At 36.0% G+C, this 72,089-nt stretch overlaps 6 protein-coding genes across 6 annotated transcripts; 2 read left to right on the top strand and 4 right to left on the bottom strand.

The window, feature by feature from the left end:
* The first annotated feature begins 11,879 nt into the window (after positions 1 to 11,879).
* On the top strand, positions 11,880 to 12,812 carry LOC122914398 (olfactory receptor 4P4-like). Its single transcript, XM_044261013.1, has one exon. It carries the CDS (start codon positions 11,880 to 11,882, stop codon positions 12,810 to 12,812), a length of 933 nt encoding a protein of 310 aa, XP_044116948.1.
* An 11,869-nt stretch (positions 12,813 to 24,681) lies between these two features.
* On the top strand, positions 24,682 to 25,620 carry LOC122913640 (olfactory receptor 4P4-like). The gene has a single exon (XM_044260293.1). The coding sequence runs from the start codon at positions 24,682 to 24,684 to the stop codon at positions 25,618 to 25,620; it is 939 nt and encodes a 312-aa protein (XP_044116228.1).
* A 3,656-nt stretch (positions 25,621 to 29,276) lies between these two features.
* LOC122914397 (olfactory receptor 4P4-like) lies at positions 29,277 to 30,218 on the bottom strand. Its single transcript, XM_044261012.1, has one exon. It carries the CDS (start codon positions 30,216 to 30,218, stop codon positions 29,277 to 29,279), a length of 942 nt encoding a protein of 313 aa, XP_044116947.1.
* A 9,975-nt stretch (positions 30,219 to 40,193) lies between these two features.
* On the bottom strand, positions 40,194 to 41,123 carry LOC122913639 (olfactory receptor 4P4-like). Its single transcript, XM_044260292.1, has one exon. The coding sequence runs from the start codon at positions 41,121 to 41,123 to the stop codon at positions 40,194 to 40,196; it is 930 nt and encodes a 309-aa protein (XP_044116227.1).
* Positions 41,124 to 53,723: 12,600 nt separating this feature from the next.
* On the bottom strand, positions 53,724 to 54,659 carry LOC122914396 (olfactory receptor 4P4-like). The gene has a single exon (XM_044261011.1). It carries the CDS (start codon positions 54,657 to 54,659, stop codon positions 53,724 to 53,726), a length of 936 nt encoding a protein of 311 aa, XP_044116946.1.
* An 11,193-nt stretch (positions 54,660 to 65,852) lies between these two features.
* LOC122913638 (olfactory receptor 4P4-like) lies at positions 65,853 to 66,782 on the bottom strand. The gene has a single exon (XM_044260291.1). It carries the CDS (start codon positions 66,780 to 66,782, stop codon positions 65,853 to 65,855), a length of 930 nt encoding a protein of 309 aa, XP_044116226.1.
* Between the last annotated feature and the right edge of the window lie 5,307 nt (positions 66,783 to 72,089).

Raw genomic sequence — 72,089 nt, 5'->3', positions numbered from 1 at the left:
GAGAAACTCATAAGCAGAAAGATTCAGCAAAGTTAAAATTAAGAAATAAATTAGTGATTTCTAAATTAGTTTCTTTGTTCTCACAGAAAACATTCGGACTGATTTGAGGCCTTTGAAATTTGTTGTGGTTTGCTTTATAATCCAGCAAACAATCAATTGTGATAAATTCTCTATGTGCACTGAGAAACACGTGTGTGTTTTATTTTTATTGGGAGTCATATTCTGTAAAAGTTAACTGAGTCAAATATGCAAATTATGTCATTTAGAACTTCTATATTCTTAGACATCATGTTTTCTTGTTTGTTCCCTAATTGAAAAAATATGTTAAAATCCCACACAATGATAGAGGGCTTTTCTATTTCTACTTCTAGTTCTGGATTTTTTTTTTTACTTATTTTGAAGACCTGTTCTTGAGTGCATGGACACTCAATTGTAATCTCTTCTTACTAGGCAAATCCCTATATCATGTGAAATAATCCTCTATCTTTAGTAATTTTATTTTACTTAAAACCTATAATGTCTTATATTATTATAATTGCATGAGCTTTCCTTAGGTAGTTTATTTTGTATACATTCCTAAAACATTTAAAATATATGAACACATGCAACATTTACCAGAAAATTTATCAAACTATATAACCCACAGAAATATATTTATTTTCACCAAACAATATGGCAAGATTCTTCATAATGTCATTATTAATAATACTTATAAAACTTAGAAAGCCCTCAATATTTTTGTGAATAAAATTTGAGGTATGTTTATTCAGTGAGTATTATACTACAAAGAGAATAAAGGAATTTGCAAACAACAAGATGAATAAATGTTATATACAATGCTGATTGAAGGAAGTTAGATACAAAAACTTAAATAAAATAAAAAAGACATGCTCTATACAGTTTCATTTATAAAAAGTTTAAAAGAGTGAAACAAACTCAATCGCAAGAGGAAATTTGGAAGAAACGCAAACACTTGAAAGTTAAAGAGCATCCTACTGAAGAATGAATGAGTCAACCAGAAAATTAAAGAAGAATTTAAAAAATTATGGAAACAAATGAAAATGAAAACACACTATTCAAAACATTTGGGATGCATCAAAGGCAGTCCTAAGAGGGAAGTACATAGCAATACAAGCCTTTCTTAAAAAATTTAAAAAGTCTCAAATACATGAGCTAAACTAACACCTAAAGGAGCTGGAGAAAGAATAGCAAATAAAGCCTAAACCAAGGAGAAGAAGAGAAATAATAAAGATTAAAGAATAAATCAATGAAATAGAAACCAGAAGAGCAGTAGAATAGATCAGTGAAACTAGAAGCTGGTTCTTTGAAAGAATTGATAAGATCGATAAACCCATAGCCAGACTTATCAAAGAGAAAGGAGCCAAATTAATAAAATCATGAGTGAAAGGGGAGAAATCATTACCAACGTAAGGAAATACAAGCAATCTTAAAAACATATTACGAACAACTGTACACCAACAAATTAGGCAATCCGAAAGAAATGGGTGAATTCCTGGAAACTTGTAAACTACCAAAACAGGAACAGAAAGAAATAAAAAAAACCCAAACAAACATAACATAACAGCAAAGAAATTGAAGCAGTAATCAAATATCTCCCAACAAATAAGAGTTCTGAGCCAGAATGGCTTCTGAGGGGGAATTCTACTGGTCATTTAAAGAAAAGCTAATATCTGTTCTTCTTTTGAAGAAGAACTAATACCTGTTCTTCTTCAAAAAATATAAGTGGAAGGAAAACTTCCAAACTCATCCTATGAGGCCAGCATTACCCTGAACCCAAAACCAGAAAAATATCCTATCAAAAAGAAGAATTACAGACCAATTATCCCTGATGAACATGGATGCAAAATTCTCATCAAGATATAATCCAATAGGATCCAACAGTATATTAAAAGGATCATTCACCATGACCAAGTGGGATTTATTCCTGAGCTGCAAGGGTGATTCAACATTTGCAAATCAATCAATGTGATATATCACATTAATAAAAGAAAGTACAAGAACCATATGATCCTTTCAATTAATGCAGAAAAAGCATTTCACAAAGTACAGCATCCTTTCTTTATTAAAATTGTCCACAGTGTAGGGATAGAAGTAATATACATCAATATCGTAAATGTCATTTGTGAAAAGCCCACAGTGAATATCTTTCTCAATGGGGAAAAACTGAGAGTTTTTCTCTTAATGTTAGGAACATGACAGGGATGCCTACTCTCACCGTTTGTTCAACATAGTACTAGAATTCCTAGCCTCAGCAGTCAGACAACAAAGAGAATTAAAGACATACAAATTGGAAAAGAATAAGTTAAACTCTCACTCTTTGCAGACGATATGGTACTCTATGTAGAAAACCCAAAACACTCCACTCAAAAATTGCTAGAACTCATACAGAAACTCAGCAACATGGCAGGATACAAAATCAATGCACAGAAATCAGTTGCATTTCTATACACTAACACGTAGACAGAACAAAGAAAAATGAAGGAATTGGCCCCATTTACAATTATACCAAAAACTGTAATATACCTAGGAATAAACCTAACCAAAGAGGTAAAGGATCTGTACACTACAAACTACAGAACACTTAGAGAAGAAATTGAGAAAGACACAAAAGAGTTAGGAAAGCATTTCATGCTCATGGATTGGAGGAATAAATATTGTTAAAATGTCTATGCTATCCAGATGAATTTCATCCCAAGCCCTATAAAACACCATTGACATTTTTCACAGAGCTGGAAAAAATAATCATAAAATTTGTATAGAAAAGAAAAGACCCCAAATAGCCAGAGGAACATTGAAAAAGAAAACCAAAGCTGGTGCCATCTCAATGTCAGACTTCAAATTATATTACAAAGCTGTAATAATCAGGACAGTATGATACTGGCACAAAAACAGAGACATTGATCAATGCAACAGAATAGAGAATCTAGTAATAGACCCTCAACTCTATGGCCAACTAATCTTACAAAGCAGGAAAGAATATCCAATGGAAAAAGGACCGTCTCTTTAATAAACAGTGCTAGGAAAAGTGGACAGCTATGTGCAGAAGAAAGGACCTAGACAATTTTCTTACACCATACACAGAGATAAACTCAAAATAGATGAAAGATCTACATGTAAGACAGGAAATCTATCAAAATCCTAGAGGATAACACAGACAGCAGCAACTATGACCTTGGCCACCACAGCTTCTTGCTAGACATGTCTCCAAAGGCAACAAAAACAAAAGGAAAAATGAATTATTGGGACTTCATCAGGATAAAAAGTTCCGGGATGCCTAGGTGGCTCAGTTGGTTAAGCAGCTGCCTTCAGCTCAGGTCATGATCCCAGGGTCCTGGGATCGAGTCCCACATCAGGCTGCTTGCTCCACAGGAAGCCTGCTTCTCCCTCTGCCTCTGCCTGTCACTCTGCCTGCCTGTGCTCTATCTCTCTGACAAATTAATTAATTAATTAATTTAAAGAAAAAAGAAAGAAAGAAAGAAAGAAAAAAAGTCCTGCACAGCAAAGGAAAGAGTCAACAAAACTAAAAGTCAACTTATGGAATGGGAAAATATATTTGAAAATAACATATCAGATAAAGAATTAGTATCCAAATCTATAAAGAGCTTCTCAAACTCAACACCCTCCCCCCGAAAAAAAACAAACAATGCAGTCAAGGAATAGGCCAAAGACATAAACAGATATTTCTCCAAAGAAGACATACAAATGGCCAACAGACCCATGAAAAAATGCTCCACATCACTTGGCATCAAGGAAATATAAATCAAAACTACAGTGAGATACTACCTCATATCAGTCAGAATATCAAAAATTAACGACAGGAAATAACAAATGTTGGCAAGGATGTAGAGAAAGGAGACCCTTGTTTCACTGCTGGTAGGAATGTAAGCTGGTACAGCCACTCTGGAAAATAGTCTGGAAGTTTAAGACTTTAAAAATAGAACTACCTTATGACCCAACAATTGCACTACTAGGTATTTACCCCAAAGTTACAGATGTAGTGATCTGAAGTATCAATGTTCATAGCAGTAATATGCACAATAGTCAAACTGTGGAAAAAGCCAAGATGTTCATTGACAGATGAATGGATAAAGAGGATGGGATATATACATAAGCAATGGGATATTACTCAGTCAACAGAAAGGATGAACCATTTACACAGACATGAATGGGATGGGAGGGTGTTACACTAAGTGAAATAAGTCAGAGAAAGAAAATTATCACATGGTTTTCTTACATGTGGAATATAAGAAAGAAAGAGGATCATAGGAGAAAAGAAGGAAAACTGATTGGGAAGTCATCAGAGAGGGAGAAAATCCATGAAAGACTTAACTACAGGAAACAAACAGCGTTCATGGAGGGGTGGTAGGTGGGGGGATGGGGTAATTGGATGATGGGCCTTAAAGGTATGTGATGTGATTATCACTGAGTGTTATACATAACTGATAAATTATTGAATGTTACACCTGAAACTAGTGATGTACTACATGTTGGTTCATTGAATTTAAACAAACAAATAAACGGTAGATAAAGGTCTTGAATATTTCTCAAAAAAAAGATGTATAAATGGGGGGAAAAAAACACATGAATACGCTCACCATCATTATTCACTAGAGCAGATCAAAACCACAAAAAGAAACCATTTCACACTAAGATGGCAATAATAATAATAATAATAATAATATAGGTGTGGACAAAGATGTCTAGAATTTTGAACACTTATACAGTGCTAGTGGGAATTTAACTGGTGCAGCCACCATAGAGTAGGGTCTGTTGGTTTCTCAAAATGCTATAAGTAAAATTACCATATAACACTACTAGTTATGTGCCTAAAATAATTAAAATTAGGGACTCAAATAGATATATGTATATCAATGTTCATGGCAGCATTATTCACAATAGGCTAAAGGTGGAGACAACCCAAGCATCCACCTACAGGTGATGGATAACAAAATGTGTAATATGCATACAATGGATTACTATTATTCCATAAAAAGAATGAAATTCTGACACATATGTCAGAACATAGATAAACCTTAACCATAAACCATAAACATAGATAAACCTTGAAACTATCACGCTTCGTGAAGTAAGCCCTATGCAAATGGACAAATATTATGAGATGCTCTTACACGAACTATCTAGATGAGGCAAATTCATGGAAACAAGTAGATCAGAGGATACCAGGACAGAGAAAAGGAGGATGGGTACAGAGTGTCAGTTTGAGATGATAAAAAAGTTTTGGAAATACACTGTGGGGATCATGGCCTAACACTGTAAATGTAATTAATGCCCCTGAATTATGCACTGAAAGTTGCTGAACTGCCAAATTTCATCTGTAAACAAATTTGAGGAATATGTCCTATGCCTCTTGAGAAGAATTATATCAGAGAAGATATGGTTACTGAGAAATCAATTATAAGACAAAAATAAAGCAAGAAAAAAAAAAGAAAAGAAAAGAAAGAAAGAAAAGACAAGACTTGGGAATTACCTCCCATTCCAGGGATGAGGTGTATAAGGGGGTTACTTGAATGATTTTTTTTTTTGCAATTTTTATTGTGTTACGCCAGTCACCATAAAATACATCATTAGTTTTTGATGCAGTGTTCCAGTGTGCAGTATTTATGTACAACACCCAGTGCTCCATGCAATACGTGCCCTCCTTAATACCCACCACATTGCTCACCCATCCCTCTACTCCCTCCCCGCTAAAACCCTGTTTGTTTCTCAGAGTCCACAGTCTCTCATGGTTCATCTCCCTCTGAAATTTCCCCCAACTCACTTTTCTTTTCCTTCTCCTAATGTTCTCCATGTTATTCCTTATGTTCCAAAAGTAAGTGAAATCATATGATAATTGACTTTCTCTGCTTGACTTATTTCACCAGCATAATTTCCTCCAGTCCCATCCATGTTGAACCAAAAGTTGGGTATTCATCCTTTCTTTTTTTTAATTTTTTATTTTTTATAAACATATATTTTTGTATTCATCCTTTCTGATGGCTGAGTAATATTGCGTTGTATATATGGACCACAACTTCTCTACCCATTCATCTGTTGAAGGGCATCTCAGCTCTTTCCAGTTTGGCTATTGTGGATGTTGCTGCTATGAATATTGGGGTACAGATGGCCCTTCTTTTCACTACATCTGTATCTTTGGGGTAAAGGCTCAGTGATGCAATTGCTGAGTCATAGGGTAGCTCTACTTTTAATTTTTTGAGGAATCTCCACACTGTTTTCCAACGTGTCTGTATCAACTTGCATTCCCACCAGCAATGTAAGAGGGTTTCCCCTTTCTCCACAACCTCTCCAACATTTGTTGTTTCCTGCCTTGTTAGTCTTTGCCATTCTAACTGGTGTAAAGTGGTATCTCAGTGTGGTTTTGATTTGAATCATTTGGATGAATTTTTGACAGAAAAAGCAACGGCCACGTAAGGACCTTGAAAAGGAAAACAAAAAAAGAAAACTTTTTTATCAAAAAGGTTTTTTTAGGGATGTGTATGTGGCTTGGGTGGTTAAGCACCTGACTTTTGCTCAGGTCATAATCTCAGGGCCCTGGAATGGAGCTCTGCATTGGGCTCCCTGCTCAGTAGTGAGTCTTCTTCTCCCTGTCCCTCTGACCCTCCTCCCACATGTGCTGGCTTGGTCTCTCTTTCTTTCTCTCAAGCTAATAATAATATCTTAAAAAAAAATATGGGGCACCTGGGTGGCTCAGAGGATTAAGCCTCTGCCTTCAGCTCAGGTCATGATCTCAGGGTCCTGGGATCTAGCCTCATGTTGGGCTCTCTGCTCAGCAGGAGCCTGCTTCCCCCTTTCTCTCTGCTTGCTGCTCTGCCTACTTGTGATTTCTGTCTGTCAAATAAATAAAATAAAATCTTAAAAAAAATTAAAAAAATAAAAAGTTTTTATTAGACAAAAGGAGATGCCCACTGGAATATTCAGCCTCCTCTGCAAACTATAAAATGAGGTAACATTAATGTTTCCTTCTATCTACAGCCCAGAGTTTTCTTCTCTTTATAATTATTTCTGAAGTGCCAGGTCTTTCAAGTCATTGGAGTTTCTGTATAACTATTCCCATATTCAATGGAATATGAGCTGGTCTTAGTTTCCATATACACACGGGAAAATTTTGACTTGATTAAAATAATTATTTTTAGGTATTGGAATAATGTTAAAACATTATTCAACATTTAAAAAAAAAAAAAGTTCAGCTTTACATTGGTCAAATTATCCCAGTGGGAATTTCTAACCTCACAGATAGACTGCAATAAATTTCAGCAGGTTAGATATCTCCCAGGTAAAGCTGCTTGGGAATTAGACAAGAACCATGTATATTGTCTTTCTTTTCATTTCCCCCAGAGGATGCCATAAAATTGGTATTCGAGGATCAATAAAGAATAGCTGCCAACATAAATGCTGAAAATACCAGTTTCTTCATCTACTGAGTATTAAAATATAACTGAGAAGACTCTTGAATTTGCTTTAGGAGAAAACTAGACATCTTATCTTGGAGAGAAGGTAAGTTGTAGCTTTAGGATTCTTTGGAATGGTCTACAAAATGAAACTTATTAAGAGATTCATTGACTTTATTGTTGATTCTGAGTGTGGTAAACTTGAATCATTGCATGTACCCTAGATGTAAGCCAAACACCTGGTGACTCGGACACAAGTTAAGTTTTCTTTAACTAACCCATAATGATTCACTGGCCTTAGCTCAGTACAAAATATTATTTTAGAATTTGTTGTTAAAATATTAATTTAATGATTATTTATGTCTTGACTGATGTTTATTAGAAAACTTTGGTCATGATTTGTATATTCAAAGCTATTGAGAGTATTGCTTCCTCTACTTGGTAATATAGAACATCTCTTGGGGTTACATATTTTTTATATACTCCATATATGGTCATTTACCCTTTCTTTGTCTATTGCATAAAGGAAATCAAAACATCATGGCACTATTTTTTTTTTTTTCACGACGAGATAATTTCAGGCGAAATAAATAAAACAGAAAGTGGTTTGTATTTTGGTGAAGGGTACAGAGAAAATCTGAAAAGGAAAACTCAAGAAACAGAGTGTATCAAATGACCATTCCTACTTCTTGTTGATATTCTAGGTCTTATTTGCAGTTTGTGTTTTTCAGTTTTGTATTTAAACACCACCTAGTCTGATTCTGCCAAATCTGGGCTATCTGTTAAAATAGGAAATGAATAAAAGATGATCTTCATATGCCTCCAGCATTGTCAAAAGAATGGAGAATAAAGTGCAGCCAGGTTTATATCTGTGCATTTTGGGGATCACCGAGGGAGAAGACCAGCCCTTTTGGGGAAGTTGACATGAGTATTAATATATATTAACATATAAGACTCAAGAGTGTCATTTCCACAATAAGCCAATGGACTAAGTAAGGAATGAGGGACTGTTGCCAGGAGATTTATGTGACTATCGAACAATTTTTACAACAAACAGGTACTGGTAGAATCAAAATCTAATGGCTACCTCTCTAGATCTATCATTTGGAAGTAAATTTGATTACAAACATTCTGTATTTTATAACTCCTGAATATAAGAAAAATGATAATGATAATGATATATAATTAAAATGAACTTCCATTTCATTCTTTTAAACATTGAAAGTAAATTTATTCATTAATTTTGTAAATGCAAACTAATTACTTAAAATGAGCAATCTATAATATACAGCTACAGAGAGGAATGAAATGGAATAAATATTTTAATACATGCTGGGGCCAGCTGTCATCTAGTTGATTAAATTATAAATGTATTATCTTATTCATTGAATTCATGAATTAATTATCCAGTCACAGTCTTAAACTATGGAAGAATCCAATAACTATTTTACTAAATAAGAACTTGAGTGAAGCAGAGATGACTTCAGGCTTTTGCCCATCAAGCACAGTACCTGGCACATAGCAAGCATGAATTCATTCATTCATTCATTCATTCATTTGACTTTTTCCAAAGCGACAGAAGATAAAATTTATCCAGGGAAGAATATTTACGTTTAAGCCTATAGGCACAACTGGAGATTTCTGCCCGCCACAATATGTAAAGGAAACTGTGTATAGGGAGTTTAAAAGTAGCAAGTTATGAAGTATCCAAAGAAAGAGATCTGCTCCTTTCAGGGAGAAAGGCCATTTTGTTGACTTTGCAATTAACTTACTTGACCTGAAGAGAGATAAGAGAAACAAAACCCTGAAGCTGTACCAGTAAATTTATTCTGTGTGTTTGGAAGAAAGGCAATGGGGCCATCCACAGCCAGCTGCGGACTCCTCCTAACTGAGGTCGAATCATGGGCACATCAGTCCCAGAAGTTTCCTTAAAGATCCTGTTAAACACCACAGTTCACTTAGGGTTAAACTGAATCCATAAAAGGAATACAGCATATTAACATCATCCAGTTAAGAAATAATAGAGCCAGATGAAGGAGATAATGTTTTGTTCTATTTTACAAACAGCCCAGTGTTTTAAGGGATATCTACTGACACAGTGATATTATTATCTATGTTTTTAAAATACGAAATGAATCTTGTCTTATATAGGAGTAATGCCTTCTTAACTTTCTATAGAAATACTTGAAAGTAGGGGAAATGATATTTTCAAGTGATTCAGGAACATAGATTATAGTTTTTGAGTCATGTACGAAATATACTTTGCATTTTGAAAAATAATTTAAATAGTAAGTCTTTTTCACATCTTTTTTCCCCACCTTCTAACAAAGTAGACTGGGTGAATTCACATGATTATACTTTTTAAAAGTATAGTGTATTTTGTCTGAACGATCTGAGTATTTGCTAAAACAAAATAATCTGCATTTTAAAATGTCTTACTTATTTTTCCTGATAATACCTAGTCATTCTAAGTATTTTCCACTTTGGGTCTGAAAGCATACTTTCAACAAAATTACACTTGCATCATATTTTTCAAATGTGATTTAATCTGTTCCCTGACAAAAAGTCCCCTGCAGATTAGATCTAGCAGAATTTTAGACTGCCATCAAGAGAAAAAATATCGAGGGAAACTTGCTATATGATCAACTCATATAACAAATTAATCATGAAGTAAAGACTAGACTATAATTAAAACTTTAACTTGTACTTCCTTTCTGTAAATCACAAGATAGAATTTTTGAAAGAAGTTATACTAGAGCACTGAATTCTTTTAAGTTATTGGGAATATTTTTAAAAGCCCAAAATGTACTTGTTAATTGAATGAGATGGTTTATTTGATCACTATCAATACTCCTTCTTCAGATACCAAAATATCAGTTTGTGGCAATCGATGTTAACTCTTACACACTGAATAGATTTATGTTTTCTTTTCCAAACTCTACTTTAGGAGTATATGTACATAAATTTGAATAGTAACTCCACTGAAAGGCAAAAGGGAAGGGAAGGGTTATAGTTTTGAAAATCAATTGCAAATATATTGGTGTTGAATTTATGAATAATTAACACAAAATGTTTTAAATACGAAGTTTCAATATTCTATACAGCTAAAGCAGAGAATCGATGGTGTAATTTAGTGGGAAGTTGAAAGCTTATTTCTCAAAAATTCTTCCTTAGTCTCTCAATGACATTTGAAAGTCTACCAGTAGAAAGGTAATTCTCTGTCCTGAGAGTTAAAAGTTGTTACCAAAGAAACATTAATAGAACTGGTTGTACATTATTAGTGAGAGGGAAGTAAATTCAATGGGAACGAAAGAAGAAAGGAAGAAAGAGATGTTAAGACTGGCAGTGTGCTAAGTGAAGGGAGCACACACTTTCAAGATGGGTGGTTAGGAAGAAGTAAACAATTTATGTAAAACAATTAAAAAGAAGTCAGTTTGTACAAGTGAGTAGGGCACTACAAGGAGACTCTAAAATCAAAACTATACCTACTACCATTATCCTCAAATTCCTTGATTAATGTCAAAGGCATTTGAGATGATAGTATTTTGGCGCCTGGGTGGCTCAGTGGGTTAAGCTGCTGCCTTCGGCTCAGGTCATGATCTCGGGGTCCTGGGATCGAGTCCCGCATCGGGCTCTTTGCTCAGCGGGGAGCCTACTTCCTCCTCCTTCTCTCTCTGCCTGCCTCTCTGCCTACTTGTAATCTCTCTCTGTCAAATAAATAAATAAAATCTTTAAAAAAAAAAAGAAAAAAGAAAAATAGAGATATTCATACTTCTCTTGTTATCCATTTATTGACTATGAAATATAATCAATCCTTCATTTGTATTAGGTATATTTTCAAAGTAAAATTAGGTATATTTCCAAAGTAAACACAAAAGAAATGTAACTGATTATACCCATATATAAATACCTCACAGTTCTGAATATATTGGTTGTTTTTTCTATTTATTCCCTTTCCACATGGGACATAAGGCAGGAAATTTCTCCCATATTATATTATTTACTGACTATACTAATTAAATTTGCATTTTTGTGTGTTTTTTTCTCAATGTTTCATTTGTGTATCTATTTTCTCAGTAATAATGAGAACAGCAAATATATTTTTTCTTTCTTTAAAAATACCATTTTTGTAATTTTATTGAGACATAATATCTGGTGATGTTTTATAGTACATGTTAAGAATTATTACATAATACAGTATAGTTTGCAATGTTAGTCTTCACCTTGGGCACCTAAGATGTTTATCACTAATTAATATTTTCAAGAAAGAACAAAAAGACCTCCAAAAAACCTTCATTGATAAAATTTAGATTTTTATTTTCTTCAACCTTTGAATGCTTTCCATCACAATCTGCTCCTTACCAAAGAGTGATATGTCTCTTCATATTTAAATATATATCATAAGCATTCATAATTTATCTAATTTCAGGGGGCCACAAACCGGTCTGGATCATGGAAAATAGGAATAACATCACAGAATTTATTCTTTTAGGACTTTCACAGAAAAAGGAAATAGAAATCCTCTGCTTTTTACTGTTCTTACTTTGTTACATTGCAATTTTGACCGGAAACCTGCTTGTCATGATTTCTATCGCCTGCAGTCACCTTATTAACCAACCAATGTATTTCTTCTTGAGTTTCCTATCCCTGGCAGACCTTTGCTACACTTCCACTGTGACCCCCAAGTTAATCATTGACTTGCTGGCAGAAGAGAAGGTCATTTCCTACAATGGGTGCATGACACAGCTCTTCACCATGCACTTCTTTGGGGGGATCGAGGTCTTCATCCTCACGGGGATGGCCTATGACCGCTACGTGGCCATCTGCCAGCCCCTGCACTACACCCTCATCATGAGCAGGTGGAAGTGCGACGCCATGATTGCAGCTTCCTGTTTTGGCGGATTCCTACATTCCTTTGGGCAGTTTCTCCTAGCCATCTTTTTACCCTACTGTGGCCCCAATGAAATAGATCACTTCTTCTGCGATGTGTATCCTTTGCTGAAGCTGGCCTGCGCGGATACAAGCAGGATCGGTCTCCTAGTCGTGGCCAATTCGGGACTGATGGGTCTGGTGACTTTTGTGGTGCTGCTGGTATCGTATGCTGTGATCCTATATACTGTCCGGTCCTACTCTGCAGAGAATCGTCACAAAGCTCTTTCCACCTGCAGTTCCCACATCACTGTGGTGGTTCTCTTTTTTGCTCCTTTACTCTTTATTTATATTCGACCAGCAACTACCTTACCAGAAGACAAAGTGTTTGCGCTTTTCTATACTGTCATTGCGCCCATGCTCAACCCTCTCATATACACACTAAGAAACATGGAGATGAAGAATGCCATAAGGAGACTTTGGAGCCGGGTCACGGGGAGTAAGGACACAAATTGAAAGGCATCCCTGACTTTCGCCACCGAGTTTGTTGAATACGTGATTTCTCTACTCTGAAACCTTTAAAATACATAATGCTTGCCTCTGTGTCTTGTGTGTAGCAAGGTATGTATTGCCAAATATGACCAAAAGATTAGAATTCCCCAGATTTACCAAGGCTCCTCTCTGCTGTGCTTTCTTTTCTAGTTTTCCTATTTATATCCTCTCTGACCCAATGATCCTTTGTGAAACTAACTTAGATATTTATCAGCAGACTGCCCAAGGCAGAGTGCCCCCCATATTAACCCTACAAGTCTACATAGATCATTTTTGGGTATGGTTGCATTCAATGAAGCCAATTCTAGTCACTAAACATTGCTAAAAAACAAACAAAAATAAACAACAACAACAAAAAAAAAAAACCTGAACTTTTTATTTGCATCTATTATAGAATATCCTAACATGTCTAATTCAAGGGCCACAACACTATTTCTCAAAAAGTCTCTTTCTAAAAAAAAAAAAAAAAAATGGTTGAAGGAAGGGAAGTTTTGGATCAGTATGTTGTACACCTAAAGCTAACATTACACTATATGTTAAATAACAACAACAACAAAAAAGTCTCTTTCTATTCTGATCATTTTGTAGCCAGTGGCATTCTGGCGCAACTCACGTGCCCAACACCAGCAGTTCATCCCAAGCCCCATATCAAAACTTTTTCTTTTGCTTTAAGGCAGGTGTTCTCCTAGCTCCATCATATATAAACTAACTGCACCTCTCTGTTTAACTCTAGCAACTTTCTCTGCAGATGTGTGGTGTAAGGATGGGAAAAATTGAGGAACTTTCACATGTTAATGTCACATTCTTGTTACTGGTGAACTTACATTTTTCTCAGAACTTACATTTTCTCAGCAGCTCTCAGAATGCTTTTTAGCACTGTAAAAGTTAAAGGCAGGTTTGGTTTTTGTTTGGTTGGTTTTGGCTTTAGTTTTAGAGGTAGTTGAAATTCACCCTGAAGAAAATTAAAATTTTCTCCAAATCGGAAAGGGCTAGGATTAAAATCAGTCCACTGGATAATTAATTAGAATAGAGGAGAAAATCAAAAGTTGTTTGGAAAATCTTTCAGATATGAAATGCTTGCAGAAGTGTTTCAGGCTGTGATGGGTTGCTATTTATTGTTGAGGTTTTCCTAAAATGGGTGGAGAACATCAGAAAAATAGCAGATTGCTATGACTCAGTTTAAAATACCCAACAAATGGAAGTGAAAATATCATAAGCTAAAAATTCTTGGAAAATACACCGACATACTTTCTTAGTTGTTCTTCATCTAATTCTTGACAGCTATACCAGAGTTCCTAAGAAGTGATGTGGGATACAAAGGCAGAAGAAAAATGATTAAACTTCCTTACTACCTACAGCCCATTGACAGACAAGTCCTTGAAATATATGCAGAGTGAAATTCCTTGAGGAACTCAGCTGCTTTTATGCTAATTACCTTGCTAAGTGCAAAAGGCAATCTTAACCCAACCATAGGACCCTGTAAGTCTACCTTAGCATGAAAGAATTCCTTTGGAAACTTCCTTTATCTCTACCCACCAAGGTAGAAGTTGGTAATCACCCTCGGAGCATGTGACACATTGATAAAGATCTGAAGAGTCTCCTGACTGGCGTTTTACTGAACAGTAACAAATAACCTTTCCTAACAATAGCCAGCCCCTCAGCAGCCAGAAAACCTTGTTTCCAAAATACCCAGAGGGCTTATGCTATCCTTAACCCCTCCCCAACTTGAAAGTATATAATGAGCCCTTCCTCATAACCCCAGGGCAGCTCTTTCTGCTCCTGGGTCCTGTTCTTATGCTTTAATAAAACCAACTTTTTTTGGAACAAAAGGCGTCTCAAGAATTATTTTCTGGCCATTGGCTTCAGATATCACATATGTTCAAAACTACATCAGAAGGACTTGAACAGGTGTGTGTCAGAGAACAGCAGCAGAGCTGAAATGTGAAAGATCACTTTCTGGTATAATAAGCAGAATCTCTGGGGCACCTGGGTGGCTCAGTGGGTTAAGCCTCTGCCTTCGGCTCAGGTCATGATCTCAGGGTCCTGGGATTGAGCCCCACATCGGGCTCTCTGTTTAGCAGGGAGCCTGCTTCTCCCTCTCTTTCTGCCTACTTGTGATCTCTCTGTCAAATAAGTAAATAAAATCTTAAAAAAAAAAAAAAAATAAGCAGAATCTCTGGCAAGAAGACCAGCAAAACCATGAACTTTGATAGTGTTTCAGAAGCTCTTCTAGGCTAGTCAGACTTGTAGTATTGAAAAATAAATTTTCTCACCTTCTCAAGACCATGTCTTTCTCATCACTTCTTTGGTTCTCCTGCCGTTCTCTGCAAGAGCAATTATTCTTCCTCTAATAGGATCTCTAATAGGATCTCTATTAGGATTTCTAATAGGATCTCTATTAGGATCTCTAATAGGATCTCTATTAGGATCTATAATAGGATCTCTATTAGGTTCTATAATAGGATCATTGATATCTGCATAAAACTGTAGGGAAAAACGCTGAGATTCTTTGAAATTTAGTGGATGTTCTTTGTAGCTCTTCCATTCAGATTATCTACCTTTCATTGCCTCTGACTAGGATATTTTACAGTGCTATAGAGATAGAATTACCTCACAGAAAATAATAGTAATGCCAATAATGCCTGTCCCTAGAAATGCAAATTATGTCCAATGAAATGCAATTGATTGGAGTCTTGTGGGTATTTTGCTAGCTTTGCATCCACTTGTAAATTCATCTCAGCATTCTTTCCCAGACTATAAATGTGTGGAACACATTGTTGTTGTTTAAACCAGTGATAACATCTTACTGGTTTCTGTGTTCAGTACTGAGCTTGATGAAACCTTTGATGTGTTTGTTCATTATTTGTATAAAAATGATGATTATATCGTCTTTTAAAATTTATTCTTTATCATATGGCTTCACTTATATGTGAAACATAATGAATAGCATGGAGGATATTAGGAGAAGGAACTAAAAAATGAAGTGGGTTGGCAGGCGGTGGGGGGAGGGAGTCAGAGGGGGTGATGAACCACGAGAGACCATGGACTCCAGGAAACAAACTGAGGGTTTCTGAGGGGAAGGGAGGTGGAAGAATGGGTTAGCCTGGTGATGGGTATTAAGGATGGCATGTAGTAATGACCACTGAGTGTTAAATGCAAACAATGAATCATGGAACACTACATCAAAAACAAATTTAGTACTGTATGGTGACTAATGTAACATAGTAAAAAATAAAAAATTAATAATAAAAAATAGAATTAATTCTTTAACAAAATGAACTTTCTTTCATGTAAAATAAAACAGGGGCACCTGGGTGACTCAGTCAGTTAAGCATCTGCCTTCAACTCAGGTCATGATCTCAGGGTCCAGGAATGGAGCCCCATGTTTGGCTCCCTGCTCAGCGTTGAGTCTTTTTCTCTCTCCCTCTGTAACTATCTCCATTCTTGCTCTCTCTCTCAAATAAATGAATAGAATCTTCATCAAAAAAAGAAAATTATATTTGTATGTTAATTCAAGAAATTGCTGTTTTTTTGCTCCTGATCCAAATCTTTGAGATAGGATTCTGTCAGTGTTTATTTTATGGCTTTAATTAAGGTTATATGATTTTCTTCCTATTCATCCACAGCTTCTCTTAGTAAAATGTATTTGTAAATAACTTATTGTTTTTTTACTATTGTAAATAGAACCTCTTATTTCCTTTTCTATGTATATCCATAGGTTAAATACAATCTATTTATTTAGTGTATACATATCTTAGATCTATGTTACCAATGTTCTTATTAATTCTAGATATTTTTACCATTTTTTTCCATTTCATAGAATTACAACCTACCCAATTTTATAGATGAATAAAGCTATCTCACAGAATATTAGTGTTTTTCTCACTAAATTAATAGCAAAAAATTTATCTTTAATTCTCTGTTCAGAGGATGCTTCACCAAATCATAGCAGCCATTGGTTGATTTAAAAAAACTCACATAGAGATAAACTTGTTTCTAGCCTGAAAGCATAATATTGTAATTTTATAAGATACATTATTTACTTCTGGAGCATATAAACATATGTAAAAATCTCACCAGGAAAATTTCAGCCTGAAGGGAAGAGACCACAAACTAAGTTGGGAAACAATGAAGGAGTTTTAACACTACAACACCTGATAGTTAGGGCATTGAGATAAACTTAAGAGAAGGGAGAATTTAATGCTATGGTCAAGGAACTGAGGAAATGGGGTCTGGAATAATCTAATTGTGTAAATTTACCAGGCTCTGAATCAAACCTCTCCAACACTATCCTGAAAATAGAAAAAGAGGAAAAGTGAAAACAAATGTTACTTAAAAATGAACAGATTGTACTCATTTCTCTTTCATAAAGGATAAGGTACTAAAATTCAAAGCTTTCCCAATTGTTTTGTATTCAGAATACAGTGAGCTAGAATTGACGAAACTTAATTTAGTGAGCAAAAGTAGACACAGAGGAGAGTAGGGAGTAAAGAGTTCAATGAACAAAGTAGATATTGGCATAGAGCACGGGGAGTTATACGCAAACAATAAATCATAGAAACGACATCAAAAACTAATGATGAAACAAAACAAAACTAATTATGTGTTGTATGGTGACTAACATAATAAAAAAAATTAAAAAGATGAAAATAGAACAAAATGGTAAAGGTAAGGTACTTGTAAGAGAACTTCAATATTGAAAAGTTTTAAAATACTTTACTATAATTAAAATACCTTTATTACTTTAGGCCATAAGAAAGTCTCCCAGAAACAGTAGAAGAGTTGGTGCTTGAAACCAGACATTCTGGGTTTAGAGGCCTCCACAACTCCCAACACACCTATTGCCTAGGTAGGGTACATAATAATTAATATTTCTAATAAAGAAATTGAGATATACTGTAAGAATTATAAGTCTTTGAGTTATTACATTCAGAAAACAAAGGACATTTCCACTAAAGATAACTTAAGTTGAAATGAAGAATAATACCTGAAAATTAAAAATCTGAGCATGCAGATGTCTTGAAATATTGCTGAAATTTGGAAAAAAAAACTGTAAAAATGGATGCATTCATAGACATTTGCTATTTAAATCAATTTCAGTAATAAGTAAAAAGATCTAACAAGATTTCAGGCAGACAATAAAGACAAAGTATACTTTTTAAAAGTTCCTTAAATCATGTAATGCAGTTTTAGAATGAATCTAAAGACAAGATTTTTTAAGTATAAAAATGGTGAGAAATACAAGTATCTTATAGAATTACTTAAACATTAATTCAAGAGATAAGCAAGTAGCATTATCTGTATAATATAAAACAGTCAGAAATTTACTATTTAATAAAGTTTCCATAAATTAAAAGAAAAAATACAGCACCCTGTTCTTCATTTTTGAATATGCTGTTTATAATCATTTTATTTTTTTTTTTGTTTACTATATGCCCCCTCCTTTAGTATCTAGCCTCACTGAAGGCAAAGACTGTCTTTTCACCACCATATGCATTCTCTCCACTAAATTTTTCCAGTTGACAATTTTTGTTTTATCTTTTTAAAGATTTATTAATTGGGTGCCTGGGTGGCTCTGTTGGTTAAGCTTTGGTTATGATCCCAGGGTCCTGGGATGATTCTGCCTCAGGCTCCCTACTCAGTGGGGAGTTTGCTTCTCCCTCCACCTCTCCCCCTGCTCATGATCTCACTCTCTCTTGTTCTCTCTCTTTCTTTCAAATAAATTAATTAAATCTTCAAACATTTATTTATTTATTTGAGAGAAAGAGAGATGGAGAGTAGGGGAGGAGCAGAGGAAGACAGAGTCCCAAGCAGACTCCACACAGATCAGGAAGCCCCACAGTGGTCAATCCCATGACCCTGAGACCATAACCTTAGCAGAAACCAAGAACCAATGGAGGCTCAACTGACTACACCACCCAGGCACGGCAACTGATCCTTTTCAGAAGAAGGTGAAAGTAAATAATTTTTTAAAGGAAGGCATTGACACCGTTTTATTTATTGCAATATTTTTCTGTATGAACATTACGTACAGTGTTTTCTTATAGTCTTCTCTCCCATGCCGAATCTCAGTGCTTTCCATACTGATGCATTTGGGAAATATAATTATGGACTTTGGCATTGCTGTTAGGGAGAAATTTAGGTGATAGCTCATATCTGCGGCAAAAAGTATACTGATGGGGAATTTCTAAACCCTCAGAGATATGAGAGCTATTCTATATAACAGGTTTTCTCAGAATTTGCTCTAAATACCAATTTGATATCAGGAAGTATGTATATACAATATATATAAAAATACATCAATATATATAAACATCAAAAATATATATATATAAATACAAAACTATATATAATTTTTCAAGAGAAATGAATGTCAGAGAGACAATTCTTTTTTTGAAATGGAAAAATAATATGCTAAAAATCTCAAATTTGGTTCAGTTTACCAAATATATCTCCATTAATGGTATATCACAGTTCCTTCATAAGACTTTATACAAATTGCTATTTATTATTGTACAGCAATGTTAATTTTTATTTTATTCTGACTTTATCTTATGTGTGAAGCCTCAGCTTACAAGAAATCTCTTTGCTGAGTTCAGCAGCTGGTAAGTTAAATCTAGTTCATAAATATACCAGCTATTTAACTTCAGAAGAATACTTGAATCTTTCTGATTATGATTGTTACATAATGTTTTTAAGAGACCTTTGGATGGAAAAGCTTCTGCTTTTCTTCCATCTATAACAAACTGTAGCTATGGTGGACCTCAGATTTTTGTGTTGGATGTTTGAGTCATCAGTACCATTTTCTTAAGTGCTATCAAAATTTTAGTAGATTTATGTGTTTTGTCTTATTTAGAATGTCATAAATGTAGCCATAGCATTAGCCATCCATATTCCAAGATCAAAGACAGTTGAATATGCAGGACTTACTGGCTCAGCAGGTCACTGGACAGTTTCAGTGAGGGAGGTGAATATAAAATGATTGAACAGCAAAGACCAGTATGATCCTAAGACTGAAGAAACAAACTATATGGAAAATTTTTCAGTCAACCTACTCAAATGTATCTACTCAACTGTATCTATGGGGTATGTTTCTTTCTTTCTAGGTTCAATATAGAGAACTTTTTTTTAGGTGAAAGAGGGATATGAACATCCAACTAATGTAGAGAGGGTCAATGAATCCAAAGGAAAGAAAAGGAAATCATTAAATGACTGTCTTAAGCAACACATTGACCTTCAGTTTTTTGGGTTGAAAGCTGACAAGGAGTGAAATATTTTGCTTAAATGAGAGAATGTAAATCCTGATGTGAGAGACCCAGTCCTCTGAAAGAAAGAACAGATTGTTCATGGCAGGGAAACTATGCAGTCTCACCTACCTACCTGAGTTTACTCATGTTGAAATATTATGTGTTTTTAATAAGCTATTCAAAATTTTTAAGAAGAATAATGATATGATGTATTATTCTTAATTTATATATATGTCCACTGGTATGGCAAAATGTATAGTATTAATGCTCGAATTTTATTTTTTTATTTTTGTAATATTTTATTTATTTATTTGTCACACAGAAAGAGAGAGAGAGATATCACAAGTAGGCAGAGGCAGGCAAGAGAAAGAGGGGGACACAGTCTCCCTGCTGAGCAGAGAGCCCCATGTAGGGCTTGATCTCAGGACCCTGAAACCATAACCTGAGCCGAAGGCAGAGGATTAACCCACTGAGCCACCCAGGTGCCCTAAAAATATTTATTGAGTATCTAATTTTTATATAACATGTTCTGTACTTAGCTTTTATGTAAATGAAGTCACCAAATCCTTATAATAGACCTCAGAGTTATATTATTCATTTTATAAATGAAAATGAGATTATATATTTTTCCCAAGATTTTTCCATGAATTTTGGAGCCACGTTCCTATCTTATTTTACAGAGATTAACTTCTTAATTACTAGGATCTCCTACCACTTGAATATCTTGAGTACCTCCTGCATTTATAACACCATAGGACATTCCAATGAGGAAACGGGACCAACTAGTAGGTTTTTGAACATTGAGCTTCATATGCATTATTTTATTTGAGTTTCACAGTAATTCTGTAGGTGAGCCATGGCAATGCTCACTTTACAGAAGGAGGAAGGACTTGTTCAAGGAAGTAAAAATCTTGCATCTAAGTATCAGGGCTATTTTCAGAACTAGGTTCAATCTCCAAGGTTTCTATTATTTCCATTATTGTGAAGAAAGGGATAGTTAAGGTACAATTTCTGATCTGATCCACTTACATTTTCTCTAGGGCTTTGAAGTTGCATTTTGTAATTGTAGAAGGTAGTTAACAGTTGTTGAATGTGTAATACTTTCCAGGTACTGTTCTAAGACATTTCACATGTATGGACTTCATTATTTCAAACATGACTCTATATGGATGTATTATTGTTACTTCAATTTTACAGAGAAGGAAATTGAAGCATAGACATGGTAAGAAACTTGCCAACACTACATTTTCTATAGTTTCAATGTATCCAAAGGAGCTTGGAAAGCATGAGGGAGGCAGGCAGTTGTTTTCCTCAAACTAATGCAGAATCAGGACTCACAGAGTCAAAATCTGGGATGAGATCTTCAGAGATCATCTCCTCCAATACTTTATTGTATGGATAAAAGCCCAAAACCTAAGGGACTCAGCAATTAAGATCTACTGCTATAACTGACGCATTATTGAATCCTACATCTGAAACTAATGATGTAGTGTATGTTGGCTTATTGAATTTAAATAAAAAATATAAGCAGCAAAAAGTAAGTTAAAAAAAAAAAAACAAATTCTAGTTAGTTAACACATAGCGTAATATTGGTTTTAGGAGTAGAATTTAGTGATTCATCACTCACATATTCAAAAAAGTATCTATTGCTTTAGCACATTTATTTACCACACAATTACCACGAATGCAGTAGAACTACTTCCACTTGACACAATACAAGGAAATTAAATTATTTTCTAGAATAATGCCACCTATGCAGATGGATTCTCTAAGAAGGAAAGGGAGAAAATGAAACAAAGCAAGCTTTTTATTTTGTTGCATTTTGTTCGAGGGCTCTATTTTGAAATTAAAGGAGTCCACTCTTTTGTATGATAATTCCAATTTAGGCAACCATAACTGATCACCTGATAAAATGGCCTGGAGATCATTTTTCTGAAAAATTAATTTTTTGAAATAATAGGTAATTATAAAAAAGGAATTATGGGGGCACCTGGGTTGCTCAGTGGGTTAAGCCTCTGACTTTGGCTCAGGTCATGGTCTCAGGGTCCTGGGATCCAGCCCAGCATCGGGCTCTCTGCTCAGTGGGGAGCCTGCTTCCCCCACTCTCTCTGCCTGCCTTTCTGTGTACTTGTGATCTCTCTCTTTCTGTCAAATAAATAAATAAATAAATACATCTTTAAAAAAAAAGGAATTATTAAAAAATTTTTTCTTGATCTTCATATCATTTCTCCATCCTGTCCTCAGTCACATTCTTGTGACAACAATATTCAAAATTGTGTGATACTTTGGAATTTTTTTAAAGATTTTCTTTATATGTCAGAGAGAGAGAGTGAGAAAGCACAAGCAGGGGCATGGCAGAGGGAGAAGCAGGCTCCCAGGCTGAGCAATGAGGCTCCCAGCGTGGCAATAGAGTGCCAAGGTGGCACTCAATTCCAGGACCCTGGGATGACCTGAGCCGAAGGCAGACACTCAAATCAATAGAGCCAATCAGGCATTCCAAAAGAATCTGAGCCCTTAGTGTTTGTCTGACATTGCGAGATCTTTGAAATTATTGACATAGAAATTGAAATATTCCTTTTGTTTAGCAAATTTGAACAGAATTCATGGTTTTCTCAATCATTCATCTAAAAGAAACCTGATAAGAATCAATAGAATCAATGCATTTTTGTTTCTCAATAAATTCTCACTTGAGGATAATTTTTAGCGTGATCTTCTGATGTTAGTTTCCTATAAAAACCTAAATGGGCTTCCAGACTCTAGTGGACATAATTCTTCAATATATTAAACTGCATTTAAAGGATAAATGGATAGTCATATTTACAAAGATACCTCCAAATGAATTTAAATCATATGCATTACTAATGTAAAATAAATGTTTATTTATAAAATATACCTTCTCTAAAAATGAATAGAATTTCATGGTAACATATGCTGGCTAGTTGAATATAAAGAAAAAAAAAAGTTTGGGCAATAAAAATAAGAGTGCAAATTGGAAAATTTAAATCTCCATAGTGTAATTGTCATGAAATAGCCATTGTTAACAATTTACTTAAGCATTTAAATTAATTTCTCTTGGACATAGCATAACTAAATATAAACTGAAGAACTTTTTCACTTTGGATATATACTTATAAAAAAGCAACACTGACTTTTAACTGATAATTCTAAAGTTAAAAAATAAATAATATTTGTCACCTACATGCCTCTTACTTAACATTAAGTTTAATTTTACTGGTAGTGGAATACATCCAATTTTATATAAAAGCAGAAAGCATCGATGATTTATATATGTTTTAATTCCTTTAAAAATTGAACTAAGAATAAAATTTTAAAACTAATGTTGATTCTCCTATAATCCTTTAAGAGACAGAAATGGGAAAAGCTGAACTGTAGATTCATTATTCTACAAATAACTCTTAAGTAATACTAAAATTTCATGGAGTAATTTCTGTAATTATTTCCTCTTTTACATCCAAGAATATTACAAGTCAATGTAGAAAAATAATTTCTTCTTTGGTTCTATCATGAATTACCTGATTAATGGTTATTTATAATATTGTGTTACTCCTCCAAGTCTATAACATGCACTTTACTTTCTATTTTTTCTTTAGTTAATACTTATTTAAGGTTGACTAATGCCAGGTGCCTGGGTGGCTCAGTGTGCTAAGCCACTGCCTTCAGCTCAGGTCATGATCTCAGGGTCCTGGGATCAAGTCCCGCATCGGGCTCTCTGCTCAGCAGGGAGCCTGCTTCCTTTCCTCTTTCTCTGCCTGCCTCTCTGCCTACTTGTGATCTCTCTCTGTCAAATAAATAAATAAAATCTTAAAAAAAAATAAAAAAGATTGACTAATGCCAAGCACTATATAAATTACTCACATGACCTCCACCATTTTTGTGATCTCATTAGAAAACATCTGTACGGTTAATTCTTTTTTTTTTTTTTTAAGAGTTTATTTATTTATTTGACAAACAGAGATCACAAATAGGCAGAGAGACAGGCAGAGAGAGAGAGAGAGAGAGGGAAGCAGGCTCCCTGTCGAGCAGAAAGCCAGATGGGGGGCTTGATCCCAGGACCCTGGGACCATGACCTGAGCCGAAGGCAGAGGCTTTAACCCACTGAGCCACCAGGCACCCCATGTTCAGGTAATTCTATGGTTACTTCCAGTTTATACCCTAAGATGGCACATTATGTTTCCTTAACAATAATTCAATTAATAGTTAACATTATTTGCACCAATATGTATACTTTGAACTTAGTATTTGAACAAATACTTAACATTATAAAATATCTCTTTTCTTCCTTTTAATGAGCATAATTTCCTTCTTCCTCACACAAGAATTTAAATTACACAAAAGCTAGGACTTGTTTAATTCATCATTATGTCCAAAGTTCTTGGAAGGGTATTGGCACTAGATATGTGAAAGGATTTTATTAAATGAATGAATGATTTCAATGGATCTTAAAATGGCTAAGGTCTTAAAACATGCATTAGATCATGTTAATTGAATATTAGATTTTCATTTTCTCATCAATGATTTCCTTCATTATTTTTGTCATTTCAGATACCTTTCTGGAACATCAGATCATGGAAAATGGGAATAATGTTACTGAGTTTATTCTCTTGGGACTTTCTAAGAATAAGAAAGTCCAAATTCTCTGCTTTCTCTTTTTCTTACTCTGTTACCTGGCTATCTGGTTGGGGAATTTGATTATTATGACTTCCATCACATGCAGTCGGCTAATTAATCAGCCCATGTATTTCTTCCTTAATTACCTTGCCCTCTCGGACCTCCTTTACACCTCCACTGTGACACCCAAACTCATGACAGACTTACTGACAGAGAAGAAAGTCATCTCCTATAAAAACTGCATGACACAGCTGTTTACCACACACTTCTTTGGAGGGGTCGAGGTCTTCATCATAACAGGAATGGCCTATGACCGCTACGTGGCCATCTGCAAGCCACTCCATTATGCCATCCTCATGAGCAGGCAAAGGTGTAACTCAATTCTCAGGGCATCCTGTGCAGGGGGCTTTCTGCATTCCCTGGGATTGTTTCTTCTTACAATTTTTTTACCGTTCTGTGGCCCCAATGAAATTGATCACTATTTTTGCGATGTATACCCTTTGTTGAAACTGGCCTGCACGGATACACACAAAATCGGTTTCTTAGTCATTGCCAATTCAGGCCTGATGGGACTGGTGATCTTCGTGGTTTTGATGGCCTCCTACTTTATGATATTATATAATGTGAGAGCATATTCTGCCAAGAACCGCCACAAAGCACTTTCCACTTGCAGCTCGCACATCACGGTTGTGATCCTGTTTTTTGCACCTGTCTTCTTTGTTTACATTAGACCCGCCACAACTTTACCAGAAGATAAAGTGTTTACACTCTTCTACACAATCATTGTCCCCATGCTCAATCCTCTTATCTATACACTTAGAAACACAGAAATGAAAAATGCCATAAAGAAAGTTTGGTGCACTGGAAGGTTTTGGAAAGGGAACCCAATGATTTGAAGGCTATTCTTCTTTGGATGTGTATGGGTGTCATCTTATCACACGTTCCCTTTCTTTGATTCCTTGTCGGTGGAACAATTAGAATATGTAAAGGCCAACTCTTAAGCATCAACCTGCCATCAATGGGTTCCCCCTTCATATTTCTTTGCTGGTGGACTTCACTTGTTTTCATCCTTCACTAAGCTTTAAGTTCCATGAAATAGGGGTCATGTCATAGTTTTTTCACTGCTAATTCCCTAGTAGCCAGAAAAGTGTACAGCACATATTTGATGCTCAAATAAATATTTATTGAATGAATCTATAAATATCTTGTCACAGAGCTCGGTTTCTCATTCCTGAGAACAAGAACTTCATGAAGGAATCACCTTCATGGTTTAATGACTCACTTGGACATTAAACACCACCATTGTCCTGATAAGTATCCTTCTTCACATATTTCTCTATTTCTCCATATTTTGGCTCCATAGAGCCAAGAAGGGATTTGACTCTGGATCCAATCAGACAAGACATCTCAAAAGTGTATGGGTAGCAAAGATGAGTAGGCTGAAATCATGTTGTTTTAATTGGTTTGGCATTCAATATATATGATCAAGGAGTAAACCACAGCTACCTGTCTGTGGAAAGTTAGAAAATATAAATCCTTCAAAATTAAGGATTTTTTCAAAGTAAAGGATTTTTATTTACTATCTAATTTCAATTTAAAAATAATCTGAAAATAATACCTGGCATGAAGTATAGAACAGATTTATTGGGGTAGATAGTGATGATGATGACAGATAATAGATAGATAATAGAAAGACAGACAGATGAGAGAGTGAGTACGTGAGAGGAGGGGGAGAGGGAATGGGACATGGAAGCAGCTCTCTGATAGAGTTTAATGAAAAGAAGTACATCTTTGGAGAAGTTGGATTCACTCACCCAACTGTGGGTTTGGATGGATTTTTTTTATTTGTTTTAAAGCAGACATTTCTCAGTTGTATCTAGTCTGAAAAGCTCATCTGACTCCATCTTCTACTCTTTCTTTTATATATGTTACTCTCAAGAGTGAAATCTTTGATCTGTTTTTTTTTTAACTTTATTTTATTTTTCCAGTGTTCCAAGATTCATTGTTTCTGCATCACACCCAGTGCTCCATGCAGTAGGTGCCCTCCTCATTACCCACCACCAGGCTCAAAGACTTCTTTCTTGCTGGAGAACAAACAAACAAACAACAACAACAACAAAAACCTTTGACATTTGTTATCAGTTTATATAAAAATTCTCTTTCTTTACAGAACTACTTAACTTTAAAAAAAATAAACATGAATTGACATAAGTCACAAAAATTTTACGTTTATCATTCTAAACTAAAAATGTCAAAGTATAAAATGAAATATTTATGGTAAAATTTTAATTCGAATGTTTCACAGAAATTAATGTAAAGATGCTAAGCATGATAACAAAAATAAAAATTTATTCTGAGCAGTTTCCTTTCCTAGAACAATACTCGTTTCCTTTCATTTTTTTTCATTTCCTTTCATTTTTACAATTACCTTATGAGGTAGTTTCTATTACCTGCAATGTACAGAGGGAGAAAAAGAGAAGGAAAGTGTATTTACCTTTCCAGGATCCCTCAAATAGGAAGATTTTTTTCATCTACTGCTTAATTATCAGCTGTTATTAACATCATAATTTTTTTGAGCATTAGGGGAAATCATTTGAATCTTAATTGTCATCTCTATTATTACTTTTTTTGCAATACCAGTTATGTATAATCAAAAATCATTTCATTAGGCAATAAATTTAAGAGTTTAAGCCAAAATCAAGTTTTAAAAATAAAGCATTTGTTAATTTTCTCACTGTTTCAAGAGTTACCTTTAGGGACACTTGAGTGGCTCAGTGGGTTAAAGCCTCTGCCTTCAGCTCAGGTCATGGTCCCAGAGTCCTGGGATCCAGCCCGGCAATCAGAAATCGGGCACTCTGCTTAGCAGAGAGTGTGCTTCCCTTGCTTTCTCTCTGCCTGTCTCTCTGCCTACTTGTGATCTCTCTCTCTCTGTGTCAAATAAATAAATAAAATCTTAAAAAAAAAGAAGAGTTACCTTTAATGAACTGGTGTGAACTGACAAGTATCATGATGTAGGCTTATAATCATTACACTAAAGATTCAGTGAGGTTATCAGCTGCTCTAGTAACAATTCTCTTGAATTTTTTTTTTCAAAGATTTTATTTATTTATTTGACAGAGAGAGATCACAAGTAGGCAGAGAGGCAGGCAGAGAGAGAGGAGGAAGCAGGCTCCCCGCTGAGCAGAGAGCCCGATGCGGGACTCGATCCCAGGACCCTGAGATCATGACCTGAGCTGAAGGCAGCGGCTCAACCCACTGAGCCACCCAGGCGCCCCTCTCTTGAATTTTTAATACATTTATGAACACGCCCTTAATAAAGACAATTCTCCAAACATATTTTCTATTTGAACTTCTTTAAAACTTTTCTTTACACACTGTGCCATGACCTTTTTTTGCTGCTCCATTTACATATTCCTTCACATATTGAGTCTAGGTTCATTGTCCCCCATAACCTGTGCAATATAACACCTTGTTCTATTCCATCATATTCATTTCATGATGTCCAACGAGCCCACTGTCACTGACTTTACCTATTTGAAAAACTTTTTTAATTCTACAGGCATCTATAGATACCCAAATGTACAGATGTATAGACATTCTCTAGAAATTGGAAATTCATAGTTTCCATTTTGATGTCAATGGAAAAAATAAATTTAAACATATTTTAGGGCAAGTAGTTTCAACACTGGCACTTCCATTTTCTCTTTACAATCGCATTGGCTAAAAGTATAATAAATAGAGATCCTGTAATTTAATTGCCACTAACTTTTCTACTAGGGCATCCACACTTCTCAGACATTTAAGAGTAACCAAACTTCCTACTCTTCAGACACCATATCATCTTAAGTCTGTTGTGTCAGCACAATTGTCAGTAGACCTCATTTTACACTCAGACAAGGTTCAGTTTGGAGAATGAATTACATGGATATCCTATTTATTACCAATACAACTTTTTCATTAGTATTTCATAGCAAATATTTCTATAATTTTTGAAATGCTGTGATTTTGAAATGACTATATAAGTTATTTTAGAAAAACCCTTCTCACTTTTATAAAGCCATTATTTCATATAGTATTTTTTAATGCTAAGACCCAATTTAAATAATTTTTGCTTTTTAAATTGTTGCAGTGAGTATGGAAACTCATGAACTGAGTGAAAAACATGAATCTGAGTTTCTGATGCTCCTTTCTGGAAGAAAGCACCAAGGACACTCTATGCCTGGGATGATTAACATGAATGCAGTTATGTACATATGAAGATTCATTAGTGAATCTGAAGCATAGGGAGGTTAAAGGGGGACCTCTAGTTAGTAACTTAAGGATAAAATCCAAAGGAAAAAATGTATCAAAGAAAAATGTAGCAGAACTTCAACAAGAAAATGATAATTCTGATTACTAGGGAGAATTGTGAATAAGAAACAAATCATTAAATAAAGAAAAAAATACTTCAAGATAAATTATCATATTAATGCAGTGACACCAATTGCTATGCTTATTTTTCTTATAGCAAAGTACATGCTTTTTCAAGTACAGTAACTATCATTTAAGTAGGCTATATAATGATTTGCCCTCCACTCAAACACAGTTTCTGGCACCACACTTTCCTCAAGGTATTCTTTATCTCTTTGTTTCTGAATGTGTAGATCAGAGGGTTGAACATGGGGGCAATGATGGTGTAGAAAAGAGCAAACACTTTGTCTTCCGGAAAAGTCGTAGCCGGTCGAATGTAAATGAAGAGAACGGGCACAAAGAACAGAATCACAACCGTGACATGGGAACTGCAAGTGGAAAGAGCTTTGGAGCGGCTCTCTGCAGGGTAAGCCCGAAGGGTGTATAATATCAGTAAGTAAGACAGCACCAAGACCACAAATGTCACCAAACCCATCATGCCTGAATTGGCAACCACGAGGATCCCAACTCTATAGGTATCTGTGCAGGCCAGTTTCAGCAAAGGGTACACATCACAAAAGTAGTGATCTATTTCATTGGGGCCACAGAAGGGTAAACTGATGGTAAGGAGACATTGGACGAAAGAATGCAGAAATGCCCCAGTACAGCTAGCAATGACGATGGCATAACACCTCTGCCTGTTCATGATGGCGGCATAGTGCAGGGGCTTGCAGATGGCTACGTAGCGGTCATAGGCCATCCCTGTGAGGATAAAGACTTCAATCCCCCCAAAGAAGTGCATGACAAAAAGCTGTGTCATACAGCTGGTGTAAGAAATCATGTTACTTTCTGACAGCAAGTCGGTAACTAGCTTGGGTGTCACCGTTGAGGTATAACACAGATCTGAGAGGGCAAGTTTATTGAGGAAGAAATACATGGGTTGGTCAATGAGCTGACTGCATGTGATCGAAATCATTATGAGCAAGTTTCCCATCCAAATACCTATGTAACAAAATAAGAAGAGTAGAAAACACAAGTGTCTAATCTTCTTATTCTGGGAAAGTCCCAAAAGAACAAATTCAGTGATGTTGTTAATATTTTCCATGGTCTAATGCAGTTAAGTCTCAAAGGTTTGCCTGGATGGGGGGAAAGACGACAAGTCAGTGTGAGAAATACTGAACAAAGTATAGTGTGAATTAGAGAGAGTGTTTTAAAAATAAATTCATTTATTTAATTGGCTTCCTATAGTATATTTTAAAGTAATTCTAAGCTTTGTATGGACAAATTACCATACAGTATAACAGATCAGGCTATTTTGTAGGGTGAAACAGAATACTATTAATAGTCACACTTCCTCAGGATCCTAAACAAAGATGTACAGTCATCTTATTATGTAGGTGTTGCAAAGGAGAGCTTAGGGAGGAGGCACTTATTTTCCTGGAGAAGTTCACCTGCTTGATAGGTTGAAATAGCCAGACTTGGATGCGTGGGTGGCTCAGTCTTTAAGCATCTGCCTTTGGCTCAGGTCATGATCCCATGGTCCTAAGATCAAGTCCTGCATCTGGCTCCCTGATCAGTGGGAAGCCTGCTTCTCCCTCTCCCACTCCTCCTGCTTGTGTTCCCTCTCTTGCTATCTCACTCTCTGTCAAAAATAAAAATAAAATAAAAAATAGCCAGACTTAAATCCAGGTAAGTGAGAGGAACTGTGAAATTGCAAGGTACCATCTTGTCTTTATTTAACATTCCATTTTTTGTTGTTGTTGAATCACTGAATTCTACCCCTGAAACTAATATTACACTATATATTAACTATCTAGAATTTAAAAAAAAAAAAAAAAACTTGGATAAATAGATAAATAGGGGCACTTGTGTGGCTCAGTGGGTTAAGCCTCTGCCTTCAGCTCAGGTCATGATCTCAAGGTCCTGGGATCAAGCCCCGCATTGGGCTCTCTGCTCATTGGGGAACCTGCTCTCCCACCCCTCTGCCTGCTTGTGATCTCTCTCTCTCTCTGTCAAATAAATAAATAAATAAAAGGAAGAAAAAGAAAAATAGATGAAAAAAATTAAATTTTATGGTGGAATTTGCATTTTTTAAATATTGCATAAAAATCTTATCATCTTCATTATTGAATTGTTTACACACAGGGTGAGTACCCATTTATCCCACTCTAGTCCTGACCCCCACTTGAAACCACTTAATATTTACCAACATTATAGATGGCAATAATGAAAATATGATAGCACCTAAAGCTTAAGTGTCCGTGACATTTCTATTGACGTAAATAGATGTATGAGGTTAATTAATTTAATTAATGAAATACTTAATATTGAGAGTTAAAGACTTTCTGCAGGACTAAGCTAGAGCAATACGTAAAGTAACAAATGGCACATGCTTGAGATACACTGGATTTCAATCACTGCTTTTTAAATAAATAAAAAAATACAAGTAACAAAATTTCATTAATTAACAAGCAGCCTAGTTTGAAACTCTTTTTGTCTCTTGCTCTTTCTCTCATGTGAACTAGATCCCATATTGGCAAGATAGGCAAATATTTCAGTGACTTCCCTTATTTCCCTCAGCTGAATATTCTTCTTGGTAATTCTCCAAAGTATCATCAGACACCCAAAGAATTCATAATCATGCTATTTAAATTAGAACATTTCCAAACCTTCACATTATTTACAATGTTTCCTTTGTTAATATTAAAGTTACTGCATTTGAGATTTACAAGATCCTGATTTCATGTCTGTGTGATTTAACGAGAGAAATTTTCAGAAGCTAAAAGGACTAATTCCGCTGTTAAGGATGGCACGAATTGCATGGAGCACTGGGTGTGGTAAGTAAACAATGAACCTTGGAACACTGAAAAAATAAAATCAAGATGTTAAAAAAAAAAAAAATTCTGGCACAAGGCAAATTCATGAGCTATAACTATAGTTGGGTTACTTTACTTCCTCCCAGCCCCTTCTTTCCCTAACACTTACCGTGATAAGCACTGAGAAATATTGAATAAATAAATTTAAAAAGACACCCCTTTTCGTCTACCTCCAGGAAGACTTCATTTTGGCTCTTTAAATCTATAGAAATCTTTCTTATTTAAACCTCCCTGAAATACTTCCATTTATTTCATTATTACCATTTAACTTTGAGCACCCAGGAAATTAGTTTTCATTTAATTGGTTCAAGGCAGCTCATCAGACAGTGGTTATGCCTTATATTCTTCTTTCCCTTAATGATCTGGTATTATAGTAAGTAGATAAACTTTGGATTCATGCAAAAGACCAGGATAGTCTGGAGTAAGGTAATTAATTTGTCTGACAATCACTTTCTTCCATTTTAACATGGACATTCCTAACAATGATATTCCATAGTTGTATGTCAAATAATATGGTGCAAAGTGTACAATAGGTCTTTTTCACATTGTTTTTCCTCATATCATTATGTATAAATTAGGTACCCCGTATATATATAAAATAGAAAATAAGCAAAAGTACACTAAAATGTTAATAAATAAAAATGCAGGCTATTAAATTTATATCAAATAGGCTGCTATTATCAGCAGTCTTGCACAGACATGAGAGAAATAATGATAATATCTAATACTACTTAGTGCTCACCATCCTCTGCAGACAGTTCTAAATCTTCTATATGTATTAAATTGTGAATCTTAAAGGGCCCAATGATTCTTTTATTATCTCTATTTTGCAAAAAGGAAACCAAGTCTCTTTACAATTGGGATAAAACACTGATGTTCTAAACACTAATTTTAGGCATATTTTAATTATTTTTTTGTTAACTGATACTGATAAATTTCGTTGGCAAGTCCAGATTATTCTTAGAATTATTCGAGGGGCATATTACCCTTTTTTGTTTTTTTCTTTCTGTAACCAAGTTGCCTCTCCCCAAGTCAAAGTCCAGCTAAATCTTTGCCAACAGCTTCAGTGTTTTCTCCCAGCACCGGTACCCAGGCTTGACTGAACTAATTCTATTTCCTTTCTGTCTTCTTGTTTACCCTTTTCTCCTTCTTCCTTATCAGATTTGCCCCACATTGATGTGCAGTATCCTCTGGTTGATGTTTTCCAAATCACAACACATCATACTCTTAATTAATTATTCACTGTACTTACAGGGTAGCAAAGGAAGTAGAGAAGGAACATGTCTCTATTCTAGTGCATTCCTTTCATTATATTTAATTTGTACCTCTTTCCTCTTTATTTTTCTTTCTCCTGCTTAAAATTCAGGTTGCTCACTTGATTTATCTACCAATTCTTTTTCAGATATGCCCCATATAGGCCATGAATAATATTACTATTTCCTTCGTGAGTTTCCCAAAATCATGCCCAAAAAAGGGTCTATTTCATTTTGACATCTGCTGAGGGACATAATATTAATCAGTCATTGAATTGTACTAATGTAATGGAAAGTTATGTTATAAAATATTTGCAAAATTTGAAGAAGGAAATGCACCTATAAAATCAATATACTTATAGATAAAATTTAATTTTTATATATAAACTTATATACACACACACACATATATATATAAGCTTTTTAAAATTTGAAAATCATGTTTGTTTACTATATGTTGGTTGCATTTTTACTTACCAGGTGATTATCTCATTAGATAAATTTTGTTATCTCTGAGTAAAAGGTGGAATTTGGTGTTTTCAATACAGTCAAAATAAATGATTTATTTTGCTGCTGACGATTAATGAATTTCACCATGAACATAGCCCACATAAGTCCTGGTTCTGGGACTTCCCTATTTCCCTTACAAAGAGAAGCATTCTCTCTTTATTTTTGAAGCTAAAGGGAAATAAAATCATCATTGGCATTTATTTTGAAAAATGCTTTTGTTTGTTTTCTATCTCAAAGTTGTGTAGTCATTGATTTTAGTGTTGGAGATATATACAAGTTTTCTGTTTAATTTCCAAGTGTCATTTAAAATAGATTACCTGAGAGAATATAACCCCAAACCTCCCTCTCATTCTTTCTATGGGATGAGATATTTCCCAAAAGAAAAGTTGGCCAATGTACAGCTGAAAAGGCTTAGTTCCTTTCCAGTCTTAAAAAAATAGCTGTGCCATGGTTAATAACTTTTTGTACCCCGAGGAGTTGGAGCACAAACTAAGAGTTCACTTCTATTCATTATAATAAGCCATAAATCATGTGCTTCCTGTTGAAACAGATTCTGAGGAACAGTAGGGAACAATGTCTCAGCAGAGGTTAAACTAGAAAATGCCAAAGATACTTAAGGCCCCGTTTTGAAGTCTGCTTAAGTACAGAATAAATTAATCGAGGAGTGGGTGGCAAACTTCTGTGTGCGTCTTCATACCCCAATGGCCCTACTTCTTCCTCCAGCTCCCACATTGGCAACTGGTTTCACAGACTTAATGCTGAAAGCTGGTGTAAATTTATACACTTTCTCCTACAAATACCACAATGAGGATTTTGTTCAAAAAAATGAAGAAAGGGGCGCCTGGGTGGCTCGGTGGGTTAAAGCCTCTCCCTTCAGCTCAGGTCATGATCCCAGGGTCCTGGGATTGAGCTCTGCATTGGGCTTTCTGCTCAGCAGGGAGCCTGCTTCCTCCTCTGTCTCTGCCTGGCTCTCTGCCTACTTGTGATCTCTCTGTCAAATAAATAAATAAAAATCTTAAAAAAAAAAAAAGAAAGAAAGAAGAAAATGTTCCCCTAAAAGAAATAAGATGTTTTTGTCATCCAGGCAATCCAATTCCAAAGAGATATACAGTGGAAAACATGGTTAAAATAGCTAGAAAGGGGCGTAAAACTGAGTGAAGCTTGCATAGCACATGATAATACCACTGACCCTTGAACAGCATGGGCCTGAACTGTGAGTTGTGTTACATATGGAGTTTTTTCAATAAATACCGTACAGTACTATATTTTATCTTCCTTATGAGATTCCTACTAATTATTTTCTTATAAAAATACAGTATATGACACATACGTCATGTACAACATACAAATGTGTTAATCAACTGTTCATGTTATTAGTAAGGCTTCCAGTCTACAGTAGATGCTTAGTAGTTAAGTTTGGGGCAGGGCTCAAAAGTTATACATGCCCCTAATCCCCACATTGTTCAAGGGTCAACTGTAGATTATGAAATATACAACTGAGAGACTTTCTGATATGGGTGAACAATATGAACAAAAACTTGAGGCAGACTGAGAATGTCTAAAAATGATGCATCGGTTATGATCAGGACTAGATACGGATTCGTTTGGGAGAGAAGTGAGGAATTTGGTTGTTATGAGGGCAACCATAGTCTAAATAACATTGAAAACCATAGAGCTGGTTATTCCTCTATGTAGGGGAAAAAAAGAATTGTTAAGTGGAAAAACATATAAGTTAGTAATTTGAGAGAAAACTCTTATAATGCTTGTCTATGAAAATGTTGACCTTGCATTTGAAAGAACATTTTTCCTATTTTCCACACAAAAATATAACAGATTTTCCACAAACAACATTGATGTGTTGGGATTTCCAATGACTGTGGGGTTTGAATGGTATGTGGGCAAGACACTGTTATAAGGACTGTAAAGTGGCCTGCCTTCTGTTGGTGGTGTCGGTAGGCTAACATAAAGAATAAGGTAGTTACTACTTGGTCTACACAGCTTCAGGCAGACCATCAAGATGAGAGCTTTTTTGTTGCAGTTTGGTCTCCAGAAGCCAAAACACAGACCTTGACGAAAATGAAGTCATGTGTTTGATCATAGGCATGGGAGGGCTGTAAAGAGAACAGAAAATGCAGCCTCTGTGGTCTGTTATTTCAACAACAGAACCACAAAAAGAAAAAAAAAAAATGAAACCAATCCAAGATGCTGAGGTTTGGGGTGAATCTGAGAATTTTGAGAAGTCAAGTGCCCTGAAGCCTCTGCACAAACAGAATCCCCTTCCTCCATATTTCTAGAGGAGAACAGATTCTCATAGCCTGGGGATGAGAATAACATCATCTGAGTTATTTCCTTGCAAAACCATGCTTATTTCCATAAGGTTTGATAGGTTCAAGAAATTTTGATAAAATTCCTATGAAATCATCTCCTTCCTCTCAGTCAATTCCTGTTGCTTTATAGGAAGATGGCCAAAGAGGAAATATATGATTGTATCTGTTTATATTTAGTTCTTTCTGGCACCAACTGAAATGGAATGTTGTAGCATTAAAGCCCCAAATATGAAAGCACTAAAAAAGATGGGGGTTAAGGAAAATCTCGTTAACAAATCTCAACCAGTGCATTTGATTGTCTGCTTTGGACAGACCCAGAGATAACAGGAGGCCTAGATCTATTGCAATTCATGACAGTTGCTAAAGGTTTTACTTGTGTTTAGAGATTTAGTGTGGGTAGAAACTGTGACTATATGGGTAGACTCAGGGACAAAATATAAGTCATATGAATGCACACTACATGTTGTACACTGTGGAGGAAATTCTCAGTGGTGGTAGATGAGATGAAATGTTTCGTGGATCTCAGCCACCCTCTTTTCCCAGCTACCCAAGTTCTAACTAATTTGGTCTAGGGCTAAAGCAGCCATGGATGGGGCACCTGGGTGGCTCAGGAAGTTAAGTATCTGACTCTTGGTTTCAGCTGAGGTCATGATCTCAGCATTGTGACGACAAACCTGGCATTTGGATCTACTGTCTGTGTGAAGTCTGCTTGAAAATCTCTTGCCCTCGGGTGCCTGGGTGGCTCAGTGGGTTAAAGCATCTGCCTTTGGCTCAGGTCATGATCCCAGGGTCCTGGGATCGAGGTCTGCATTGGTCAGCGGGGAGCCTGCTTCCCTCCTCTTTCTCTGCCTGCCTCTCTGCCTACTTGTGATCTCTGTCTGTCAAATAAATAAATAAATAATCTTAAAAAAAAAAGAAAAGAAAATCTCTTGCCCTCTCCCCCAATCTTCCCCTGCCTGCTCTAAAATAAATTAATAAATAGTCTTTAAAAAAAAAAATAAAACATAAATCAAGTGGTCAAAGTGGTTCAAGAAGTAATCCCTATGAAGGCCATTGCTAGGGCTGAACAATATAAAATTTACCTCTAAAATTTCATCTGACTTCTGAGTACCAAATGTTTGTAGTTATTATGACTACAAGAGATAACTCTAAATTTTGTGTGTAAAACAACTAATTTACTGTGCATTTGGGCTCTGTGGATCAGAAATTTAGACATAATGAGGATGGCTTGTCTATTTCACATGATGTCTGAGGTCTCGACTGAGAAAACACAAGGACTGCGAATGCCCACTAGCTAGCAACTAAAATTATCTGGGGTCATCTTAACTTACATGTGTGGCAGTTGCCACTGGTTGTGGGCCCAGACATCAGATGAACTGTTTGCCATAAAATTCTATATCTGGCCTCTGCATATGGTCCCTCCATATGGACCAGTTAGGAAATATTGCTGTGGCCATGATTGGTCACTTTCTGTCACTCCAACATTGAACCTCAACATATACACTCCTCAGGGAGTCCACTCACTCCTATGGTAGCAAGTTGATTACACTGGAAACCTTTCATCATGGAGGAAACCAAATTGTCTTCACAGAAATAGACACTTGTTCTGGATATAGATTTGTCTTTCCTGCTTATAATACTTGTAACAGCAGCACAAAGCATTGACTTATGGAATGCCTTATTCACCATCATACTATTTTTCACTTAAGGTTGATTCTGGTCCAGTAATGTATTTCTTCCAGTCAAGAAGCTTGGTAGTGGACAAAAACACTAAAATTCATTGATCCTACCACATACTCTGTTCTAGGCTGAACTGAGTTCCTGAAAATTCATATACTGAATACATAGATCCAAGTAACTCAGAAAGTGACTATTTAGAGTTAGGGCCATTAAGGGGGCAATTAAGTTAAAACAAGGCCTTTAGAGTAGGCCCTAATCCAATGGGGTAGGCATCCTTATAAGAGAAAATTTAGACACACAGAAAAAACATCAGGAATTTGTGTTCACAAAGAAGACCATGTGAGGACATATGGAGAAGGCAGCCTTTGGTTAAGCCAAGGAGACAGACCTTTGAAGAAACTAAACCTGTCAATTCTTTGACCATGGTCTTTCAGACCCCAGAAGTGACAGAAAATATATTTTTTGTTGTTTAAGCCACCCTACGTATGGTATTATTTTATGGTAGCCTTAGTGAACCCATTCATACCGCATTTATCTTAGGTAACTGATTAGATACAATGAAGAAATGGCTTACCGAACAGACCCCAATCGAGAAATAGCACCCTGAAAAGCTTGAGTTATATTTTCAAGGATGTGTTGACCAACAGATGAGTATATTTCTCCCATAGCCATCATAAAGAGTTATAGATCCTATGGAATTGAAGGATGTATATGCAAGTACCTCCTTTATAATTATACTAAAGTCCTTTATAGTTCTGCTTCCTGTACCAACAGTTTTGAGCTCATCTGGCTTTTAGGTTTTAGTTATAGATGTTATGGTTTCATGAGGAGCCACAACAATTATTTTATTGAACTGGAAATGTATTTCCAGTTCTCACCTGGACATCGTTTGGTGTCTTCATGCCTTTACTAAACCAAAAGGTAAAAAGAGCTGGAGTAATTGGTATTGATGATGAGGTGATATCTGTTTGTTTGACACAATGGACATGAATGATCACTATTTGGAACCCAGCCCATCTCTTAAAATTTCTATAACTAATAGTAAATGTTAATTTAAAAAAAAAAGAGAGAGAGAAAAAACCCAACAGGACCATTAAAGATTCAGAATGTCATGAATGAAGATTTGGTACACATTAGTAAATAATGAACCTCAATAATGAAGGTTAAAAACCTTAAATCAAAGGGAAGAGTGAGTAGGCAGTGCAAGAAAGTAATGTATAAACATTACCTAAAGTCTCATGACCAATTATAGAAACAAGGACCCTTATAGAAATGTAAAAGTATATTGAGTAATTTTAGAGCCTGTTCTTAATTTTATATATTTTTCAGGAATGATTATATCCTGAAGTAGAAGAGAAACTAAGATCAAATTAACTTTGTCCAAATGTTGAGGATATTATCCTTTTTTTCTGGAAGGGAAACAGTGAGACCAGGTTCAAATATCATATAGAAGAGTGTTTATGAATGCTGAATAGCTCATGTACCTATTACTCTCAGCTCAAAAACCTACTTTATTTGCTCTCCTCTGAGATGCTGGAAATAAAGTCTACCTATAACTCTTTTTTTTTTTTTTTTTTAATTTCTTTTCAGCGTAACAGTATTCATTGTTTTTGCACCACACCCAGTGCTCCATGCAATAGGTGCCCTCCTTAATAACCACCACCTGGCTCACCCAACCTCCCACCCCCAGCCCCTTCCAAACCCTCAGGTTGTTTTTCAGAGTCCATAACCTTTCATGGTTCACCTCCCCTTCCAATTTCCCTCAACTTCCTTCTCCCCTCCATCTCCCCATGTCCTCCATGTTATTTGTTATGATCCACAAATAAGTGAAACCATATGATAATTGACTCTCTCTGCTTAACTTATTTCACTCAGCATAATCTCTTCCAGTGCTGTCCATGTTGCTACAAAAGTTGGGCATTTCTAATCATACAGTTTCCTATCATTTCTATCAAGTGGAGTGCAAACTGTAGTGATAATAGAAGTCAAGAGGAGGAGAAAGAAGACTTCATTACATGTTCAGCATAAAGTATCAAATTGAGGATTAATTGAAACTAGTATTTGAGGAGATTAGAAACAAAATGAAATGAAAAAATAAGTGAAAATTGTCCAATCATCAATAATATTATAATAGCTGTTTATGGTGACAGATGATAATTAGACTTATTGTGAAGATAATTTCGAAGTGTATAAAATATTGAATTACTGTAATGTATACCTGAAGTGGACAGGATGTTGTATGTCAATAATAATTCAATAAAAAAGAAGAAAAAACACCTTTAAAAATAATAAATTTATCCAGTCAGGAGAGTTCTGAGGAAATGCTAAAGTTTCTGATCTCCAACCTGTGGTTGACTTTTGTAGTCATGATGTCATTTCTTCTTAATTCTAGATAGAACCCTAAAATGAAATTCTAGAATTCTCTTAATACAAGTTACTTCCCTTCCCAAAACAAATGATGATACCACATTTTCTTCATGGCATTCTTCATCTCCATGTTTCTCAGTGTGTAGATCAGAGGATTGAACATGGGGGCAATGATGGTGTAGAAAAGAGCAAACACTTTGTCTTCTGGGAAAGTTGTGGCGGGCCGAATGTAAATGAAGAGAACAGGCACAAAGAACAGAACCACAACTGTGACATGGGAACTGCAAGTGGAAAGAGCTTTGGAGCGGCTCTCTGCAGGGTAAGCCCTAAGGGTGTATAATATCAGAAAATAGGACACCATCAAAATCACAAAAGTTATCAGAGCAATCAGTCCTGAATTAACAACGACCAAGAGACCAATTCTGTATGTGTCTGTGCAGGCCAGCTTCAGTAAAGGATATACGTCGCAGAAGTAGTGATCTATCTCATTGGGGCCACAGAAGGGTAGGAAGATGGTGAGGAGGAACTGACTGGCAGAGTGGATTAAAGCCCCAGTACAGCAGGCTGTGATGATTGCGTGACACCTCTCTCTGCTCATGATGACGGTGTAGTGCAGGGGCTTACAGATGGCCACGTAGCGGTCATAGGCCATTCCTGTGAGGATGAAGATCTCCACACCTCCAAGAAAGTGCAGGATAAAAAGCTGTGTCATGCAGTTACTGTAGGAAATGGTCTTCCTTTCTGCCAGTAAATCAGCCATTAGTTTAGGTGTCACAGTTGAGGTGTAGCAAAGGTCGGAGAGTGAGAGGCAATTAAGGAAGAAATACATGGGTTGGTTCATTAGTGGACTACACATGACAGAAATTATTATGAGCAAGTTTCCCACCCAAATAGCAACGTAGCAAAATAAAAACAATACAAAGCAGAGGATTTCAATGTTCTTGTTTTGAGAGAGTCCCAAGAGAATAAACACAGTGACGTTATTCTTATTTTCCATGATCCAGTGCCGTAAAAATGCTTAAGTCTCCTGAAAAGACATAGTGCACAAGTTAGTGCCGGACATGTGCATGGAGAATATAGATGATGACTCTGACATCATGAAGCTCTAACTAATGGATATGACAGCAGCATTTTAGAAAACAAAATCTGATATTTAATAATTTTTTTCAGATTAGTTTTGTGATGATTTCTCATAAGTCAGTTTTTTAGAACATTATGTTCAATCTTGACATGCTTTATGAATGAATTCAATCAGTAAATTAAAAAAATAAAAAAAAATTATTATTAGTTGACAAATGTTTCTCATTTCTAAAGGATATACAACAAAGTCCTCAGAAAGAACATTTTTCTGGGTCCTTACAAACACACATTCGTTAAAGAGGCAAGTATAAGTCATTAAAGTTGCTGTTAAATGATACAGAAGCAAATGTAACGCTTGGCAGTGGTCACTAGTGGACTATGTGCTTCCCCAAAATAGTTTCAGGGTGAGGTAGAAAATGAACTAGAGATTTATATGATAGAAATATATTTACAAAGTGGAAGATAAAAAATCTCTGCAGGAGGCCTCTGAGTTGGTTTGAATAATTTTTTGACTGCTTATTTTTCTTTATGTAGTGATTTAGGAAAGTAAGATCCTGACCTTTTGAATTAAATGTTTATTTTTATATAGGATATCAATACAAATAATATACTTAAATGAACCACAGAATAAAGAGATGGTTAAAACTAAGATGGGCACCTGGGTGGCTCAGTGGGTTAAAGCCTCTGCCTTAGGCTCAGGTCATGGTCTCAGAGTCCTGGGATCTAGTCCCCTGATGAGCTCTCTGCTCAGCGGGGAGCCTCCTTCTTCCTAGCCCTCTGCCTGCCTCTCTGCCTATTTGTTATCTCGCTCTCTGTCAAATAAATAAAATGCTCATTAAAAAAAAAATTCTAAAATTTGTATGAAATCAGAAGAGACCCAGAATCGCTAAGGAAATGTTGAAATAGAAAAACAAAATTGGGGGTATCCCATTGCATGATTTCAAGCTTTACTAAAAAGCTGTGATCACCAAGACAGCATGGTACTGGCACACAGACCAGTGGAACAGAGTAGAGAGCCCATATATGGACCCTCAACTCTATGGTCAAATAATCTGTGACAAAGCAGGAAAGAATATGCAGTGGAAAAAGACAGTCTCTTCAATAAATGGTGCTGGGAAATTTGGACAGCTATTTGTAGAAGAATGAAACTCAACCATTCTCTTACACCGTACACAAAGATAAACTTGAAATGAATAAAAGACTTCAATGTGAGGCAGGAATCCATCAGAATCATAGAGGAGAACCTAGGCAGTAACCTCTTCAATATCAGCCACAGCAACTTCTTTCAAGATATGTCTCCAAAGGCAAAGGAAACAAAAGCAAAAGTGAACTTTTTGGATTTCATCAAGATCAAAAGCTTCTGTACAGCACAGGAAACAGTCAAAACAAAGAGGCAGACCACTGAATGGAAGAAGATATTTGCAAGTGACAGTGCAGACAAAAGGCTGATATCCAGGATCTAGAAAGAACTTTTCAAACTCAACACACACAAAACAGAAAATCATGTCAAAAAATGGGCAGAAGACCTGAACAGACACTTCTCCAATGAAGACATACAAATGTCTATCAGACACATGAAAAAATGTTCATCATCACTAGCCATCAGGGAGTTTAAAATCAAAACCACATTGAGATACCACCTTAAGCCAGTTAGAATGGCCAGAATTAACAATACAGTAAACAATATGTTTTGGAGAGAATGTGGAGAAAGGGGAACCCTCTTACACTGTTGGTGGGAATGCAGGTTGGTGCAGTCACTTTGGAAAACAATGTGGAAATTCCTTAAGAAATTACAAATAGAGCTTCTGTATGACCCTGCAATTGCACTACTGGATATTTACCCCAAAGATACAGATGTAGTGAGAAGAAGGGCCATCTGTACCCCAATGTTCATAGCAGCAATGGCCACAGTTGCCAAACTGTGGAAAGAACCAGATGCCCTTCGATGGATGAATGGATAAGGAACATGTGGTCCATATACACTATGGAGTATTATGCCTCCATTAGAAAGGATGAATAACCAACTTTGGTAGCAACATGGATGGGACTGGAGGAGATTATGCTGAGTGAAATAAGTCAAGTAAGAGAGTCAATTATCATATGGTTTCACTTATTTGTGGAGCATAACAAATAGCATGGAGGACATGGGGAGATGGAGTGAAGAGGGTTGAGAGAAATTGGAAGGGGAGATAACCATGAGAGACTAAGGACTCTGAAAAACAATCTGAGGGTTTTGAAGGGGTGGGGGGTGGGAGGTTTGGTAAGCCTGGTGGTGGGTATTATGGAGGGCATGTATTGCATGGAGTACTGGGTGTTGTGCATAAACAATAAATTCTGGTACAATGAAATTAAGAAAATAAAATATATATATATATATATATATATATAAATATATATATATATATATATATATAAAATAAAACTAATCAGAAGAACGGAAGGCAAATTACCTTTATGGTTTTTCTCCTGACTCACTGTACCATAATTCACAAGTCAATTTCTTCCCATCGGTCTGAATTATAGTACGGAGTTCTTTTTGATATTTATCCAAATCATGTCTTTTGCCAGACCCTTAAAGAATCTTGACACTGCATAATTCAAAGAAAAAATGTGTAGGAAAATATTTATATGAAGAGAAACAGTTGGGACCAAGCCTCCATTACTAATTATACCTGTGTGTGACTTTGGATACCAAATTTTAAAAAATTTAAATGATCTCATTTGTAAAATAATAAAAAAATAACTGACTGAATTTTGCCACAAAATGGTTGAGAAACTAAAAAAAAAAAAAAAAAAATCAAGAAATGACCCTTGCTTTATTAACCATAAGAGTATAAGTGCTAGTGTTACCTAATCAGTAAAGCTGTCAATAATGAAGTGAAGTAAATATGGCTCCCTGTAGAAAATGAAATTTTATTTATTTTAAATTTTTTTTTTTTAGGGTAGTTTCTTTTTTTTTTTTCCAATTTATTTATTTTCAGAAAAACATTATTCATTATTTTTTTCACCACACCCAGTGCTCCATGCAAGCCGTGCCCTCTATAATACCCACCACCTGGTACCCCAACCTCCCACCCCCCCCCGCCACTTCAAACCCCTCAGATTGTTTTTCAGAGTCCATAGTCTCTCATGGTTCACCTCCCCTTCCAATTTACCCAAATTCCCTTCTCCTCTCTAATGCCCCTTGTCCTCCATGCTATTTGTTATGCTCCACAAATAAGTGAAACCCTATGGTAATTGACTCTCTCTGCTTGACTTATTTCACTCAGCATAATCTCTTCCAGTCCTGTCCATGTTGCTACAAAAGTTGGGTATTCATCCTTTCTGATGGAGGCATAATACTCCATAGTGTATATGGACCACATCTTCCTTATCCATTCATCCGTTGAAGGGCATCTTGGTTCTTTCCATAGTTTGGCGACTGTGGCCATTGCTGCTATAAACATTGGGGTACAGATGGCCCTTCTTTTCATGACATCTGTGTCTTATTTTAAATTTTTAAAAGATTTTATTTATTTATTTGACAGAGAGAGATCAGAAGTAGGCAGTGAGGCAAGCAGAGAGAGAGGAGGAAGCAGGCTCCCTGCTGAGCAGAGAGCCCAATGCAGGGCTCAATCCCAGGACCTTGGGATTATGGCATGAGCCGAAGGCAGAGGCTTTAACCCAACAACCCACCCAGGCACCTCAGAAAATGAAATTTCAATGCCATAAAATTATTTTGACCAGGAAGGTAACTTTGAGATCAGTACTAACCTAATCTCCTAGTTCTAAACAGAATTGATTTTAATTAAAAGTATGTAGAAAATACAAGGACACTTGGCTGGTTTAGTGGAACATGAAACTCTTAATCGTGATGTTTTGAGTTTGAGCCCTATGTAGGGCATAGAGATTACTTAAAGAAAATCTTAAAAAATAAAAAAAAATAAACAGTATATAGAAAATACATAGAATGAATGAAGATAGCTTCAGTCTCTTTATCATTCACCAGTTATATTAAACCTACAGGACTTGATATGTGACGAGACAGGCAATTCAGTTGCTGTTGACCATAGCTTCTGCTAACTTAGTTAAAGTCTCAGTGCTAATGAAAAAATAACATTGAATTGGTAACCCATGATACAATTGTTTTTCTGTAAGTTTTGACCTCAAAAGGCATCATTAATATTTACCATCTTTCTTTAGAAGTTTTAATATATCTTCTGCCCTGATCTTGTCGCTACAGTTTCTCATCAATTAATTTTTAAATTCTCGAAATTAAGTCAACTGTATCACCCACCAAATATAAAATTCCTTTGTAATGGGGCCTTAAAACAAATGAATTTATTTCTTTGGTACAATTTTAGGATTTAAAATTAGCTTAGTGAGAATCATTGTAAAGTTAGTTTTTATACCTCCAATGATGCCATGAAAATGTCTTCTTACCTCTAAATAAACACATTATTTTAAAAATAATATTTGAAATACTTGTTTGGTCATTTTTTAAAGTAATTGCTTGTTCCTTTGGATGGACATAAATAAAACCATTATCTCAATCATGTGCATAGAAATACACAACCACCTGAATTGTTCTTCTTTTTCCCCTTCCCCAAAATAAACCAAGAAAATTCTACTACATACCTGAAATTAATCCTCAATGCAAATTAATTGTTAGAATATAGTAGGTAAAGTCCATTATTCTGTCTTCATTTGATACAAAATTAAATTTTCAACTGATGAAATGTGGTATAACCTTATAACAAAACTGTAATGCTAAATATGTGGTTCAATTTATTTTCTCCAAACTTGAGTCCACAGATAATGCTGCATTTGCCTCTTTTTCTTTTTTTTTTTTTCATTTCACTATTCCACAATATCATGTGGTTCATCAAGTAGGAACTACCACATATATTTCTAGCTTCTCAATATTAGTTCATTAAAGATTTATTTATTTATTTATTTATTTATTTATTTAGGAAAGAGCACAGGAACGGGGAGGGACAAAGATAGAGGGAGTGAATCCTCAAGCTGACTTTCCATTGAGCCCAGAGCCTGATCTCAGAAGCTGAGATCACGACTTAAAGCCAAAACCAAGGAGTTGATGCTTAGAAGTCTGAACCACCAGGTGCCACTCTGGCTTCTCAATTTTAGAGTGCAAAAGGACTTCTGATTTCTATTGTCAACTCAGTCATCAATTTTCAATGTGAAGTCCAAACTTCATTTCCCTCAACACTTTTGTTTGGCTAAAACATAAGCAAATTATTAGTTCCCTAAATAAATCAGAGAGTTATGAATTTCAAATTTAGAGACAGATGCATGAGAACTTTGAAAAATTACTACCTAAATGAATATGGTATTAAGATCAGTGTGATGCGTGTACAAGAGTGGTAATACCTTATGGAGATAACAATTAGTTGAAGATTTCCTGATAAAGTATATATAGATCACCTAACCAATATTTAGCAAAACAGAATTTGAAATCAGAGTTTTCTGGATCTAGAGCCTGAGTCCATACCTGGAACAGAAGAAATTTAATGTTAAAGATGCCTTTCCTCCAATTACCTAATTATTTCAGGCAAAACCAGATAACCTCCAAAATCGTGATCCTTAAACTATTTCAGCCATTCTAATATCGATATGCAGATGACAAAATGAGATAATAAATTACAACAAACTATCTTAGTCTATAAAATGCAGAAAATATTCAAACAAAACTGCAATCTCAATCTGTTCCTCTCTCCTGCATATGTAGCCCAATTACAAAGAGTAAGAATAGAGAATTAAAAAATCTCTATTGGGCGCCTGGGTGGCTCAGTGGGTTAAAGCCTCTGTCTTTGGCTTAGGTCATGATCCAAGAGTTCTGGGATCGAGGCCCACATCGGGCTCTCTGCTCAGCGGGGAGCCTGCTTCCTCCTCTCTCTCTGCCTGCCTCTCTTCCTACTTGTGATCTCTGTCTGTCAAATAAATAAATAAATAAATAATCTTAAAAAAAAAAATCTCTATTATTTTAGAGAATGCAATTTATTCTTAGGGAAGAAAATGCACTAAATCTTGTCATGTCCTTGGATACGCTTCTCCAGCCACAAATAGTCCCTCTGCAAGAGCAGTGGTTAGAAGAAAGAGGTCATCATTTACTCCCTGCTGTAGTTCTCCCCTCATTGTAGGAACTTGTGTTCACTTGTTCTAGAGGCCCCTTCTTAAAAAGGACAAATCTACTCTTGATGATTTATATCTTTTAGTTAAGACTTTGCTTATATTTTGGGCTCTCTGCTATTGTCAAAGTTTTGATATCCCTTGATCATAATGAATATAATAAATTCTGGGTTTGTTATGAATGGGTGTGGAAAATGGTCTCATTTTCTTACTTTACTACACTGTCAGTAGGTTTAATAATTTGTATAAAAGCTTGAAATTTGATCATTCCACATGCATGACATAAACTTTTTAAATTCTCCCAATAATTTTGAGAAGTAAATATTTCTAATAAGCTCATTTAAAAAATGAAACTGAATCATAGAGAAATTAAGTAATTAGCCCAAGACCACAGACATAATTAGTAGAGTCTGACAATCTGAAACAGCATGTCTCATTTAGTAACATACTTAGCAAAACATTATGTACTTAGCATAGTTACTGATACATAGTGAATACTCAATAGGTATTAGATACTCTAAGGACTTAAACGAGTGCCTCACTGACCCCAATATTTTCATTTTTAATTTATGCCAAACTAAACCCAATATAGTCTTAAGTTTTGTGATCCTAAGTTTCTAAAGGACAGAGAGACAGTCTTATATTCTGTCTTGAAATACTAAAAGGTATTTGCACAAATTAAGCTTTCAATTCTTGCCAGGTATCCCCGATCTGTACGATTTTTGGCATTTATTGTTTTTATCTCAGATCTTCGTATTGGTAATAGATAAGTATATCACTGGTGGGTACATCTACCTCCTGAGACTGCTTTGAGATAAAATGTGAAAGTCATCCAGTACATTGTATGGACTTGATAAATATTTCTAATTATTTTATCTTTGTCCTATATCTTGTCAAATACAGGCTACCATTTATTTAACCAATACTCAGCAAATGTTTGTAAATAATTAAAATAAATAGCTTCAATGATTCAAAATGATCTATAAATAAAATACTCCATAAATGAAATTATTGCCCGAAGGCTTATTCCCAGAAACAAGGGCAGGCAACAAAATAAACAGAGATAAGATAAAACGAGACTCAAGTTTTGAGATATTTTCATTTGATTTTTTTGGTGACCTGCATAGGGTCATAGGTTCACTTAATTCTTGAATTCTTGGAGTTTGTTTGTTTTGAGGAAGGAGTTATCAATAATCATGATAGGGTTAGTGCAGGGAGTTTGTCTTTTCAATTTGGGCTTTATCACTTTTCTAGCAACCTGTGAATCGCATTTTCTTAATCAATTCTTTTTCAGCCCCACCCCCACAAGTTCTAAAAATGTTTTTTTGTTTTGTTTTGTTTTCGTTTTTGTAATTTGAAATTTGTTGTCCACCTAAACATCACTCCCCGTTGCTGTCTGCCTGTATCTTAGAATGTCGTATATCAATTTCAATGGGCAGCACTTTGAATTTATCACTGCCTCAACCTCAAAACGAGCTAGTCTATAAAATTCATTATTTTGAATTTAGCTTTAACTGAATTTAGCTTTAACTGAAAGTCAGTCAGCTAGCTGTACCATGAGGCAAAAATATATTTAGCAGATCTCACACAGTCAGACAGATAATGGGAAGGAAAGAGAAATAATTCACCTCATGTTCTTTCACTTTTTGTGGATCCATTCCTACTTCTTCCTTCTGGTGTCCCCTCTTTCTTCACTGAAATTCTGGTCATTCACCTACTGTCCAGAGCATTTCATTTCAGCTTCTTGAATTCACATTTCACTCAATATAATTCATCAGCCATTCACAGAAAGAAAGCTGGTATTATTTTAGAGACAACTGACATCACTCAACCAACATTCCCACAATGAGTCATATATTCAGAGCGACAGTTGGAAGTCTAATGGAATAATTTTATATCCAAAGGGATCAAATCACAATCTATATTTTCATCATTAAAATTACCCCTAGAGATGCCCAAGCTCACATAATTAATTAATACTTTATAGAGAGTACATTATAAATTACATTTCCCTTATCCTAGAGCACTATTCTTTCTAAGAAGTTTGTATTTACCTTCCCAAACAGAAGTTCACCAGGTTGATTTCCTTTAGATCTAAGTTGACAAAGTGCAGCTAGGATTGGATCCGGATTATAAACACTGTGCAAGCCACAATTAATGTTGCATGCCATTTAGGAATTTGTCATTAGAACTTGCTCCGGGGCCCCAGGGACCATATTCTCCTGCACTTAAGGAATTCTGTCTTAGAAACAAACTTGAGGGCCTAATCTAGATAATGATCTTCATCTCTCCTTAAAAACCACCTTTATTATAGTCTCTAAAAGAATGGCAATGAGTTATAGAGGACTTCCAAGTAGGTAAATTTCTGGGAAAATTATAAACTAATAAAGCTTAGGATTATTTTGTATTATTTTTAGCTTAGAGAAAAATAAAGACTTATTTTTAAAGACAGAATGAAAAAGAGCACAAGCACGGGAAGGGGCAGAGGGAGAGGGAAAGAAACCTCAAGCAGGCTCCCCACTGACCCAGGGCTTGATCCCAGGACCGTGAGATCAGGAGCTGAGTAGAAATCAAGAGTTGGACGCTTAAGGGACTAAACCACTCAAGTGTCTCTGATTTAGAACATTTTTTAAAAGTTATTTGAAAATGAAAATTTGCACGTGAACAAAATTTGCATTTGAAAAATCTTTAAATGAGGGTTTGCAGGGTGTCCTACACTAAGTGCTCCTGTTTAATATTCACAAAGACTCACTGTGTTCTTATTTGACCCACAAGAAAACTCTGTAATAGCTAAGATAAATACTTGACTGACTAAGGTCACTAGGCAAGAAGGAGATTGCAGATCAATGTCAAGAGAATAGTTAGTTCTGGGAAGGGGAGCGGTGAGGACAGTGGTAGACAGTGGAGATGATGGCCGTGTTCTACTTTGGATTCATACGGAAGTTACAGGGGTATTTCCTGTCCAGTTCTCTACCCCAACCCCTGTCTTCATCTCTCTCTGTCTAAGTGTCTTTGTGTATTCTATTTCATAAGTTAAATATGAGAAGAATACATAGCAAGACAACCCTAAAACCATATTCAAGGCACTGAGGCAACCCAGGGTAGAGTGTGAAGTTGGATTTGCCTTCAGAGAATTAACTTGAAATCAAGTCTAGGTGTTTCCTTTTGGTCCGGTCTATTCCCACTCTCCTAAGGAGATGGGGATTTTTTTGTTTGTTTGTTTGTTTTTTAAACCTTATTGAGGACTCATTGACAAATATATTGTGTATATCTGACGTGGATAGTGTAGTGATTTTATATGCATATACATTGTGGAATTATTATGAATACATTATTACCATCCCTTTCTATAGTTCACTACTGTGTGTGTGTGGCAAGAACGCTCCACTCTCAGCAGCTTTGAAGTAGACAAACCTGTATTATTAACTGTCATCACCATATTGTGGTTAGGTCCTCAGAACTGATTCTTCTCCTAACTGGAGGTTTCTACCCTTTGACCTAGGTCGCCCCCACTGAAACCTGATTTAAGGCATTCTAATACTTTAATCAAAGAAACCTTCCCCAGACGAGGTCATGTTTTCACCATTACTCCTATTCTCAGCCCAGAACTTCCATGGATGTCCATTGAGTTCCCAGTCATCTCCAAACCATGCCATCATCTCCAGGCTCTGCTCTGCAGCCCCTACCCCTGAATCTTTCTAGCTTTACTTCCTCACCAAGGAAGAGCATTTGCTCCCATAGACCACTGTCCTCTAATGTGGAGGTGTCATTACAAAAGCCTTAATAGTATGGTAACACTTAAGAGGTCAATGTACCATAAATGGGCTATGACTTAAAAATGATGAATGAGTTAATATTCAGTCATAAAGCACAGCAGGAAGAAAGTTGTTGAAAGAAGACTATGCTCTTGATAAAGGCTGCTGTGATGTATTGTAAAAAGTCTAGCTGTGTTTATTCACAAAATACATTTTGTATATGTTAAGTTTGGATGGAATCCAGGCAACTCCAAAGGTAATTAAATATGCATTTGCTAGCTGCCTATCTTGTGTAGTTAAACATCGACTTTAGCAGTTTGGGAGAATTTATTATACATTAAATTTCTCTAAATAACATAGTATCTTCTCTGTGAGTTCCTTTCTTCTAGAAGATGGTCAAGAAGAGGATCATGAAGACAGTACCATTGAGAAAAGAATATGGAAACAGTCATAGGACTTCTGTTGTAGATGATTAATGTCTTAAGTAATAGCTATCCCATGAGTCCTAGCCACTAATCAATTTCTCAAATGCAATTTCAGTTTATCATTTCATATTTAAGTGGCATTAATAACTTTACTTACCAGTTTTGTATTGTAAATGAAGAATATAAGATGCTAGTTGTTTGCTGATATGAACAAGAGTCAAGTCATTACAAAACGGTGGACTAACATGCAAATCAAAGTGAAGTACTCCTGGTGTGGTGCTCATTCTTCTCCCTAAGTGCTATTAAGGTGGCTCTTGAGGATGAAGACAAAATCTACCAATTATTTATATTCTGACTTTCCTTTAGGATTTTTATAAAGATTAATCACTTATGGTTTTATAAAACTTTTTAATAAAGTTAAACATTTGCTCCTAGAGAACTTACGAGTGATAAATATTAAGCTGATATGGAAGCATCTTTTTATTTTTTGTTTTCCTAATAATTTGTCTAAGTTGTAATGTATGTGATTCTTCTCACACATAAATGTGCTACAATTTGCATTTCTTATCATTTTCTCTCCCATTCCTGCCCCTTCATTTTTTAAAAAAAGATTTATTGATTTATTTTAGAGAGAAAGAGAGCACAAGTGGGAGGGACAGAGGGAAGGGAGAGAGTTTCAAGCGGACTCCATGCAGAGTGTGGAGCTTGAAAGCAGGGTTGATCTCATGCCCCTGAAATCACAACCTGAGCCAAAATCAAGAGTTGGATGCTTAACCCACTGTGCCACCCAAGTGCCCCCCTTTCCCCTTCATTTTATGTTGCTGTTAGAATTATTTCTTTTAATTCTATTGCATTTTGTTTTTAAATATTCTTCATGTTTTAGAAATAACTCCCCTTGATAGTATTACACCATTGCCGATCTTCTTTTGAATGTCCGTTCTTTTTCATAAAGATCCTAATTATTTGCATTCTATTGATGATAAAAAATATTTTCTTACATTGTTTTCTGGTTTTCTTGGGAAATTTTTCTCCAAAATACCTACAGGCAATATGTTCTATTCATGGGTGATGGTAGTATATCTTTTAATATCACAAAAAACTGTGTTTTCGTTTATTACTTCCTTTCTCACTTTAAGATGAAAACAATATATATACAAGAATTATATTGAAGTAAAATTTCTTTTTTTTTTTAAGATTTTATTTATTTATTTGAGAGAGAGATAGTGAGAGAGAGCATGAGCGAGGAGAAGGCCAGAGAGTGAAGCAGACTCCCCATGGAGCTGGGAGCCTGATGCGGGACTCGATCCCGGGACTCCAGGATCATGACCTGAGCCGAAGGCAGTCGTCCAACCAACTGAGCCACCCAGGCGTCCCTGAAGTAAAATTTCTATCTTAAAAAAGTTCAGTTGGCCCTACTGGAAATGGAATGTATTTCTCAGGTCTACGTGACAAGGCAAGCTGATATATGCAGTTTCTCCCAAACGCACAGTTTTGAGGTCGCTCAACTAACCCAGCTCTACTAGAAGGGGATAAGCTCTGCTACTTTTCTCATCTTGTCCTTCCACATTGTGAGTATCTGTGATGCAATAAACATGACAACAGAAATGAAAATTTCCCCCTGTCCCTTTGTCCCTATCTATGACACGTTAAGGGAGATGGGGTGGGAGGGGGTGCGGCAGTTCCCACAGGGCAAATAGGAACACACCTTTTTCTTTGCTTTTACTTTGGTTTAGAACCAAATTATCTGAAAGGATTTTTTTCATCACATAATTTATTTCACATAAGACTTAGATGAATATCCTACAGAAAATAAAGTTCAATAACAAAAAAAATCTTTTTTTTAATTTCTGAAAACCACTTTTAATCTCCATCTCAACAAAATAACCAAATGTTGTCAAATCTATAAATTTCATATACAAATAAATATTAAAGTTCACAAGCAGCCTCACAACTTCAGAAATGCTTAATGTATGTGACATGGCTACCATCATTCCTTTAGCCCAGAATATTTTTAATATTCTTATGTTCCTACCCAATCCCAGTTCCACTAGTAAAACTGTCATCTTACTCATAATTCCTCAGCTTATAATCTCTGACATTCATTAAGTGAAAGGTTTGGTTTCAATGATCTGAATGATCAGAGCTCTCTGATTTCAAGTTCATTTTTGCTCCTGCCTGAAGTTTTTAGCATTTATTGAGTAGGACAAGTCAATTGTGTTTTTCTTTTGAAAATATCCTTTGACACCAAACGCTTCTCATGGCTTTTTTCATCTCTGTATTTCTCAGAGTATAGATTAGGGGATTGAACATAGGAGCAATGATGGTGTAAAATAGTGCAAATATCTTGTCCTCGGGGAAAGTGGTAGGAGGTCGAAGGTAGGCAAAGATTGAAGGTCCAAAAAATAAGATGACCACAGTGATATGAGACCCACAGGTAGAGAGGGCTTTGCGTCTTCCCTCAGCTGAGAGATTTCTTAAACTCAGTAATATAACAACATAAGACCCAAACAAGAGAACAAAGGTTACTAAAGCGACCATTCCTGAATTGGCAACCACAAGGACCCCAGTGATGTAGGTCTCAGTGCAGGCAACTTTCAGCAGAGGGAAGATATCACAATAGTAGTGATTGATTTCATTGGGGCCACAGAAGGGCAACCCAATTATCAGAGAAAACTGAGAAAAAGAATGAAGAGCCCCGCCAGCCCACGCAGCCAAGACTAGGAGATGGCACCTTGTCCTGCTCATGATAAGCAGGTAGTGGAGAGGTTTGCAGATGGCAGCATAGCGATCAAAGGCCATGACTGTAAGAATGAGGATTTCAATCATTCCCAGGAAGTGCAAGGCAAAGACTTGTAACATGCAGTTATCATAAGAGATGGTTTTTCTAGCCAGTAGCAGGTCACCAATCAGTTTGGGTGTCACACAGGAGGTGTAGCAAATGTCCATAAAGGATAAGTGGCTGAGGAAATAGTACATCGGTTGGTAAAAAAGGTCACTGGATCGAACAGAGACAAGAATTAGGAGATTTCCCACCAAGACGGAAACATAACAAAATAAGAAGAAAACAAAGCAAAATTTTTGTATGTTCTGGTTATAAGAAAGTCCCAAAAGGATGAATTCTGAGATGTTTCTCTGACTTTCCATAAATTGTGGGTTATGCACAAATAACTGAGCATCTGAAAAAGAAAAAAAAATTTGGATGAAAACATTGACAATATAAACACAATCATATAAAACCTACTAACAAAATATGAACCTAATTAAACAAATCACAATGGCTAATTTATAAATCAATATTATTACTTTTTTTCCCTTTAGGAATCATTAATGATTTTGGGATGATTTTTTAATCTTTTCAAATATTCTTTTATTTTAAAATACTAAAAAGTACTTTTGATTAAATTTTGAAAATATAATGATTTAAAAATTACTATTTTCTAGGAAGAAATTGTGCCACTGTTCTTTATAACATTTAGATAGTTGTGGCATTAATTTAATGCAGGAAATTCATTTTACATATCATTTTCCATTGTGTTCTTTAGTCACAGCAGGCTTCTGTTCCAAGTAAAGTTCCATTTCTCCACAAGTTATGGGATTTCCTCCTAAACTGGCTGGAGGCAGAGGATGGAGGAAGGTAGTTGCATTTAAAAAAAGAGAAACAAAAACACGTCTGCTTAAATTGTGAGTTGGGTGATTAGGATTGCAAATAATACTCTCTGAACTATAAAGGTGGGTGTGGGGTGTGTACTATTGATTGAGCTTGAAAAACCTATCGTGCTAGCTATGTTATAAGGCAAAAATAGTTGAACATATTAAAAAAGTAGATTTCTTTTGTCAGTGAAATTTTGAAAAATAATTAAAAAAATATGTCTGTTTCTTTTTTTTTTTTTAAGATTTTATTTATTTATTTGACAGAGATCCCAAGTAGGCAGAAAGGCAGGTGGAGAGAGAGGGAGGAAGCAGGCTCCCTGCTGAGCAGAGAGTTCCCTGACAGAGCCAAAGGCAGAGGCTTTAACCCACTGAGCCAAAAATGTTTTAAGGTAAATTCCATAGCAGTTAAACTTCATAATGTAAATAAAGAAAGAAAAAGACACTAATGGAAATTGAATACATTCTTGTGAGAGAGGGAACACAAATAGGGAGGGGGAGAGGGAGAAGCGGACTTCCTGCCAAACAGGGAGCCTGATGTGGGGCTCAATCCCAGGACCCTGAGATCATGAAGTGAGTCGAAAACAGGAGCTTAACAACTGAGCCACCCAGGTGCCCCACTATTCTCCCTTTTTAACATGAAAACATCAAGTCGTATCCTCAAAATTGTATACAAGTTATAGTTCTCCCAGAATTTTTTTAAAGATTATTTATTTATTTATTTGACAGAGAGAGAAATCACAAGCAGGCAGACAGGCAAGCAGAGAGAGGGATGTAGCGCTCTATCCCAGGACCCCGAGATCACCACCAGAGCTGAAAACAGAAGCTTAACCCACTGAGCCACCCAGGTGCCCCTTAACACTTAATTTTAAATAAATAGTCTTTTTCCATGCTACCAAAATTAAATAAGCCAGTTTGTAGGACTGCCTAACAGTCCTGTTCTTTCCTTATGAGTTACCACCAGCTTTGTAAAATGGCATTCTCTTATAGGTAAACCAGGGTAAGTATAGACTAACTATATACATTTCTATTGATGTACTCAACATGTGTCTTATTACAAACTTACTTTACCTGATTCAGGTGAATCTAAAAAATTTTAAGAGATGCTAATTTCAAGGATGGAATTTTCTTTAAGATTTTAGGCTGGAAAGTCACTGGCAGTCTAAAGATTTTATTATTTTTACATGCATTTTTCAAAAACACAAATTCTGTTTATAATATACAATATAAACTAAATATTGCTTTTTTTTTAAACTCTAGCTTAAATTTTAATACACCACACCAGTAGGTATAATCTTTAAGATAATAGAATAAGTATCAAATAGATCTGATGAATCTAAAATAGGAGGTGATAAGTGCAATTACCTGAGCATCAGTTGTGGACGGTCTTCAGGTTTTCAGTTAGTCAGGAAAATGTCTTGGTCACACATATGCCCCCTTTAGTTACATAGTTTGCTAACCCTTCACTGGCATTTACATCTGAAAATGTGAGACTGGAAAGCACGGATTCAAACAAATCTCAGTAAATTCTCTAAAAATATCTATTATTATCACTTTCCTTGAATTTGTAGGAAGGAAAGTCCTATCCTTTTGCAAAGTGGGTGAAAATAGAAATACCACTGAAAACTATCTTGATTCACAGAGAAATACATGTCCATTTCATAAGAAAGTGATCTAGGATTTTAAATACGGATATAATTCCCTGACCCCTGTTCATACTTAGAAATAAACAAGAGCATTTTGAATTGTCTGCTAAAGCATCCTACATATCTATGCCTTAGAAGTCTGGTCTTTCAGGTGTATGCCTGCAAGTCATTTGCTCTCCAAAAGCCAAATACAGACTGAGAAGAGATCATAAGAACTTTTTGATTTTGAACTTTACAGACATTGTTTTCCCAGAAGCAGTTCTTAAAAGATCCTCAGCAGGGGCACCTGGGTGGCTCAGTGGGGTAAAGCCTCTGCCTTTGGCTCAGGTCATGATCTCAGGGTTCTGGGATGGAACCCCACATCGGGCTCTCTGCTCAACGGGGAGCCTGCCTCCTCCTCTCTCTCTGCCTACCTCTCTGCCTACTTGTGATCTCTGTCTGTCCAATAAATAAATAAAATCTAAAAAAAAAAAAAAAAATCCTCAGCAAAGAACACTAATCAATTGTCCAAGCCTCCTGCCCTAACCTCCTGGGAATTTTCAGGCTTTAAATTTATTTTCCACTTTTGCATTAGCCAAGCTCTGGGCACTGTGTCTCTAGAGGTCACTATTGTTATTCAGATCCAAAGTAGTTAAAGAACTTCTGCCTTTTCTGCCTAATTTCTTCCTCTGAAAAGCAGGAGGGAAAATATGTAACCTATGAGAGCATTGGTTTGTTTTAGAGAAATCTCTATTTCTACAGTGGAGAAGGTAAAAGAAAATAGGAGAGAGAAATATCCAGAGTCCCAACAAGAGTCATTAACAAAAGAAACATGAGATGAATAACAGTGAAAAGTCAAAGACCTGTCACATCACTATTCTCCTGGACCAGTACCTACACCCCATAGTAATTAACTCTCACTGCTGCAATAAAGGGTTGGATTGATAAGAAGAAAAAAAAAAAAAAGCAAAATAAATTAAAAATTAAAATAAATCCCACTCTTATTTGTAGGCTGGAAAAGGACTCACAGGATTTGTTGAAAAATATTGGAGAAGATAACCAACCAAATAGGTACAACTCTTATTCTCATTACTACCAGGCACTTTGCTTTGTGTGGTTGCAGTGCTGCAAAGTACACAGACCCAGTATCATGTGCACTGAAATTCAGGTGGCCTCCCTTCTTGGAAGGCAGCTATGTTCACCACTATTGACCAATGCAGGTGGCCTCCTTTCTTGAACAGAAAATCCATGTATGTGTGTACTCATATGACTTCAGAAAATCAGTGTTTTATAGCATCCCATCTAGAACAACTCACATAGTAAACTCATCATAATATTTATAAGCATTTTTAAATTCCTAAATGTTAATCACTGTATTAATTATTTCAAGTGGATTATTTGATTCATTTATTAAAAAAATACTTTCATGGGAATTTTTGCCTTTATTCCTTAAAGGGGAAAAACAAAAAAAAGGAATCTTCTAGAGATTAAACAGCTTGCTCAAGATTACAGAGCTGGTTTCCAAAATAATAACAACACATCTGGTCTTCATAACTTTTGTAGAACTAAAAGATACAGCAACATTACATAAAGGTTGACAGTAGAGAAATGGAAGGATATTATTGTGATGTTTTTATACTATGCATTAAGTGGTATCATAAGAATGGTCAATTGATTCAAGGGCAGAAGAAGAAAAAAGAAAAGAACAAATAGAATTAGCAGAAATTTATTACAAGATGATAGACTTACACTCCAACTTATCAATAATCACATTATATGGAAATGGTGTAAGCAGTAAAATTAAAAGGTCAAATAGGATATACAAACAAAACAAAGCAAAACAAAAACAAACAAATAAGCCACACAACCCAACTATACTTTGGAAACAGAAAATTATATATTTTAGGTATGAAGATACAAATAATATACAAATAATAAGATACAATAAGATACAATAAGATACAATAATAAGATACAATAAGATACAAATAATAGATTAGAGGTAAAGGGATGGAAAAGATAAATAATGCTAATGCCAATGAAAGATGGAAAGGCTTTTCAATTATCAGAGAAAATTTAAGAGCAAAAAATATTACCAAGGATAAAAAAATTCATGTCACATGATAACTGTGGCCAACTAATCAAGGAGACGTAACTACCTAAATCTTTATTGTCCTAATAACAGGGCTATCAATTCATAAAACAACTTATAGAATCTGAAGGAAAAAGAGACAAATTCACAATATGGTTGAATATTTCAGAACACATCTGTTAATAATTAATGGAAGAAGTAAAAAATCATCAAAGATATTAGTAGACTTGAGCAAAACCATCAACTGGCTGGACTTGATTGTATCTATGAAATACTCTGACTCTAGCAGAATACATATTCTTGTCAAGTTAGCTCAGCGCATTGACGAGGTTACATAATTTTTCTGGTCCATCAAGTAAGTCTCAATAATAAAAGGACTCTAACCTTTCTAAGTATGTTCTTTGACCACAGTAGAATCAAATGAAAAATATTAGAAGGAAATCTAGAAGATTTCCAAATATCTTGAAATTATATAAGGCACTTACTTCTTTTTTTTTTTTTAAGATTTATTTATTTGACAGAGATCACAAGTAGACAGAGAGGCAGGCAGAGAGAGAGGGGGAAGCAGGCTCCCCATTGAGCAGAGAGCCCGATGTGGGGCTCCATCCCAGGACCCTGAGATCATGACCCAAGCTGAAGGCAGAGGCTTTAACCCACTGAGTCACCCAAGCACCCAATAAGGCACTTACTTCTAAGGAACCTCCTGGATCAAGAAGTAATCAAAAGGGAAATTAGAAAGTAGCTTTATATGAATGAAAATGAAAACAAAATATATCAGACTTTGTGGGATCCTACTAATGCAGAACTTGGAGGTAAATTTATTGCACTAAATATCTAGACTGGAAAAGAATAAAGCTTTCAGATTAATGTCCTCAGCCTCCAGCTTAAAATTAGAAAAAGAAGTGTGAGTTAAGCCAGAGTGAAAAGAATGAAGTAGTGAAGATCAAAATGAAAATCCATGAAAAACAAAAGAGAAAAACAATTAGGAAAATTGAAAGCAAAAACACCTATTTGAGAAATTCAATAATGTTGATAAACCTCTGGCCAGACTGACAGAGAGCAAAGGGAAGAAGACACAAATTACCAGTATCAAGAATGAGAGAAGTGACATCACTACAAATTTTGCAAATAATGAAAAATGAACCAGAGAACAGTATAAGCATTTTATGTGTAAAAATTCAACAATTTTGGGGTGCCTGGGTGGCTCAGTTGTTTACGTGGCTGCCTTCAGCTCAGGTCTTGATCTCAGCGTCCTGGGATCAAGCCCTGCATCAGGCTTCCTGCTCAGCAGAGAGCCTGTTTCTCCCTCTGCCTGCCTCTCTGCCTTCTTGTTCTCTGTCTCTCTCTGGAGTAAATAAATAAAATTTAAAAAAAAAAAAGAAAAGAAAAGAAAACTTTAACATCTTAGATGAAAATCTTTAAGATGGGCAAAAGATTTTGAAAAGACATTTTCCCAAAAGACACTGCACTCTTTACACCATGTCAAGTAAGTGCATGAAAATCTGCTCAATATCATTAGTTATTTATGGAATGCAAATTAAATCTGCAATGAAAAGCCAGTTCACACCTTGTAGGATGGCTAAAAATAAAAAAATTTGGTATAGGAAGAGTGGAAGAGAAGTGGGAACACTCATAACTTTCCTGTGGGGATATTTGAAAAGACAGTTTGGTGGTTTCTTCACATGTGAAACATACAGCTGCATATGATCAACCATTCCACACCTAAGGATTTACCTGACAGAAGAGAAGCCTACGGTTCACACAGAAACTTGTGCATGAATGTCTACAAGCAGGTTTGTTTGTAGTAGCCCAAACTGGAAACCACCCAAATTCCCAAGAGCAGAACTGTGGAATTTGCTGGGTAGAATCCATTCAGCAATGAACAGGGAATGCACATCTGATGCGTGCAACGATATGGAGTAATCTCCAATTAATCATACAGAAAAAAGCTAGTGAACATAGGTTATGTACTGCATGATAAATTTATGTAAAAATCTAGAGAACATAAACTAATCTATAAAGACCCAAAGCAAATCACCGGTATCAGGGAAAACTTTTCAGAGGGCTGGATACTCTCCCAGTCTTGATTATGGTGATGGAGTCACAGGTTTATACTTATGTCCCAACTTAATCAGATTGTACATTTTAAATACGTGCAGTTTTTTGTAGAGCGATTATAGTTCAATGAGAGTTTTAGAAGTAAGCTAGGACTGAAGAAGAATACCTAAAGAATGAACTTGGAAGAGAAGAGCCTTCCCCAAAGTTGGGAATGGAAAAGGTGAGGTTGTAGGTGTGGCCAGGACAGTCACACTGACCCAGCAAGTGGGAAGTGCATGGGAAGGCAAGACAGTGCAAACAGATAGGAGGCTACGCATAGGTTGGATGGAGAGAACCAGCTAAAAAGAGGGCTATGTGAGGCTATGAGCATGCAGTAGTTCCTTACAGAAGAGGCTAGGAAACAAACTTTCTGGGATGTAGGCTGACAGATACTGAATGGAGAGTGCTCAGATATACTGGAGACTTGTGAACTGGGAGGGTCAAGACCCAGAGGACCAATGTTTGCTTTTGGAGGAGGCTCAAGTGCTAAGCATTTGCCTGCTCTACCCTTTTCATTTCATCAGTTTCTTTCTTTTTTTTTTTTTTTAAAGATTTTATTTATTTATTTGACAGAGAAATCACAAGTAGATGGTGAGGCAGGCAGAGAGAGAGAGAGGAGGAAGCAGGCTCCCTGCTGAGCAGAGAGCCCGATGCGGGACTCGATCCCAGGACCCTGAGATCATGACCTGAGCCGAAGGCAGCAGCTTAACCCACTGAGCCACCCAGGCGCCCCTTATTTCATCAGTTTCAATTTTCATGCCCTAAAATCTGTTGTAAAAGCACATTACTGTATTTTCATGCATTATGATAGTCTTTGCTTTTCTACTGGAGAATTTAGTCCATTGTGTTGATTTTGTTTTACTCGTGTATTTGGACGAAGTTCTAGGACTTCTTCTTTTCCTCCCTCCTCCCCCTCCTCCTCCTTCTAACACTGCACTCTTCCTCCCCTCCCACCGCCTCCTCTTCCTCTCTTTTCTCCTCCCCCTCCTTCTTCCTCTACTACTTTTCATAATTTGTCTATTTTCTCCCTCTTTTCTTGATTTTTAATTGGATTGGCCTCCTTTCATTCCTTCCATGCTTGTTTACCCATCTGTTTATCTACCTTCCTCCCCACCTTCCTAAGTGTCTATGCCTTTCTTATTACTTTACACTGACGGCCACAACTACCTGAAGCTTACAGCAGTTACCCTCCTGCTGAACCATACACGGTACTTAAAACCCTTTTTTTTGGATCGTTTTCTTCCAACCACAACCCACATGATGTGTGTACAGGATCTTTGTTCTGTCTTCTATGCTTTCTCTCACATGTTAGATAAGATTGCCTATTTTTTTTTTAAATTTTTTATAAACATATAATATATTTCTATCCCCAGGGGTACAGGTCTGTGAATCGCCAGGTTTACACACTTCACAGCATTCACCATAGCACATACCCTCCCCAATGTCCACAACCCCACCCCCCCTCCCAACCCCCTCCCCCCAGCAACCCTCAGTTTGTTTTGTGAGATTAAGAGTCACTTATGGTTTGTCTCCCTCCCAATCCCATCTTGTTTCATTGATTCTTCTCCTATCCCCTTAACCCCCCATGTTGCATCTCCTATTTTAATATAATTTTTAAGCTTGCAGATAAGCCTAGTACTTCTCTCGTTCTCCATTCTTGCTGGCATCTATCTTCCTTCTCAGACTTTCTCCCTTTTTAATGAAAACATTCTCCACAACTTCTTTAAGTGAGCATAGATTTGTAGTCAGATCTTGGTTATTTTTCATTGTTGTTGCATTGTACTGAAAAATCCTCATTTTACTCTTCTTGAAAAATTCAGAAGTCAAGGGTAACATTTTTCTTTTAGTGCTTTCATGAGACAATTCCATTTTCTTCTGTTTTCTTATTATGATTTCAATATTGACTGGAAATAGTGTTTTCTATGATTCTTCTTAAAAGCAATCTTTTCGTGGGTGCCTGGATGACTCAGTTGGTTAAACATCTACCTTCTGCTCACGTCTTCTTGGTCCCAGGGTCCTGGGATCAAGCCCTGGTTCAGGCTCTCCCTGCTCAGCGGATAGTCTGCCTCTGCTCTGTCTTCTTCTGCTACCACTCATGCTATCTCTCACTCTCTCTCTCTCTCAAATAAATGAATAAATCTTTAAAAAGGGAGCAAATATGTTTCATTCTTGTGATTATTTTGTAAAGATTTTCTTTAGCAGTTTTCAAAAATTAACAATAATTATCTTTTAAATTACTTTTTCTGTTACCCAAATCCTGGAGTGTGATAGATACATGTTGTTTTCTCCTACATCATTCATAATGCCTCTTAATATATCTATTTTTTTCTATCATTTCTTCTTTCTAATTCATTGTTCTGCTAAATTGTTAATATCAAGATTCCATCCACCCTATTTTTCTTAAAATATAGCCACTCCTTTTTATCTATCAAGTTTCTAATTAGAATATCCTATATTCGTTTCTTAAATTATTTGGTCTTTTAACACCTTGGACAACTTTGACATTTTTGTTGCCATATCATGTTTTTATTTATTTATTTATTTATTTATTTGACAGACAGAGATCACAAGTAGACAGAGAGGCAGGCAGAGAGGGGGGAGCAGGCTCCCCGCTGAGCAGAGAGCCAGATATGGGGCTCGATTCCAGGGCCCTGAGATCATGGCCTGAGCCAAAGGCAGAGGCTATAACCCACGGAGCCACCCAGGCACCCTGCTATATCATGTTTTATTTATTTATTTATTATTTATTTAAGGATTGTATTTATTTATTTGAGAAACAGAGATAGGGAGAGAAAGCACAAGCAGGGGCTGGAGGGATAGAGGGAGAAGCCGGCTCCCCGCTGAGCAGGGAGACTGATGCAGGGCTCCATCCCAGGACCTGAGATCATGACCTGAGCTGAAGGTAGATGCTTAACCATCTTAGCAACCCAGGAACCCCTATAACGTACTTTTAAAATTATTTCTTACTTTTATATAATAAATATACTCATATTCTGTTTGTATCTGAGAACTACACTCCAGGGTGCTATTGTATGACATATTCTGTTATAGCTGTTTTCTACATAACTTCCTCTTTTCTCAGTAATTTTTGCTGTGTGATCATATGCTTTGCACAGAAATTAAATATTTCTCTCTCATTCTTCATTGTCTACCCAAATCTGTTTATTCTGATTATAGCGAAGATAGAAGCCCCTGGAAGATGTTCTTTTCTATACTGTGTACTGCTATGCATGTGTGTGGATGTGTGGCAATTCAATGTTGTACATACAGCATTCCTTCTTCATCTAAAACCACTGCCTTTATTCAAAGCCTACCAAAATGTTTTGTTATTTGTTTTTTTGGTTTTTTGTTTTTGTTTTTTTTCCTTTTTGGGAGCTAAATAAAGAATTTTTCTTGTTTTGCTTATTAGGACAAAAAACTTCATATAGTACAGTGAATATCCTGTGTATTAAAATTTCCCAATTGTGATCACCAAAGTCTTCATCTTGCTAACACAACCTAATGCTCTGTTCTGGGAAGTTTTTCTTACCTGTGCTGTAGGGACTATCTTCTTAAGAGCTCTCTTCTTTCTAAGAACTGTGTATCTATGACAGACTGGTTTGTTTGCATTAATAAACATCTTACATACCATGGATCCTAGACGTGCCAGAAGTTTCACATATTTCTAAACCATTTATTTCACTCACCCTAGCATTTTTCTATTAATAATACTTTTTTTTATTTTATATATTTTATGTCAGTAATGTATTAAGAAAGAATACTAACACAGGTATATAACAACTATCCTAAAATTAAGTCTTAATTACAATATAAAACATGCTAAAGCAACAATAGAATATCTATATTAAACAAAAGAAATGCTCAAAGCAGTGCTGCTCATACTGGCCAAACAGGAAATGACCCAGTGTCTAGCAACAAGAGGATGGATAAATTAGCTGTTACATACTCACACAATGAAATACTATGAAAACACTTAGAAAATACACAAAACATAAGGAATGAATCTCACAAACATAATGAAGAGACACTAAGAGTATGATCTACATCATTATTTTTCCACGAAGTACAAAAGTATATCAAACTAATTGATTTAGAGATGAAGAGAGTGAGGGGAGGCTAGTGACTATAAAGAGAAACAAGGAAGACTTCAGGTACTGGTAATTTCTAACTCTTCATCTGGTTGCTGATTACAGGATTTTATTGTTCTTTTTGTGGTAATGCATGAACTGCATATAAATGTTACATGCAACTTTCTGTGTTCATGATTGAGTAAACAGTTGAAAATTGAAGGTATTATTTTCTATAGGTCTTTAGTATTTTAAGGTAAGAAAAAATGCATGCTCTGTTTTATCTTTTTTTCTTTTCCCAATACAATGGCCAATAAGTGATATAATCTTTTGTACATAAGATATCATCTGATTGTTTTATATCACATAAGCACAATTCTTTTTAAAAAATTATTTATTTTAGAGAGAGAGAGAGAACAAGAACACAGTGGGGAGGGGTAATGAGAGAGGAAGAGAGAGAATCTCAGCCAGAGTCCCACTGAGTGCAGAGCTCCACGGGGCTCGAGCTCAGGACCCTGAGATCATGACCTGAGCTGAAATCAAGAGTCAGATGCTCAACCTAGTGAGCTGCTCAGGTGCCCCTACAAGCCTAATTCTTAATACCTATCTTAGGTGGAGAGGCGTGTGAATAAGAATTACGCTCGGTTTGTTGATAAGGTGTCAGACTGAAGCATAAAACAACAGAGACGATGCTTCCTGTTTGCCCTCTTACCCCTTCAAGCAGCGGGGCCGGATGATTAGAATGGATCTTATTCAGTCTTAGGTTTCAAGGAACCACAGCATGAAAATCAGAAAAGCTTTTGCAAACCTATTTTCCTTCCAACAGTACATGATGGCACCACACTTTCCTCAACGCGTTCTTCATCTCCGTGTTTCTCAGTGTGTAGATCAGAGGGTTGAACATGGGGGCAATGATGGTGTAGAAAAGAGCAAACACTTTGTCTTCTGGGAAAGTTGTGGCGGGCCGAATGTAAATGAATAACGCAGGTGCAAAGAACAGAACCACGACTGTGACGTGGGAAGTGCAGGTGGAAAGAGCTTTGGAGCGGCTCTCTGCAGGGTAAGCCCTAAGGGTGCATAATATCAGAAAATAGGACACCATCAAAATCACAAAAGTCATCAGAGCAATCAGTCCTGAATTAACAATGACCAAGAGACCAATTCTGTATGTGTCCGTGCAGGCCAGCTTCAGTAAAGGATACACGTCGCAGAAGTAGTGATCTATCTCATTGGGGCCACAGAAGGGTAGGAAGATGATGAGGAGGAACTGACTGGCAGAGTGGATTAAGGCCCCAGTACAGCAGGCTGTGATGATAGTGTTACACCTCTCTCTGCTCATGATGACGGTGTAGTGCAGGGGCTTACAGATGGCCACGTAGCGGTCATAGGCCATCCCTGTGAGGATGAAGATTTCCACACCTCCAAATAAATGTGTGGTAAAGAGTTGTGTCATGCAGTTACTGTAGGAAATGCTCTTCCTTTCTGCCAGTAAGTCCGTCATTAGTTTGGGTGTCACAGTGGATGTGTAGCAAAGGTCGGAGAGTGAGAGGTATTTAAGGAAAAAATACATGGGTTGCTCAATTAGCTGACTGCACATGATAGAAATCATGATTAGCAAGTTTCCCCCACAAATAGCAATGTAGCAAAATAAAAATAATACAAAACAAAGCATTTCAATGTTCTTGTTTTTGGAAAGTCCCATGAGAATAAATACAGTGACATTTTTGCTTTGATCCATGGTCCACTGTAGATAGAATACAATAATCACCTGAAATACAGAATTCATGAAGCCATATTTAGAAGGGTTCCTTGAGTAGAGTGATGATCATATCCTATTCAAGGAATTCACTAGGCTGACTATGCCTCATCCAAGTGTCTCAGAGAATAAAAACCAAATATTCAATTGAAATGATTCCAAAGAAGACTGTCAGAGAACACAATATAACAGATTTCCATTAAATCTATGAGCAAATTGTGACCAATGTCTGCCTTACTGAATACAAAGGCCTTTGATCAATCCCCAGCTGAGTCTTAAATGTTACTTAAAACACAATACTGATTGCCTAACGATGTGATCCACCCAATACTTTCATAATTTTGGATCAATTCTGACCAGATATCTTCATTACATCTGTATTTTCATGATTCAGGGTCACGATTCAGCCCTGACCTTAACCTGACTTCTCAATCAATTCTAATTTAAACTTCCTCTTCAATTCTATTACTGAGTTAACATGGTCACCCATACAATGAATAACCACACTGTAGTAGAGGTGGAATTTCAAAACAAAAATATTCATTTTCATAGTGGAATTTAAGGACAAATTATTGAGAAATAACTTCATACAATTCTCCAAATCAGATTACAGTGATATTAGCCAGTAAGTTAAAGAGGCTTTTTTTTTTTTGACAGACAGAAATCACAAGTAGGCAGAGAGGCAAGCAGAGAGAGAAGGGGAAGCAGGCTCCCTGCTGAGCAGAGAGCCCAATGCAGGGCTCAGTCCCAGGACCCTGGGATCATGACACGAACCGAAGGCAGAGGCTTTAACCCACTGAGCCACCCAGGTGCCCCTAAAAAGTCTATTTCAATTTGAATAAAATATAATGCTGAATATACTACTGGCTTGAATTATTCATTAAACATAACTGAAATATGGTCCTTATCCTTACTCATGCATAAAGGCTTTTTGCATAATTTTAAGTCCCTAAGTAAAGAAAGTCTTAGAATGTTCTTAGGCAAAGCCATTTCATCAATCTGTATGCATTCATTCAGAGTTTGCTAAAATATTACTTGAATCTCTAGTTGTTCTTGTGCAGAAGGCTGTAGCTATGCTTAATGTCCTGCCTGGCAATCCTAGGTTCAACCTCCTGACAGTCATAGAGTTATCACCACTAACTACTATGTATTTTAGTGTCTGTAAAAAATCATGTGTAGGGCACCTGGGTGGCTCAGTAGGTTAAGCATCTGCTTTCAGCTCAGGTTATGATCTCAGGGTCCTTGGATCTAGCCTCACATGGAGCTCCTTGCTCAGTGGGGAGCCTGCTTCTCCCTCTCCTTCTGCTCCTCCCCCTGCTCATGCTTTCCCCCTCTCTCTCTCAAATAAATAAATAATCTTTAAAAAATAAATTAAAAATAAAAATATTTTAAAAAATCATGTGTATTATCTGATGATTCATTATAGTTTTGAGGAATCCCGTAACATGTCTTAATTGAGCCAGTAACTTCAGATATGACCTTTGCACATCAATTAATTTCTTTTAAGAAGTTCTTATTCCTTTGAAACCCAGAAAAATATATCCTGTCTATACAATTCAGACGAAGACTCAACTTTGATCATAGGTGAGAAAGACCTTTAAAAACAAAACAAAACAGTGCACACATGACACTATAATTGTATTAAAATTAATATGCACAAGGAAAAATGAAATTACTTTAGGTTTATAGAGGTTAAGGAACTTATGCATAGTAACAGGACTAGTGTATATAGCCAACTAGAATTTATAACCTGAAGTTTCTGACTCCAGTGCCTATGTTTCTAAACACTTTACTATACAGCCTCTCAAAAGGGAAATACTGAAATAACAATATAAATTTAACATAAACTCTGGCTGTCCCAACTCTGAAATTTGCACACATTTCTGAATCTTCCAGATGAAGCCAGAATCACTCCTGAATGGATCGTGGCCCCAATTTTAGTCACTCAAGTTTAAAGGGAAAATGTATAAAAGGAAACACAGAATTGTAAGATTACTCAAGTCTCTGTAAGACACCACAAACCAAATCAGTTCAGGGTTCTGAAATAAATAAGCCATCTCTAGAAAGAAAACAAACATACAGTTTATGTGCTCCTCTAGAAACCAATGTATTTCCTATTCTCACAAGCATGAGTAGTGATACAGCAACTTCAGCTGTTGGCCAAGCAAGAAAAACAGGTAGGAGAAAACCATCTGAGTGCATGCCCTAATACTGCCAGACCTTACACATTTGGGACCTGGTATATTCTTGGCATATAAATGTCCTATCTGTAGAATGAGGGCACTAGCTTCACTGATCCCATTATGATGTCTTCTGCAGAATTAAAATTACCTTATTCCTGGTCAATGTTTTACTGACCATCTTCCTAAAGTTGTAATAATTTGATCTTTTTTTTTTATGTGCAGGCGTCTAATAAAACAGGCAAAATTAGCACATGACTTTGATCTTATTTTTCTGGTATATGAGATCCTTCCCTCAGTAGACAACCAAGATCTCTGAATTTAGTCCTCTCTGAAACCAAGAAGTCTTATGCTATAGAATTCACAGTAAAATCTACTTTAAAATGAGCTGCTAATTAATATCTTTTCCCAACATAGTAGTTAAGAATATTTTTTCTTTCAAAAGCTCTCATTACAGGGGCTCCTGGGTGGCTCAGTGGGTTAAAGCCTCTGCCTTCGGCTCAGGTCATGATCTCAGGGTCCTGGGATCCAGCCCCGCATCAGGCTCTCCGCTCAGCAGGGAGCCTGCTTCCCTCTCTCTCTCAGCTGCCTCTCTACCTACTTGTGATCTGTCTGTCAAATAAATAAAATCTTAAAAAAAAAAAAAGCTATCATTACAGATTTGTGCAAATAATGTTAAAAAAAATTACTCACAGTTTTTCCTCTGCACTTACTTTGAATGTGTTCTTCTTTTATTGTTTTTTTATGACCTATCTTCATTGAAATCACAGGCATTCTTTAAATATTTGAATTTTTTTTCTTTCGGTTTCTGACTTGAAATTTGTCTTAACTCAGTGAGGGCTACTGTGAGTTCCACGTTCTAATTTCCTCCAACGTATACATAAAAATAATACCATATTCATGCATTTTTGTAACTACTTTCACCTGTCATACCTTCAGTTCAAATAAATGATAGGAGATCACCTGCAGAAAAAAAGTTTGAAGTCAAGAAGAGGACTTCGTTTTCCAAAATTAGTCAAATAATAATTTATAGGCTCTGTATTTGTACCACCACATCATTCTTGAGGGTTTCAAGGCTCAAATGCTAAGTAAAATTTTAGGTAATGTTTATATCCTAAAAGTACACTTGTTTCCTCCCAAGGTGTTGCGTTTTTAGTTTGAGTTAATTGTTTTCTGTCCCCAAGTAATCAGTTCACCAGTTAGTATCCTCTTAGATCCAAGTTACCTGGGCGGCTCTACAGCTGGATGACTAATGCCCTACACAAGAGGTCACGGCAGCATGTTGTTAGAATCCCACTCATTAAAAGGTCCTTGGTGACTGAGACCTGCTGTTTATGCCCATTTGAGTTTCTTTTTCCCTTTCCTATAATCTGGGGATTGAACCTTAGTTCTGGTCCTTATGTTAAGAAATGATATCCATCATTCCCACATAGAGTTCCCCCCCCGGGGGGGAAATATATATATGGGGAATATATAATATATATGGGGAAAAATATATATTATATATATATATTTCATTTAAGATATATTTTCTAATTCCCATTTAAAGTAAAAATTTAAAGGTGTATTTCTATTAAGGTAAAGTTCCATCTAAGGTAAATTAATTTCCATTAAGGTAAATCTTAATGAAATTTACAGATATAATGGACTTCCTTTCATGTCTTTTTAGGTTTGCAAAATGCTCATTAAAATACTTTGTCAACAGTGGAGTTGAATGTAATTTTGCTCTGGTCTTACATCATTTTCAATAATCTTTCCTCTTCTTACACTTCTATTCAAAACGCATACTTGATTCTGCTTTGCCTTGAGCTCCACCAATGACAGCAGATATTTAGTGAGCATGTGCTCTTCGTGAAACCTGAACCACTGATGGGGTTTAGCTTCTTTCTCTCTACAACAAGTCTGGGCAATAGATAGTATCACCAGCCTCATTTCACAGATGAACAAACTGGGGTACTGAAAAGTGACAGCGTAAACGAGTGATTCCCATGAAACAGAGGTGACACTTGTGGGGAGAAAGAGCATGAGCTTCTGGAAGGATAAAGATGCTATATATATATATATATTTTTTTTGTCTTGAGTAAAAGTTAATGGCTTTATAATCATTCATTATTCTGTACATGAATACTCGTTTTGTGCCTTATTCGGTGGTTAAAAAAGCATAAAAATAGCTCAAGCTCCTAGCCTTTGAGAATCAGCACAAGCTTTTGATTTGCTTCTAAAACAGAAATTACCAAAGGATTGTGGGAGATCCCCTTATGATCAATCTGTTTCTTATAATCCACCTAAGCTGTTGTTTTTCTCCCCCAAACTTCTGTTCTTGCTGTTAGATGTTTCCCTTAATCTTGATTTAGTAGGTGTTTTTACGTCTTTTTCAGATCAGACTTGTCTCCATGGAACCCCCACTATTCCTCTTCTCTTTCCTTGACTAACTTTGACTTCACTGTCCCTCCTCTTCCAGCTCTACTTCTTTACTCACAAGCTCATACACTTCATGGATTCTCTTCCCCTTAGAAAAGGTTCAATGTATATCTTCCAGTATCAAAGTCTATCTTCCTGAGTTCCTTACAGCGCTTTCATATCTATGATGCATTTTGAGCTATTTTGTGTAAACTGTGTCATGGGTCTCAGTTCATTTTCTGCATGTGGACAGCCAATTATTCTAGCGCTGTTTGCTAAAAACATGATCTTTTCTCCACAAAGTACCTTTTCTTTTTTGTTCCATTGATCTTTGTGTGTATGCTTTTTTACCAATACTCCACTGTCCAGTAATAGCATATAATCTTGATTATTCTAACTTTATACTAAGTCTACTTTGTGTAATATGAGTCCTACAACATTGCGAGGTTTTAAAAAAATTATTTTGGCTATTGTAGTTGTTTGCTTTTTCATATGAGTTTGAGAATCATCTTGCTGCTATCCTAAAACAAACAAACAAATAAACAAAACAGCAAAAAAAAACCTTACTGGGATTGGGGAAATTGATATTTTCACAGTATTGAATCTTCTAATTATCAAGCTATGTATATTCTACATTTGCTCAGCTCTTCTTTGATTTATTTTATTATTGTTTTATCACTTTCTGAATGTAGATCTTGCACATATTTCA

Source organism: Neovison vison, chromosome 7 (genome assembly GCF_020171115.1).
Source record: "Neovison vison isolate M4711 chromosome 7, ASM_NN_V1, whole genome shotgun sequence".
Lineage (NCBI taxonomy): Eukaryota > Metazoa > Chordata > Mammalia > Carnivora > Mustelidae > Neogale > Neogale vison.
The sequence above is the reverse complement of the archived record's forward strand: the minus strand, read 5'-3'. Positions and strand labels throughout refer to the sequence as shown.

Coding starts and splice junctions, on each gene's coding strand:
- LOC122913640 (XM_044260293.1), top strand. CDS start 24,682: ATGGAAAATGGGAATAATGTTACTGAGTTTATTCTCTTGGGACTTTCT.
- LOC122913638 (XM_044260291.1), bottom strand. CDS start 66,782: ATGGATCAAAGCAAAAATGTCACTGTATTTATTCTCATGGGACTTTCC.
- LOC122913639 (XM_044260292.1), bottom strand. CDS start 41,123: ATGGAAAATAAGAATAACGTCACTGTGTTTATTCTCTTGGGACTCTCT.
- LOC122914397 (XM_044261012.1), bottom strand. CDS start 30,218: ATGGAAAATATTAACAACATCACTGAATTTGTTCTTTTGGGACTTTCC.
- LOC122914398 (XM_044261013.1), top strand. CDS start 11,880: ATGGAAAATAGGAATAACATCACAGAATTTATTCTTTTAGGACTTTCA.
- LOC122914396 (XM_044261011.1), bottom strand. CDS start 54,659: ATGGAAAGTCAGAGAAACATCTCAGAATTCATCCTTTTGGGACTTTCT.